Source organism: Stomoxys calcitrans, chromosome 5, assembly GCF_963082655.1.
Source record: "Stomoxys calcitrans chromosome 5, idStoCalc2.1, whole genome shotgun sequence".
NCBI classification, from domain to species: domain Eukaryota; kingdom Metazoa; phylum Arthropoda; class Insecta; order Diptera; family Muscidae; genus Stomoxys; species Stomoxys calcitrans.
The window spans coordinates 142,710,740-142,782,828 of NC_081556.1; the positions used below are offsets into that span (position 1 = coordinate 142,710,740).

Consider the following 72,089-nt stretch of genomic DNA (forward strand, 5'->3'; position numbering starts at 1 on the left):
TGTCTCGGTTTCCTTTGCAAATTGTGAAAAGAGTTCGATTTAGCTGCAACATGCTAATATTCACATTTGAGTCTTTCCTGTCATTTTACAATAAATACCACTAATATTTTGCCCCTCTCACTGTGTGTTGTAACTACCTCAAGCCATTTAAAATTTGACAAAATCATAGAAAAACTAAAAAAAAGGGCTTTTGGTCAAATTTATTTTTAATGTGGTGCGTGTGCGTAAGTGAAGCAACATCCTTCTATACAACCCCGAGATTTTATGTGGATGCCAGCTGGTTGCATGCAAAACTCTGAGAGAGTCAAAGAAAGAGAGAAAGTGCCAAATCGGTAGCTTTGGTAACTGGAAACAGAGAAGAAAAAAGATTTCATGGGATTATGCCAATTATATTTTATCGCAAGTTTTATTTTTTTCCCTTCTTCGACTTTTTGGTTCAATAAGTTGTTGATTAAATTTTTTTTCTTGTATTGTATCTCCCTTGTTATTCCCATGAACGACCTGGCTGTCCATGTATATGTCAGACGCATGACTGACTGACTGAATGAGAGACAAATCAAAGTGTATTGAGGATTGGTTTGTTTTCAATCACCAGACACCAACGACCATATGCTCTCGACCCCATTGCCTTCGCCTTCCCAACAGCCTCCTTTTGCCCTGCGTATTTACCTATAAATAACAGAAGCACTAAGAGCTGGACAGAAAACAAAAAACAGGATTATTGTGTTCTTTGATGGACAGGGATTAAAGTGTAGGAAAAAAAAACACTCTGAGATTTTCTTTTGAAGTTAAATTGTTGCCAAGGAGATGAGCAGGGCTTTGTTTTGTTTTTATTTGACTTTCCAAAAGAAGCTTTTTGTTTATATTAATTTGTTTGCTTCTGGGTTGGACTGTTGACTGTTGAGTCCTATGGTTTGGCATCATGTGTCACACAAAGGATTGAATGCAGATGAATGGTGATTTAAAAAAGCTTAAAAACAACATTTTAAACTTATGGGCAGTATTAAGGATAAATAAGAGGATATAAGAGGCTTTATTTAATTTTAAGCAATTTTGAATTCAATATTGGCACCAAAAAATAAAAGAGAACATCTAAACGGATAAGGCCCCAGGCCCAAGTTCAAGTAAGCATTGTCAATGCAAATGTGCCTATGAACACTGCTCGCATATCAATGAGTGCAGTCCTATTCAAGTTTAAGCTCAATGATAATAGGTATACATCCACATTTATACAAAAACGACGAATGTGGGCCCTAACACAAGGTTGTAAACGCCATCAAAATTGCATGAATTAGTTTATATGGGGTTTATACCTATTAACAATAGTAAACAATTTCTGTTTGATTGAAAACCAATTTTCCCACACTTTGTTTGACCAATTTTTTTCCTCTTAGAATGTGCCGTTTCTTGAACAACCGACACCATTATTAGGCCCATATCTAACTCTCCTTAAAAATTACATGTTTGGCTTAGATGTTACATTGCAATGCATAACAAGCGCCAAAGACATCTTCCATAAAGCACCGTGTTCAACACATCATGTTCCAGATGCTCATCACAAATAATATGATCCCACCAGTGCGTATGAGTTATGCAGTCTAACATTCCTAATACACACATATGCATTCACCACACACCAAACCACACCACACACATACATCAAACAAAACTTTCTCATCTTTCTTAAAGCTTGCACCAGTTCAAATGACACACATAGAAACACACATCACACACATGGCTATCATTTTGTGTCTTGGCTCTCTTCGTTGGTTGTTACATGATGTACAACAATAATGTTACGATGTTATCGGGCATGTATTTTACGGTTACGGTTTTTTTTTTTTTTTGATTGTTTGTAAGTTTGTGTGATGAACATGAAGAACGGTATATAAACACAACGTGTGTTTTGTGTGTAACATTTTTTTAATTCAATTTGAAAACATTTCTGAAATGAAAGCAATGCTACACCAACAAAAGCATCGGCATTGTTTGATGGCAGAACTAGTAATAATTAAGAAAGTGAGGGCTGCCATTGAAAAGCTAAAAAGGTAAAAAAATCAAACAAAATAAAATAAAAGAAAATAAAAAATAATAAAAAATAAAATAAAATAAAATATAATGAAATAAAATAAAATAAAATAAAATAAAATAAAATAAAATAAAATAAAATAAAATAAAATAAAATAAAATAAAATAAAATAAAATAAAATAAAATAAAATAAAATAAAATAAAATAAAATAAAATAAAATAAAATAAAATAAAATACAATTAAATAAAATAAAATAAAATAAAATAAAATAAAATAAAATAAAATAAAATAAAATAAAATAAAATAAAATAAAATAAAATAAAATAAAATAAAATAAAATAAAATAAAATAAAATAAAATAAAATAAAATAAAATAAAATAAAATAAAATAAAATAAAATAAAATAAAATAAAATAAAATAAAATAAAATAAAATAAAATAAAATAAAATAAAATAAAATAAAATAAAATAAAATAAAATAAAATAAAATAAAATAAAATAAAATAAAATAAAATAATATATAATAAAATAAAATAAAATAATAAAATAAAATAAAATAAAAAAAAAAATAAAATATTATAAAATGAAATAAAACAAAATAAAAAAATAAAATAAAATAGTATAAAATAAAATAAAATAAAGAAAAACCCGGTAAGTAAAGGCAAAAGTCGGGCGGTGCCAACTTTATAATACCCTACACCTACCCTAGAAAAACAAAAGGGGGCTACATCTAATTCTGATCCAATTTGGATTGACCTCAACGGATGTATCCAGATAGATTATTAAAATTCCTGTATCAAATTTTGAGCAAAGCAAATATGTTCAAAATGTAATAACTACGGTTGACAAATGACAACAAATTACCCAAAATCTGACGAACATATACATGGAAGCTATATCGAAATCTGAACCGATTTCGACCAAACTTTTTGGATATTGTGCAAGTCGTCGAGGAAACCGTTGTACAAAATTTTGGGAAGATTGGTCAATAAATGCGCTTGCAGTGGGTCTTGGAGTGAAAATCGGGCGATAATGAGACCTATATCTAAATCTGAACCGATTTCTATGAAATTCACCAATCATATCGAGAGTCCTAAGGAAATCGTTCCTGCCGAATTTCGAGAGAATCGATTAACAAATGACCATTTTATTGCTGTATTAATGCAAATCGGACGAACGTATATATGGGTGCTATATCCAAATCTGAACCGATTTTTATGAAATTCAACAGTAACATTGAGAGTCGTAAGGAAATCCTTCTTGTCGAATTTCAAGAGAATCGGTTAACAAATGATTATTTTATTGCACTATTATTGTAAATCGGACGAACATATATATGGAAGCTATATCCAAGGCTCAAATGGAACAGGCCACTACCGGATCAGCAGATGGCGGAAAGCGGAACGAACTATAGGTCAGCTTTGAAAAGTAAGCCGTCCCCGACCAAGAGCGGCGATGACTGAGAGCAAGCTAAATAAAAAGCATTTATATCCGACGAGGTCCTCGCGACATGGCGAATGAATGCCGCCAGTTGACGAAGTATCCACCCACAGGAGTTCTCTGCACAAAGATGCAGTCTGGGGAGCGATGCCCCTGTGGATTCCCCAATCAAGGCGACAATGACCCTAGTTCGTACCCTGGTTTGATTTTGACTACGGATTTGGTTTGAGGCTACGGGCCAGAGTGGTAGTGAGTGACATACTTCACGAAATGGTTTTCAGGCTAATGCCCACCGCTGCCTACGTCCCGCAAACCCCTGGCAGGGCTTAGAGAACGCTCTCAGAACCTCTCTGCATGCATCGACATCCTCGGGCTCAACATGAAGGGCGACTAAAATTTTTGCACACTGATAACGTATCTAAGTTGGGACCCAATCAAACAAGAAACACCAACCAACACAGCAGCAGAGGAGATGACATCGTCTTTGGAAGGCGATCGAAAGTTCACCGATCACCGGTGAATTCTCCACGAGCCTCCAGGTCCAGTGTGAAGAAGGAACAGGAAGTAAGAAGAAGGCCATACGAGAGAAGACTATCGAGAGATGGCAACAAAGGTAGATAAATGAGAATTGGACCAGCTAGTCGAGACGACTAATACCCAATGTTGTTCTTGTTACAGCCAGATGTCTATATGTGGAGGTGGCTTCTACAGGTGAGCCATTGCCATTGGCTATTTAAAGGTCCCAAAACTCGCCATGTCATATTGAACATCAGTATTTATGCAAGAGCCGGTGGCGCCCGGCCTCTCACTGAGACTCTACGCTCTACGCTCTACGACACAGCTAATTGTACGCGCGATTCGCTCTTGAGGGATATTTCTTCAATCCCTAACACACAGTTTCGAGATGCCATCCTCCACTTGATTTGCAGACATTTTTTTCATGTTACATGGCAACCCTTACCACTACACTTCAAATCCCAATATGCCGCCAACAAGAGTTTATAAGTCTATGTAAGTTGTATTAGTTATTGTTGAACATTTATGTTGCCTCAGCCTACAAACCGCAAGAGCCATTCATGTAACAATTCATCCATCCAACCAACCATCCATCTATCAATCCATGCACTCATCTATCCTTATTCTTGAAATCGGTTATCTTAAGGCTCCTTGTCTTTAACGTTGAAACTTAAGTTTTATTTCTTTGTCAAGATGAAGTTGGTTGAAAAAAAAAAAAAAAACTCTCAACAATATAATTGCAAAAATATTTGCAATACCTACCTATTTTTTTGTTTTTGCTGCCGCCACTACAGATGATTATTCTGCAAACCTTGTAGTGGTAGCTGTTGAGAATGTTATTTTGTTTCATCTTTTCCTTTTCCGGTTATGTCTACAACATCTCCTTGATAAAAGAAGAAAAAAAATCCAAAAACTAAGCATCATCTTTTCATGTATAACATGATTATGGCAAAATATGTTAACTGATTATTAAGTGTGTGAGAGCAAGAAACCAAAAAGAGAAGGGTGGGGAGTGAGCTGCACCTTTGAAGAGCACCACACCTTTAAATAGTACTTCCATAATAAATAGAAATGAAAATTTGATTTTTTATACCCACCATCGAAGGATGGGTGTATATTGGTTTTGTCATTCCGTTTGCAACACATCGAAACATTTCCGACCCTTCTTGATCTTGATCAGCGTAAAAATCTAAGACGATCTAGCAATGTACGTTCGTCTGTCCGTACGTCTGGCCGTCCGTCTGTCTGTCCATCCGTCTGTATGCTGAAATCACGATACATTCTTTAAAAATAAAGATATTGAGCTGAAACTTTGCACAGATTCTTTTCTTGCCCATAAACAGGTTAAGTTCAAAGATGGGATATATCGGTCGACATCTTCATATAGCCCCCATATAGATCGATCCGCCAATTTAGGGTCTTAGGCTTATAAAAGCCACATTTATTATCAGATTTTGCTGAATTTTGGGACAGTGAGTTGTGTTAGGTCCTTTGACATGCTTCTTCAATTTGGCTTAGATCGGTCCAGATTTGGATATAGCTGCCATATATACCGATTCGCCGATTTAGGATCTTAGGCCCATAAAAGCCACATTTATTATCCGATTTTACTGAAATTTGGGACAGTGAGTTGTAATAAGCCCTTCGACATCCTTCGTCAATTTGGTCCAGATCGGTCCAGATTTGGATATAGCTGCTATATAGACCGATCCCCTGATTTAGGGGTTTAGGCCCATAAAAGCCACATTTATTATCCGATTTTGCTGAAATTTGGGACAGTGAGTTGTGTTAGGTCCTTCGACATTCTTCTTTAATTTGGCCCAGATCGGACCCGATTTGGATATAGCTGCCATATAGACCGATCTTCCGATTTAGGGTCTTAGGCCCATAAAAGCCACATTTATTATCCGATTTTGCTGAAATTTGGGACAGTGAGTTGTGTTAGGCCTCTCGACATTCTTCTTTAATTTGGCCCAGATCGGTCCAGATTGGGATATAGCTGCCATATATACCGATTCGCCGATTTAGGGTCTTACGCCCATAAAAGCCACATTTATTATCCGATTTTGCTGAAATTTGGGACAGTGAGTTGTGTTAGGTCCTTCGACATTCTTCTTTAATTTGGCCCAGATCGGACCCGATTTGGATATAGCTGCCATATAGACCGATCTTCCGATTTAGGGTCTTAGGCCCATAAAAGCCACATTTATTATCCGATTTTGCTGAAATTTGGGACAGTGAGTTGTGTTAAGCCCTTCGACATCCTTCCTCAATTTGGTCCAGATTTGGATATAGCTGCCATATAGAGCGATCTCTCAATTTAAGTTTTTGGACCCGTAAAAGTTGCATCAACATCCCTGTCGTATATGGTTCAGTTCGGTTTATTTTTAGATATAGATACTAAAGAGACCAATATTTTGTTAAATTTTGCATGAAGTGTTTTATTATGACTTCCAACAACTGTGCTGAGAATGGTTCAAATCGGTCTATAACCTGATATAGCTGCCATATAAACCGATCTTGAATCTTGACTTCTTGAGCCTCTAGAGGACGCAATTATTATCCGATTTGGCTGAAATTTTGCATGAAGTGTTTTATTATGACTTTCAACAACTGTGCTAAGAATAGTTCAAATCTGTCCATAACCTGATATAGCTGCCATATAAACCGATCTGTGGTCTAGACTTCTTGAGCCACTAAAGGGCGCAATTATTATCCGATTTAGCTGAAATTTTGTACAACGGCTTCTCTCATGACCTTTAACATACGTGTCGAAAATGGCATGAATCGGTTTATAGCCTAATGCAGCTCCCCTATAAACCGATCTTCGTATTTTACTTCGTCAGCCTCTAAAGTACGCAATTCTTACTAGATTTGGCTGAAATTTTACACAATGACTTCTACTATGGTCTCCAATATTCAGTTCAATTATGGTCCGAAATGAACCATAACTTGATATTGTTCCAATAACATAGCAATTCCTTTCTTTTATCCTTTGTTTGCCAAAAAAAGAGATACCGTGGCAAGAGCTCGATAAATGCGATCCATGGTGGAGGGTATATAAGATTCGTTCCGGCCGAACTTGGCAGGCTTTCACTTGTTTACCGGATTCGTCTTTTTACTTGTTAACAAAAATATTGTAAAAATATTTTTTTTTTTTTTTTGTAAGAAAACTTTGAAATTTTTTAAAGAAAATTTTGTCAACATTTCATTTTTGAAGAAAATTTATTTTTTTTGCAAAAATTTTATTTCGTTTTAAATATTGTCAAATTTGAAGTTTTAAGAAAATTTAGCCCACATTTTATTTTGATGGAAAATTTGTCAAAATTTTATTTCCATAGAATATTTTGTCAAAATTTCATTTCGGTAGAAAATTTTGTCAACATTTCATTTCGGTAGAAAATGTAGTTAAATTTTGTTTTAAGAAATTCTGTCCAAATATAAATTCTATGGAAAATTTTGTCAACATTTTATTTTCTAAGGCAAATTTTATCAAATATTTATTTCCAAATTTCCAAATTTTGACAAAATTAATTTTCATGGAAAAAATTTCCGATTATGAATAACACTGGATTCGAAGAAAATCAAGGATTTTATTTAAACAAAATCCATTGTTAATGAAAATCGGGTATCAGAAAATATGAAAATTGCAAAAATAAAATCATCATCATTTTTTACCATCATTATGGGCAACATTAACATCATTGTGGACAAGTTATAGATGAAGTGAGTGAAGGCATGCAGAACATTTTATTTATTTATGTTGGCTTAACTTTTTTGTTAACCCACAGTATTATTTGGGGAGATAAGGGAGGTAGCTGAGATTCTTGTGGATTTGTTTTATTTTTTAATGTCTGCAAGATTTGTAACCTTTTTGGTTGCAATTGAATAAGAATTCAGTGAAAAAAATACTATATGTAAGTAAATGCTTACGCAGACACAAATACACTCTCACACGTTTTCAAAAAATATATACATCTTAACTAAAAACTCTTCAAAGGTAAGAACTTAAAAAAAACACAAATTATGTTGCTGTAGTGAGAGCTATGGCAAAGGGAGTTGGATGTGGGTGTACAGTGTTGCCATATTGCATAATTTTGTTAAACAAATGAGAATTGTTTGGAAATGGTGATTTTTTTAAAGAAAAAGCGATTAAATTTTTTTTTAACATTTTAGCCAAATTTTCTCTAAGACAAAATTCCGTACGAAATTTTCACTTTCAATAAATTGTCCTGTAAAAACAAAATTTCAATAAAAAATTCTCTCCAGACTATACAAAATTAAGTGATTTTTTCTCTAAAGCCAAATTCCAATGAGTTTGCTGTAAAGTAAACAAGTGAAAGCGTGCTAAGTTCGGCGAGGCCTCCACCATAGATCGCATTTGTCGAGTTCTTTTCCGGATGTGTATTTTCATGCAAACAAAGGATAATGGATATGAATTGCTATATTATTGGAGCTATATCAAGTTATGGTCCGATTCGAGCCATAATTGAATTGAATCTTGGAAACCATAGTAGAAGTCATTGTGTAAAATTTCAGCCAATTCGAGTAAGAATTGCGCCATTTAGGAGCTCAAGAAGTTAAATGGGGAGATCGGTTTATATGAGAGCTGTATCAGGCTATAGACCGATTCGGACCATATTTGCCACGTAGATTGAAGATCATGGGAGAACGGACCCTCCCCCTTGCTTCAAAAATACCACCTTAAATCGAAAGTGGACCGATCGGGACAATCGGGTATCAAATGAAGGTTATTGGAGAGTATAATACGAATATGGTATTAAAATTTGGAACCAAGTACCTAGTGGGCCGCCCTAAACCCAAAACTCCCCATACAGATATATTGGATGGTCATGTCAATATGGGATTCAAATGAATGGTATTCGGAAGAAGATTGCGAATAGTGCATAAAAAATTTAATTCCAGGAATGGGAGGTCGACCCACCACCATATGGGCATATTAGCCGACTACAGATATATGGAACTAAAATTAATGGTATTAGGGAGTAGATTACGTATATGACATTTAAACTTGAGTTCAAGAATCTTTGTGGCTCTTTATCGCCAAAAACACACGAGTCCGATATCAAATTTTGGGGCCAAGCGTTTGGTGATATGGCCCAATGTAACCGATAAACCAAACTTATTTTCCAACAACATCGATGTGGGACTAAAATGAACGGTATTTGGGAGTAAAGAATGAATTAGATATCTATTTTCAGGGAAAATCGACAGGTTGACAGCCCCAGATCCAAAACACATCCTAAACTGTACATATTTATCGACCACGGCAATATGGGGCTCAAATGAAAGGTGGTTGGGAGTAGAGCACGAATTTGATACTTATATTTGGTGTGATATGTGTGAGATGCCATCCCAGCCCCAAAAAAGCTACCCATTACTATAGTTTCTAGAACGATTCTTCCGAAATTTATTTGTACTCTTATAGTCACATAAAATGTTGGTATACAATGTTTGGTTGGGGAGCCTCGGGTGCCGCCCAATCCCCAAAACCCGCCAAATGGATATATGGACCAATGCACAACAATATAGGACTCAAATTCAAAGTGTTTGAGAGTTAAAAGCGAATCTGATATCCAATTGAGGAGCTATGCGCTTAAGGGCCATCCCAACCCAAAATATCTCCCAAATCGAGTATATTTATCGGCCATGGCAATATGGGGCTCATATAAAAGCTTTTTGGGAGTAGAGTAAGAAATTTTGAGAAAAACGAATCTGGGGGTCAACCCCACCCTTAAACGAACTTATTTATCGACCATGGTAATAAGCGGCCCATGTAAAATTTAGTGTCTGGGGGGACACACCACCACCAAACCGAACATACATACCTACTAAGGCCATATAGAACTCACAAAAAAAATGGTGTTTTGGAGTAGAACAAAAATTTCCCCATGAATATTTCGTTCAGGAACAGGAGCATACTTCTCCCATATCAATGATTGTTGTTCGATTCAAATTTAAGCCCAACGATAAGGGATCTTCTTTTTAAAGCCGAGTCCCAATAGCTTTCCACAGTGAGTTGGGGAGAAGTTTTTACATAACTTCACCTCACATATGTTTCGAGCCCTAGAACCGGAGAACCCTCGCTGAAAATTTTTTCGGATTATCTCGCCAGTATAACCAAACTAACCTCTGCGTTCGGTGGCACGAATTTGAAATCCACATTCGGGGCTAAATGTCCCCATCCTAAAACTCCGAACAAAAAGTACTTATTTTCCGATGACGGCAATATAGGGCTCAAATTAAAGGTATAAGAGCGTTAAAGATGATGCAGCTGAGCGGAACCGGTTCGAATAGTTTTCTGATAAAGACAAAATTTCAACAAAATCTCATTAAAACCCAATTTCAATAAAATTTTCTTTAGGGCAAAATTTAAACGCAATTTCCCTTAAAGACAATATATCAATGATTTTTTTTTGAAGATAAAATTTCAATGAAATTTTCTCTGAATACGAAATTTGAATGCAATTTTTTCCAAAGATAAAATTTTGAAGACAAAATTTCAATGATTTTTCTCTGAAGATAAAATTTCAATGAAATTTTCTCAGAATACGAAATTTTAATGCAATTTTTTCCAAATATAAAATTTTAATAAAATTTTCTCTGAATATAAATTTTTATAAAATTTTCTCAAAAGACAAAATTGGAATGAAATTTTCTTTAAGGTCAAGATTTCAATGAAATTTTCTCTAAAGATAATATTTCCATGAAATTTTCTATAAAGTCGAAGTTTCAATTAAATTGTTTCTTAAAACAAAATTTCAATCAGATGTTCTTATAAAAATTTTAGAGAAAATTTTTCTAAAGACAATATTAAAAAAAATCTTGGAAATTTTTTGTTTTCAAATTTTGTCTTTGAAATTTTTTTCAATTTTGTCTTAAGAGAAAATTTCTTTAATATTTTGTGTTCAGAGAACATTTCATTGAAATTTTGTAAAATTCCAAATTTGCCCATGAACATTCCATTAAGGAACAGGGGCAAACTTCTCTCATATCACTGAGTGCTGTCCGATTCAAGTTTAAGCTCAATGATAAGGGGACTCCGTTTTATAGCCGAGTCCGAACAGCGTACCGCAGAGCGATACCTCTTTGGGGAGAAGTTTTTACATGGCAAAGTACCTCACAAATGTCGCCAGCATTAGGAGGAAATAACCACTGCTTACATTTGTTTTCCGAAGTCACCGCCAGGTTTCGAACCCAGGCGTTCAGCGTCACGGTGATTCACTCTGCGCTACGGTGACCTCCATTGAAATTTTGTACTTAGAGAAAATTTCTTTGGAATGTTCCCTGAAGACAAAATTTCAATACAAATTTTTAAGGGGCAAAATTTTAAAGAAATTTTCCTTAAAACGAAATTTAAACATTTTTAAAGAAAAAACTTCCAAGAAATTTTCCCCAAAGTCAAAATTTTCTGGAAACAACATTTTCAAAAATTTTCTCTAAGGACAAAACTAAAAAATCTCTTAAGACAAATTTCTAAGACATTTTCTCTTAAGGCAAAATTTTAAAAAATTATTCCCCAAAATTTTTGTGAATTTCTCCTTAAGACAAAATTTCATTAAAAGTTACCTAAAGACGAAATTAAAAGAATTGGTTTTAAATACTAAACTCGATAAATTTTTTAATGGCATAATTTAAATGTTTTTTTTTTTTAAGACAAGTCAATAAAATAATGAGAAGTCTTATTTATAAATTATATAAAGCTTTCTCTATAAAGAAATTTCAAAGAAATTGTCTGTAAAAACAACATTTTAATGAAATTTTCCTCAAAACAAACTTTTTCCAAACAAATTCTTGGAACAAAATTTCAATAAAATCTTCTCATGATTTGCGCTAATTCTTCTTTCTAAAACAAATTACAAAATTTTTATAAAAATTCGTGGTTGTTAGAAGTCAAAAAATGTCAGCCACATAGAATAATAATTGCGCCCTCTATAGGGTAAAAAAGTAAAATCGGGAAATGTGTGTATCTGGCAGTTTGGGCCGTACATGACACAGTTATTGGGGGTCATTGCAAAACATTACGTACAAAATTTCAGCCAAGTCGTATAAAAATTGAGCCATCTAGAGGCTGAAAATCGGTTTTCATGACAGCTATATCAGCAAACAGACCCAATTTGGACCATACCTGCCATAGTTTTTCCATGTCAAAACAAATATCACTTGACAAATTTCAGCCAAATCAGTTCTGAATTGCGCCCTCCATAGGCTCAAGAGGTCAAATCGGGAGATCGGTTTATATGGGAACCAAATCGAAACAAAGTCCGACTTGGTCCATTGGCAATCCCAACCGACCTACACTGAAAAATATTCAAGAGCCTAGCTTTACTCATTCGAAAGTTTTGTTTTCGACATACAGACGGACAGACAATTTCAAAACGTTTAAGAATATTTATACTTTGTTGAATCTCAGATCAATATTTCGATGAGTTACAAACGGAATGTTGAAACTCCTATGGTGGACAGTATAAATGTCTCAATTTCATTTTAAGAATTTTCTCTGCTTCAAGTTGTTATAACTCCTTCAAGCTAAAAAAATTTATCCGGCAACTCTAAGCAAATAGTTATGGCATTCATATTTGGCTACAATTCCCTTCAATCATTTATACAATATGAGTGCCTAGGGGGAACAAATATGAAGGAATATGTGTGAGTGTACGAATTTACAAGCGCGAGATATGTACATCAAAAGAAGATGGGGACAACAAAAACAATATTTGCAAAGAAATTCATTCTTGCTATTGTTGTTGTTGGCAGTGGTGTTTGGCATAAAAAAACTAAAACTCCAAGGCGCTGAAAAAATAAACAACAAAACAATGGCTGTCTAAAGTAAACTTTAGACTTATTTTCATTTTGAATTTTTTATAAATTTTCTTTATTAAGAAGCGTTTGAATTTATACGTTATATGCCTTTGAAGTTAATTTACAGTTTAAAAACTACTTAGTATTTAACGAAAATAATGAATACCATTTAAATATTCAATCATTACAATTTAATAACCAATATCTGTTGGATGTACTTATGACTTGGCAGGTATTATGCCCCAGGTTAACTCACTTCTATTTTGTAACTTAGGCGGTAAGCACAAACCCTCAAACTCTGAAATAAACCAAGCCTCTAAAACTCGACTTGTGTCAATCTCTTATTTTTGCTTTTATTCCCATTGGCACAAAACCACAACTATTGAGATCCTACATGAGGACAGGCAATTGGTTTCTACATTTGTTTCTGGAATTCTGCACAACAAATCTCATACAGTCCACGTTTTACTCTTGGGTGAAGTCTGAAGTCTCAAATCCTCTCATCTCAGTTTCAGCAGCTTTGGTCATCACCCTACTCCGCTACTATTCCCTTCGCCCACAAACATGGTCCATTCGAGAAGAGAAAGCTCAACTCAGCGTAATTCTCAAAGAAATAATAGACAAAGCAGGAGGTAAGGAAACGTAGAAGAAAAAACTAACAAAGTAGTTTGCCGGTAACCCTTCATGCGTTCGTTTGAAAATTTGAGAGCGGTAAAAGTGCTTAATAAAAAGGTAGAATTATTGACTAATTAAATATCGGAAACACCGAAAATCAAAGAAAAAATTTGCTTACATTCGTAATTGCAATACTCTAGTGAAGTCCTTTGCAAATTGTTGGAAAAAAGAATATTAATCTGTAAAATTTGAGGTTATAAAAAGGTCTATAAAATATTTGGATAAATTTCTCTAAATCGATGCAAATGAGCCAAAAATTTGATAGCCAATCTTAATTTATGTTACACATGTGAAAAGTTTCGACTTAGTGCCTAACCTAAAAAGAAAAAAAAAATTAAAAAAAAAAAAAATATATATATATGTCATAAAATTACGGTACAAAATTGCATAACATGTGGTAAAAATTACGATAGAATTAGGAGAATCAAGAATCAGAAATTGCAAAAACAACATAAGCCATGACACATAACCATGCATATTAAAGTGCGAGAACGAGAGATAGTGATATAGCGGTTTTTTACAATTTCTTTCATCCACAAATTTCAAGTCTATTTCAATTTCAATTTACCTCCATTTATTTCCAATCACTCTTATTCCCTTTTTTTGTAATCCAATTACTGAAAAGACTACAAAGTTTGGCTGAATCCCATCATTCGTTTTCATTTCATCTCACCATCTTCATCTCTCTTTTATTCATATTTTGAGTAATTTTCTCATCACTTCTTACAAATGAGTGAAAAGTGTTTGAAGAGATATTATTTCACATTTTACTTGTAGCTAAATCTAGTTCTCATCTTTTCTCACTACTTGAGTGTCAGTGCTTAAAACAAAAGTGATAAAGCTTGACTTAGCAGAGAATTCAAATTTAGCAGAAGAGAATACTGCTTTATAGCATTAAAACCCACACATGTCATCGATCTCTAAAAGTGTAATACAGTTGGAAACAAATTAAACATTTGGTACAAAATATATAACAGTTAAAGGCTGTCTTTGTGTAAATAGAAAAAAAAAAAAGAGGAAAAATTAAAATGAAAAGCACTTAATTGAGTGTTTTTATGGTTGGATTAGCAGTTACTTTGAAGAATATCAGTGCGAATTGTAAAAACAAGAAAAATCGGTGCGCGCGAAATTAAGGTGAAAGGAGGAATAACAAAATATACTGGAATAGATAGCAAGGTAATTTCAGTCTTACTCGTCTTATACCCTACGTACATATATAGACTATCCATTATACTTTTCTGAATGCCAAGCTGTATGTCAACAACGATGGATCTTTAGCACTATTTAAGAAAGGTTCGCAGAATTGAAGAACAGATTAAGAATATGTTTAGAATTTTTAAAAAAAGGGTTATGAGATACTCCCATGATACATAAATCAATTTATGAACAGAAGTTTTTCCAGCAATATATGACCACTTCAGGGGTGAAAGTGGAAAGAGAAGAATATATTTTTTTTGAAACCCAAATATCTTGATATTTATAAATTTTAGGCAGCTCACGGCGCATACAGTGAGACGTTATTTATGCACAAACAATTGTTGCGTATGATCGGAAATAAATAATTATTGTCAAAGTACGACTCATATTGGTTCATTTATTATGAATTATTGGTGCTATAACTTTTCCAGCAGTTACAGTATATTGCAAACCTTGGGCAACGTATTTAGACTTGCCTAACGAATATCCAAATTCGTCCTAAGATTCCATTTCTCCACATTTAAATAATGGAGCTTTGAACTTTCGGCTTCATTTGAAATTTCCTGCTTCCTTTCGTGTGTCTATAGCTAACTTTTAACGCATACCCCGCAAATAGGTTTACAATATACCTAAAGTTATTCACAACACGGATTTTACGTCTTTCTGTCGCAGTATATATCGTTGTGTCTATAACAAAATTTGAATGCTATCCCAGCAAATAGGGTCACGATAAACCCAAAAGTTATACACACGTATTCAACCGCCAAAGGAAGACTTCAGTGGAAACGATTTAATTTTTTTTGACATTTAGCGGTCGTTGTGATATTGGCCTCAAATCGATTTTGGAATCATTCTATAGGATTTTACCCGCATTTTTTGGGATAGAGATGACAGAGCCAGCAGGACAGAGCACGTCTACTACAGGTGGCTCTGTGGTCAAACCCTCACCGATTCATGAACGATTTCTATTCGACTGCGATCATATGATCAGTTTCTGTACATCGTTCGAAAAGAGTGATATAACTGATCAAACAGACACCCTTCTTGAAATCAAGCTTGAGGATTTGGAATGTAGATGGAAAAGACTGCAAGTAGACTATGAGAATCTCATGTTGTCCCCCGAATCGTTTAACACAAAAGACTTCAAGCAGAACGCAAAGATTAACTTCAATGTCTGCTCGGAGGCTTACTATGAAACACGATCGCAAATTACGGATGTTCTAAGGATATCCGGTAGAACAGGTACTAGGAGCATGACGAGACAAAGTCTCGATCCTCGAACCCCAGTCAGCCCTCAATTTCCAGACAACCCTGACATTTATATAAAGGTCCCCCCATGTGACACCGAAGTTTTCAAAGGTGGTTACGAAGAATGGCCTTCTTTTCGTGACATGTTCACGGCTGTTTACGTAAATCACCCAAAACTTACCCCCGCACAGAAGCTTTATCATTTACGTAACAAGACTAGAGGCAATGCAGGCGCAATTGTAAAAAGGTATCCACTGTGCGATGAGAATTTCAACCTTGCCTGGACGGCTCTTAAAACACGATATGAGAACAAGCGGGTCCTTGTCGACAATCAGTTGAAAATTTTGTTTAACATCCCTGTTGCTGATGTAGAGGATAGTGAATCTCTACAGAAAATTCACTCCACTGTAAATGATTGCCTTTGTACATTGAATTCTTTAGAAGTTAAAGTTGATAGTTGGGATCCAATACTGATTTATTTGATTTCAACCAAACTCCCTGAGGTGACCATATCTCAGTGGGAACAGTCATTGAGATCCCACCGTGAACTTCCCACATGGACACAGATGGATACATTTTTGGTGAACAGATTCGAGGTAGTGGAAAGAATTTCGAGTTTCAAATCCACGAAAGAGAGGCAAAGCCTTCCAGAGCATTCAACGTCCCGGAGTTCCATAAAGATACAGACATATGCATCCCAGGAGAGTCTTACACCCTGTCTGTTGTGCGAAGAATGTCATAGTATTCGAATTTGCCCTGAATTCCGTAAATTCTCTATCCAGGAGCGAATTGATTTCATCTTTAGGAATAAATACTGCAATAATTGCCTCTCCATTGGACACACTAAAAACAAATGTAAAAGTAAGAGCTCATGTCTGTCGTGCAGAAAACGGCATCATACTTTGTTGCACTTAGAGGATAGGACGACGATGAACTCTGGGCCTGCGAATGGCAAAACTCTTTTGTCTTCTTCCAACACAATTGAGAAATTTGATACAAAGGATGCAACGACATCGAGTGAGACACCGAAACAGACTCAGGCGAATGTCACCTTTAATAATGAAACCATTTTGTTAAGAACGGCTTTAGTTCAGATAAAATACAACGGCGAACTTTTTACGATTAGGGCATTAATCGACCCTGGGTCACAAAGATCCTTCCTATCTGAGAAAATCAGAAACTTATTACAAATCCCTTATCGAAGATCCTTTTTTGAAGTTGGGGGAATAGGAGCGGCGGTACAAAAGGCCGACAAGGAATGTGACCTCGTACTATACTCACGAAAGCACGATTTTCATTGCTCAGTTAATGCAATAATTTTACCCAAGTTAACTAACAAGTTGCCATCCGTCTCTTTCAAAAAGCCTGACTCTCCCGAACTCAGAAAACTTGATTTGGCAGATCCAAATTTTAACAAGTGCTCAAATATCGATTTAATATTAGGTAATGACTCTGAACGTCATATTAATCTCGATGGCATTGTCAGAAATATATGTGGGGTGGCATCTGCATATAACACAATTTTCGGCTGGGTTCTCAGTGGTCCAGTGCCAACAGAGACCAGTCACTCATTCACTACAAATGTTGTACCTTCCGAAGGGGCGGTTCTTAGCGACTTACTTCGGAAATTTTGGGAAATTGAAGAGATTCCTTCAACTCCACAAATTCCAGAATCCCATAGATATTGTGAAGAGCTGTATGCTACCACAACAACCCGTGACTCAGATGGGCGCTATGTGGTACGTCTCCCTTTCAAACGAGACTTTCCCCAAAATGTTTACCTAGGCCCATCTAGGTTTCTCGCTCTGGGACAATATGCCAGATTGGAGAAGTCGCTGTCCCGTGATTCAGAGCTTCATGACGAGTATATCTCAGTTCTGAATGAGTATATTACATTAGGCCATATGGAGGAGATATCGCCACAAGAAATTTGCTCCCAAGGTAAATTTTATTCATTTTACCTCCCACATCATGCGGTAGTCCGCCCCGAGCATAAATCAACTAAAGTTAGAGTTGTTTTTAATGCTTCCCGTAAGACGAACTCAGGGTGCTCTCTAAATGACGTATTATACACAGGTCCAACACTTCAAGCGGATTTGGTATCTACTATTCTCAATTGGAGAAAATTTAAATATGTTTATAATGGAGACATTCAGAAAATGTACCGTCAAATTAAGGTACATCCCGAGGATAGACCCTACCAACGGATTTTATTCCAAAGAGATTCAAAGAGCCCCATTAAAGATTATCAATTAAGCACAGTTACTTTTGGGATAAATTGTGCCCCATTTTTGGCTATAAGAACATTACTTCAACTCGCTTCGGATACGGAAGAAGAGTTCCCTCAAATTTCCAAAATTTTACGTAAAGAAACTTATGTCGATGACATTCTGTCTGGTGGATTTACCATTGAAGAAACACTCGACTCCCAAGCAAAACTCATGGCAGTACTCAATACTGCAGGGTTTCCCTTGAAGAAAATCACTGCCAATGACACACGCTTACTCGCTCACATACGTAAGGAAGATTTATATGATCTAAACTTCTTAAGCTTATCCGAAACCAGTTCTACCAAGACATTAGGAATGAAATGGAACGCATTAAGCGATCAATTTTCCTACACTGCAATTCCTATGCAAGAGCAGGCGAAAGTAACAAAACGTCAAGTGTTGTCGAAAGTTGCACAGTTGTTTGACCCAGCGGGTTGGATAACTCCCATTATTATCAGAGCAAAAATTCTCATGCAACAGCTTTGGCTGGAGGACATAAGTTGGGATGAGGAAATTAGCTCTGAATCTCTCTATATATGGAGAAATTTGTTAAACGATATCTCACACATTGAACAGATAGCAATCCCAAGGTGGATTAAGCACATGCCCACGGATAAGGTGGAGTTACATGGATTTTGTGACGCCTCAAAAGCGGCATATTGCGCATGTGTCTATGTTCGATCCCAGACTACCACATCATCAGTATTTTGCAATTTACTTGCTGCAAAAAGCAAAGTTGCTCCCATAAAGACGATATCTCTTCCCAAATTAGAGCTCAACGGTGCCTTACTTTTGGCGAAACTAATTAAATATACTACAAGTGTTCTCGATTTCGATATTTCTACTATCATACTCTGGACAGATGCGTCAATTGTACTTGGATGGTTATCCAAACCACCAATGACGTGGGAAACGTATGTCGCAAATCGCACCTCTCAAATACTCGATTTGGTTCCGAATGCGAAATTTAGGTACGTACCTACCCATGATAATCCCGCTGATCTTGGCACTCGCGGCTGCAAACCTCAAGATCTCCAGTGTAATCCCTTATGGTGGAATGGCCCCCCTTGGTTGACAAGACCTGAATCAGGTTGGCCGAAGAAAATCTCGTTAACAGTACCCAAACCGAGAATTGTTTCAGAAGTGTTTCATGCCGAGACAAAAGTAAATGACGTTTTACAACGTTTTTCTTCGTATACACGAGCACTAAGGGTTCTTTCATATGTATATCGTTTCTATTATAATTCTCGTTCCCAATTTCGGACCTCTCATAGATTTGAAGGTATTAATTTGAACCAAAAAGAGTTACAATTCATTAAAACGCGTTTGATTTTACTCTCGCAACAACGCTATTATGAGGATGAATATAAAGCATTATTAGATTCAAAGCCCATTCCAAAGAATAGTAGTTTGTCTACTTTCAATCCATTTTTAGACTGCGATCAGATTTTGCGTATTAATGGGAGGCTATCTAACTCAATGCTTCCATACAAGGAACGTTACCCAATTATAATCCCTGGTAACTCACGTTTTTGCCAGCTTTTTTTAAGTCATTTGCATGTATTTGTTGGACACGGTGAATGCAACTTAATGTGTAGATTCGTGCAAACCGAATTTTATATCCCTCGTCTGAAACCTAGAATCAAAAGCATTATACACAAATGTAAAATATGCATTATTTATAAACAGAAACCTAGTTCGCAAATAATGGCCCCTTTACCAGTTGAAAGATGTACTCTTTCTCCTCCGTTTCATGTCACCGGAGTAGACTTCGCCGGTCCGTTTGATCTTAAAAGTTCTTCGCTTCGACGGTCCCCAAGTACTAAGGGATACGTTAGTGTCTTTGTGTGTTTTGCAACGAAGGCAATACACTTAGAGCCATGCTCGGACTTGTCCTCTGCCGCATTTCAAGCAGCTTTCGCTCGCTTTGTTGGGAGGCGGGGGCTCCCCCATAAGATGTTTTCGGATAATGGTCGCAATTTTGTAGGAGCCAGTAGAGCATTGCTACGGGAATTTTCACAATTTGTAAAGATAACTTCCCATGACGTGTCACAAAAGTATGCTACTTACGGCTTTGAGTGGAATTTTATTCCCCCACATGCACCTCACATGGGCGGTCTATGGGAAGCCGCTGTAAAAAGCTTTAAAACTCATTTTAAGAAAATAGCCGGTTCCCATAAGTTTGATTTTGAACAATTTTCCACTCTACTCGCGCGAATAGAAGGTGTTCTGAATTCTCGACCTATTTCACCGCTGTCAGAAGATCCTTCAGAGTTAAAAGCACTCACACCTGGTCATTTTTTAAAAGGTAGCCCTATTATGTCCCTTCCGGAGCCATTATCACCTAGCATTTCAGTCATAAACCGATGGATAAAATTAAAAGCTTTGCATCATCAGTTTGCACAACGCTGGAAAGAAGACTACCTAAAGGCTTTGCATAAAAGATATAAATGGAAATACACTGCCCCGGATTTGAAAGTTGATGACTTTGTTATAGTTATCGACGATTTGCTTCCCCCAAGTGAGTGGCGCATGGGTAGAATTGAGAAAACGTATCCAGGTACAGATGGAAAGATTCGTATAGTGGATGTACGTACATCCACGGGAGTTATAAATCGACCCATTGCAAAGTTGTGCTATCTACCGTACGCTGACTCTAATAACGATAACTAACACATTTCACATTATCATTTATACACATCTATACATATTTTATTCAAATGTCGTTTTCCAGGTCGCCATCCATGAATGGGCGTCGTCAGCCAAACATATACAAATGCAAGTTATGTGATCGTTTTCATGCTTTGAAGGTTTGTCCACGATTCTTAGATATGACTCCAAGGCAACGTAACATTGTCGTATTAAAAGAGATGTACTGTGTCAACTGCCTTGCGAGAAGCCATCGTTTCCGAGACTGTCGGTCCGCAAACATGTGTCAACGCTGCCAAAGACCACATCACACACTCCTGCATTCGATGTACCCGGAAATAATGTCACGACAAAGCGAGCAAAATGTCAACCAAACTAATAGCAGAACGGCCAACAGACCAACCAAAACCCAAACCAAATGGGTTAAAAACCAACGTTCCAATCACACGCCAGGATCAAACCAACAAATTCTATCCGAGGCAATTCGTGCTTTAGCCTCCGTCTTATGTTCATCTTCCGGCCCGGCGGCATGTCTAAAGTAAACTTTAGACTTATTTTCATTTTGAATTTTTTATAAATTTTCTTTATTAAGAAGCGTTTGAATTTATACGTTATATGCCTTTGAAGTTAATTTACAGTTTAAAAACTACTTAGTATTTAACGAAAATAATGAATACCATTTAAATATTCAATCATTACAATTTAATAACCAATATCTGTTGGATGTACTTATGACTTGGCAGGTATTATGCCCCAGGTTAACTCACTTCTATTTTGTAACTTAGGCGGTAAGCACAAACCCTCAAACTCTGAAATAAACCAAGCCTCTAAAACTCGACTTGTGTCAATCTCTTATTTTTGCTTTTATTCCCATTGGCACAAAACCACAACTATTGAGATCCTACATGAGGACAGGCAATTGGTTTCTACATTTGTTTCTGGAATTCTGCACAACAAATCTCATACAGTCCACGTTTTACTCTTGGGTGAAGTCTGAAGTCTCAAATCCTCTCATCTCAGTTTCAGCAGCTTTGGTCATCACCCTACTCCGCTACTATTCCCTTCGCCCACAAACAATGGCAATAGCAAAGCCAACATCAAGTTTCCAACACAACACACATACACTAATGAAGAATAAATTCACAGCAGTACCAAAAGAAGGAGACTCCGACGAAGAAGAAAACACACTATGAAACGGTGGCAGCGGGTGATGAAATCACCACGCCCTTTGGTGCCATTGGTCCTTGCGGGGTAGAAAAGAATCATCATAAGAATGTGTATGGATGAAAAAATGATAGAGAGAGAAAAGAAGAGGATGTATGTATGGATGTAAGTGAGTGAGAATGTGTAAAAAGTGAGCGAGCCACAACTGCACACTCCGCAACTCAAACACAAGTGGTGTCGACAAGGCAATCGTACGACAAACACACACACACACATCCATGCCAAACGGAGCTCATCCCAAGAAACGAAAAAAGAAAACAACAACAACGAAGCAAACCCCCAATCGGCAGACATTCGAATAAACCTCCACTCCACTTTACCAAAGGGATGGATGTTGTAGCAAAAGGAAAAGAATTAAAAGAAGAAGAAAAAAAAACAAGAAGCAAAAGTGGTTGAAAAAGAAAAAAATCGGACGACACACACACACACATACAAATGTCCCCCCACAATAAACATCAGTCAAGATGAAAAAAACCAAAAACGCGACAGGAAAAATAAAATACAGCAACAACAACAAAAACTTGGAATAACAAACTCAACAAAGCAGAAGTAAGAAATGATGGGTGGCAATGTTCAAAGAAACAAAATCCCAATAACAGCAGCAACAACAACAACCATAATGCAGCCACCTCTCTTTATAGAACAGCTATAGCGACAACAGCAGCAGCAAAAACTTAACAAAAAAAATCCCCACTTTATTGTTCGAATTTCCCCCAGCTGCTTGCTCTTCGAAATCCAGACAGCCAACCTTACAGCTACTGCAGAAGCATTGAAGGAAAAAAATTGCTTTACTTGAAATTGTTGAAGGCTCCTAAGGATAGGAAATGAAATTGTTGGCCATGGCGAACTGCGAAACAACGACGGCGCGATGATTCGACGATGCCGTAGTAGTAGGTAATGTTCAATGAATGGTGCGCTGGCAATGTTGTTACCTTAGATGTTGGTGGTTGGATGCTGACTGCTCTTACGGAAGATGCGGATTTCGATGGAAGGCTGCGATTGTACAAAGTGAATGTGGCATATATACTACATTGATATGTATATAAGTGTATACATTGTAGATATGTGTGTATATAAATAACTTGGCAGATACTGATGAAACACACTAGAGCTACATACATTTATACGTACTTATAGCTTTAACCTGGCTTTAAGAAAAACTAGGTGAATTTGGGACATTGAAAGGGCCTTTAGAAAGAAGAAATATGGTCGGGCACAAATGGACACTTAAGAGTGGGTGAATGGACGGAGGAGGCGTGCCGAAATCAGAAGAAAGACAAACTAGGATGGTTTCAGGAAACATATGCAGAAGCTATGGTTCCCTGGGGATCTATATCGGACGCAAGGGGGCCTATATCGGACGCAAGGTCGAGCCCGTTGTGGGTCTTGAAAGAGCCCTTTTAAAATACATGCCCAGAATGAGTAACTTTGCGTAGGACAAACCAATCGGGGTGAACAGATGAGTTCAAGGTCCTCAAGGGGAAAGCTGAGAGGATCTTTAACAAGTACACATAGAAGAGGGCTGAGACGAATATCTCAGAGAGCCTTGAGCAGTTTAAAGAAGCAGACGAGGAGAGCAACCAGAACACGGTGGAACTACTGATTGAGTCGCACTTTCTTCTTCGTAATAACCCTAGGAGCTTCATCGGTGTCATTGTCGACGAAAAAAAAAGCGTGGGCTATTGCCTAATTCCAGTCACTTAAATCGGCAGTACCGGACGGAATCGTTCCGGTAATGCTACATCCTTTGAAGTTACTCTGTCGTGGGTGGAAGAGATTTTCTGGGCAAGCACTTTCAATGTCTTTTACAGAAACAAGAGTGTGCTAAGTTCGGCCGGGCCGAATCGTATATACCCTTCACCGATTCAAGGATCAAGAAGCAAAATCGGGAGATCGGTTTATATAGGAGCTGTATCAAGCTATAGATAGATTCAGACCATATTGCACACGTATATTATAGGCCATGGGAGAAGCCGTTGTACAAAATTTGTGCCAAATCGGATGAGAATTGCGCTCTCTAGAGGCTCAAGATGTCAAGTTCCCAGATCAGTTTATATGGCAGCTATATCAGGTTATGAACGGATTTGCGCTATACTTATCACAGTTTTTGGTCATATCAAAACACCTCATGCAAAATGTTATCCAAATCGGATAAGAATTGCGCCTTCTAAAAGCTCAAGAAGTCAAGTCCCAAATCGGTTTATATGACACCTATACCAGGTTATGAACCGATTTGAGCCATACTTCGCACAAATGTTGGAAGTGATGCCAAAACACCACGTGCAAAATTACAGCCAAATCGAATAAGAGTTGCGGCTTCTTAAAGTCAAGACCCAAGATCGGTTTATATCGCAGCTATATCAAATTATGAACCGATTTGAATTATACTTAGCACAGTTGTTGGAAGTGATATCAAAACACTATATGCAAAATTTCAGTCAAATCGGATGAGAATTGCGCTCTCTAGAGGCTCAAGAAGTCAAGACCCAAGATCGGTTTATATGGCTGCTATATCAAAACATGGACCGATTTGGCCCATTTACAGTCCCAACCGACCTACACTAATAAAAAGTATTTGTGCAAAATTTTAAGCCGCTAACTTTACTTCTTCAAAAGTTAGCGTGCTTTAGAAAGACAGACGGGCGGATGGACGGACGGATGGACGGACGGATGGACGGACGGACGGATGGATGGACGGACAGACGGACGGACAGATGCACAGACGGACGGACATGGCTAGTTCGACTAAAAATTTCATGACGATTAAGAATATATGTACCTTACGGGGTCTTACACGCATATTTCGGGGTGTTACAAACAGAAAGACGAAATTATGGTGGAGGGTATAAATACCAGTAAGGAAGGGCAAAAGTCGGGCGGTGCGACTGTATAATACCCTACACCTACCCTATAAGTACAATGTGAGACCTATATCCAATTCTGAACCAATTTTGATGGACCTTGTCGAGGAAATATGTCCAGTAAAAACTACGGTTGACAAATGACAACATTATGGGAAATTACCCAAAATCTTGGAGCTATATCTAATTTTGAACTGTTTTCGAACAAACTTCTCAGATAATGTGGTAGTCGTCGAGGATAGCGTTGTGCAAAATTTTGGCAAGATTTGTCAAACAATTCGCTTGCAATGGCTCTTGAGATGAAAATCTGGCGATATACATATATGACAGCTGTATCTAAATCTGGGTCGATTTCTATGTTATTCACCTGTAATATTAAGAGTCATAAGAAAATCCTCCCTGCAAAATTTCGACAGAATCGGTGAACAAATGAGCACTTTTTTGCAATATTTCTCAAAATCGGACGAACAATGAATCTAAACAACAACGAATCCGACCACTAATGAATCCCAACACCAATGAATCCGATCACTAACAAATCCTAATATGTAGTCCCACAATTAACGAATCCGACCACCAATGAATCCGATTACTACCTAATCCGACCACTAACTAATCCCACCAAAATGGAATCCGACACTTATTAATCCGACCACTATGGAATGTGACAACTAACGAAGCCGACCTTCTTCGGATAAGACCACACACGGATTCGACCACTAACGAATCGACTACTAACTATTCGAGCACCAGCGAATCCGACCACTAACTATCCGAACACAAACGAATCCGACCACCAGCAAATTCCAGCATCAATGAATCTGACCACCAACGAATCCGATAACTAATAAATCTGACCACTAGCGAATTCCACTACTTACGTATCCGACCACAAAAAATTCCGACCACTAGCATTTCCCAACACCAACGAGTCCGACCATTAACAAATCCGACCTCCATGGAATTTGACACCTAAGGAATGCGACCTTCAAGGGATACAACCACACGCGGACCCGATTAGAAACGGATCCGACCAATAATGAAATAGTCCACTAATGACTCCGACAACTAACGAATCCGATCACTAATGTTTCGACCACCAACGAATCCGACCACTAGCAAATTTCAACACCAGTGAATCTGACCACCAACGAATCCGACCACTGTGGTATGTGACAATTATGACTCCAACCACTAACATATCTGATCTCTAACGAAACCGACGATTAACGTATGTCGCCACCAACGAATCCCAACACCAATGAAGCCAGCGATTCCGACCACTAACAATCCGACCCTACACAAAGGAATCTGACCACCAACGAATCTGACCACCAACGATCTGATCTCTAACGAAACCGACGATTAACTTATCTCGCCACTAACGAATCCCAACAACAATGAATCTGACCACCAACGAATCCGGCTACTAACGAAACCGACCGATCGCGAATTCGACCACTAACGAATCCGACCAATAACTATTCCGACAACAAGCAAATCCCAACACCAATGAATGTGACCACTAATAAATCAAACCGCTAAAAAATCCAACCACAATGAAATGTAACAACTATCCGACAAGAATCCGACCTTCAACGAATACGACCACACACAGATCCGACCACTAATGAAACATCTCTAACAAATCAGATCACCAGCGAATCCGACCACTAACGATCCGACCACTTGCAAATCCCAACACCAACGAGTCCGACCACTAACAAATCTAACCACCAACGAATCAGACCACTAGCGAATCCGACCACCAACGAATCCGATCACTAACTTAACTCACCACTAGCTGATCTCACCTCTTTCAAATCCCTACACCAATGAATACGATCACTAGCTAATCCGGCCACTAACAAATCTGACCACCAATGAATCAGACCACTAGCGAATCTGATCACCAACGAATCTCACCACTTGCAAATCCCAACATCAATGAATCCGACATCCAAATAATCCGACCAGTAACGGTTTCCACTACTCTCGAATCTAACCACTAACGACTCCGACGAGCAACGAATCGGACCTCCAACGAATCCTAACCCTAACAAGTCCGACCACCACAGAATCCGATCACTAATAAATACGACCACTAACGAATCCAATCACTATGACTGCGTCATATTTGACAGCTTTTACAATTCGATACAAACAAGGTTCTGAAAGCGTTAACCTACAATAATACTTGTGCTGCAGACAAAGAAGCCTACATACCAGAGAATTGGCCAGTCAGTGGTAAGCTATGCTATGACAGTATGGACTCGACGGTAGGGCCACACGCAATGGAATAAGATCCAGAACTACATCAGGTATTCTGCTCTCTTCTTATGTGGAGCTCCTTACCCAGCAGACAAACATGCCACTTCTGCATTGCAGGGGGGCGCCAAAATAATTTCTAGTACGCCCATGTGTCTCTTTTCTTTACCGGCAACATTCGCTTTAGCAATTTTATGTCTGTAAATGTTGGTCTTGTTGTGGATCGGCTGCTAAGGATAGAATCGACGAATGCATGGATGGTTGGATGGATGGATGGATGATGGGTTGCTTTGTATGTTTGTACATCAAAATCAACTTCAATATCACATTGCATTGAAATTCAGTTGCCTGAAGATGTTTATTGAAGATTTTTTGCCCTGCTCCAGAGACGACCTCCCTTGCAACGTTTAACCCCGCCGCACACCATTCAGTAGCAACGAACTATGGCTTACCTTCATTTACCAAATGTGTGTACATTTCAATTCACTTCCATTCAATGCGATTCAAGTCGACTCGATTCCTTTGAAGTCGGCTGCTGTCTAGGCCAACCAGCAACCCAGCAACCATAACCAACATAATTTTGCCCTGTTGTTTTGTAAGCAAAAAAAAAACAACAAAAATTTCAAAAAGGAAAAATAAAAATTGCTACTGTTTTAGTTAGTTTTTCTTTTGTCGTTTCAATTTTCTTCTTCGTTCTATTGTAGGCAGAGAAATTTCTTCAGTGTGAAAGCAAAGCAGAGAAGTTCTCAAATGAATGGCATGGAGGAGGTAGGGTTTGAAGTGTTCTGCTTATAATCCTCAAAAGATATTTAATTTCACTTGAATTGACTCAGATTTCTTTATTGAACTCAAACCAAAGGGAGATGTGCTGTGTATGTTGAAATGTGCTAAATTTATATTTGCCATGGGCTTAAATTTTCATTTAAAAAAAGCTTTAGAATAGAGAAATATTAAATATACCAAAATTTATTAAGTGATGCTATTTTAGAACTTTATTTTCTTACGGAAAATCGATTGAAGAAAATAGTTTTTGATAGTAAATTTTTTTATGAAAATAGACTATGTAGACAAAATTTTAACGAGATTTTCGATGAAAATTTCCTAGCAAATATTACACAGAGACAAAAATCATGTACAAAACAAGTAAGGACGTGCTAAGTTCGGTCGGGCCGAATCTTTTATACCCTCCACCATGGATCGCATTTGTCGAGTTATTTGCGCGGCATCTCTTCTTAGACAAAAAAGGATATAAGAAAAGATTTGCTCTGCTATTGGAGCGATATCAAGATATGGTCCGGTTCGGACCACAGTTAAATTATATATTCGAGACCTGTGTAAAATGTCAGCCAATTCGAATAAGAATTGCGCCCTTTGGGGGCTCAAGAAGTAAAATAGAGAGATCGATTTATATGGGAGCTGTATCAGGCTATAGAGGTATGTTTATGGTCATGAGAGGATCCGTCGTACAAACTTTCAGGAAAATCGGATAAAAATTGCGACATCTAGATGCTCAAGAAGTCAAGATCCCAGATCGATTTATATGGCAGCTATATCAGGTTATGAACCGATTTGATCCTTATTTGGTACAATTCTTGAAAGTTATAATAAAATACGTCATGCAAAATTTCAGCTAAATCAGATGAGAATAGCGAAACACGTCGAGCAAAATTTTATACCAATCAGATAAGAATTACGCCCTCTAGAAGCTCAAGAAGTCAAGACCCAAGATCGGTTTATATGGCAGCTATATCAGGTTATCGACCAAATTAAACCTAATGAAGCACAGTTGTTGGAAGTCATAACGAAACACGTCGTGCAAAATTTCATTCTAATCGAATGAGAATTGCGCCCTCTAGAGGCTGAAGAAGTCAAGACCCCAAATCGGTTTATATGGCAGCTATATCAGGTTATGGACCGATTAGACCCATACTTGGCACAATTGTTGGACATCAAGAAGTCAAGACCCAAGATCGGTTTATAGGGCAGCTACATCACAACATGGACCGATATGGCCCATTTACAATCCCATCCGACCTACACTAATAAGAAGTATTTGTGTAAAATTTCAAGGACGGACAGACGGAAAGACGGACGGACGGACAGACGGACGGACAGACGGACATGGAAATGTCTCAGGCGAATATTTCGAGTAGTTACAAACAGAATGACGAAATTAGTATACCCCCATCCTATGGTGGAGGGTATAACAAGAAACTATCTTTACATCCTTTAAAATAATTTGTAATGTAAAATCCTCAATTTCCTCTTACATACAGTTTTCATACAAATGAAAACTTTACTCATCACTTTAAATTACATCTGATATTGAGGTTTTAATGAATAGTAGCCATTAACTAGCACCTGTTTAGTTCAACAATTTTAAGAATTTCTGTCAGGCCAGCAGAAAGGTGTATCTTTAAAAATGCAGCTACAAATTCGAATTTCCCACCTTTTGACAACAACAACAAAAACATTGTAAAAATGTCTCCTCTGAATAAGCTGCATGCTCAAGGAGAGCAAAACTCAAATTGTTTCTCCCCATCATTTTCGAAGGAAGTATAATTTTAGTAATTGCCAAGCAAAATAGTTGAAGTTAATTTTCAGACAGCAGAAAAATGGTGTTACGCATTAAAAAGAAATTAAGTACGGTTAACAAGGCTTTTGGATTAACTCTGCAATTAACTGTAGAGCAGAGCAGAGCTAGGAAAAAACGCAAAACTTGCAACCATTTAAAAGAATAAAAAAGACATAACTGCAAGTTTGCCATGCATTTGTATGTTTGCCACAATGCACGTTGGCAGTGGCACTGGCAACATAGCGTGGCATGTAGTGCACATTAAATGGAACCGTCAATTAAATATTTACAAGTGTCAACACAGCACGTGTTACGTGTTTTAAATGATAACCGAAATTGCAACTAATTGTATTTCAAACCAGAGGACCATAACCATACGAGAGGGCGATATAAAGAGAGGGGAGTAGGGGCAAGACAAACTATCACAGCCATACAATGTTGCCAAAACGAAAAATAAATGAAAGGGCATTAAATTTAAATAGATTAATAATTAAATAAGTAAATTTTATAACAAAAGATTTGAATTAAATTTTTTTTATTTAATATTTTTAAGTTAATTTAACTTATTTACTTCATTTTCAAGTTTTTATGCCTGTAAGGGAGAAGATCATTAAAATTTAAAATGTTTGTTTATATCTCTTTTGAGATCTCAATAACCGGAAATTTTTTTTGCAAACGGAAAAGGAAAACCAGAGATTGCAACACTCACCAACCACTGTGGGACGCCTTCTGTCTTTAGTTAGAAGACTTTTCAATCATATTGGGTGTGATGGCTTCAAGAGCCGTGCATTGATATATTGTATTTGAATCATATTTATTGCGAAAACGCCTCTATGATACAATTACCACATTAACCACGCCCGAAAACCCTGTCTATTAGCTATACTTTTTCCCAATGCATGTATTTTTGTGTAAAGACAGACTTTTTTTCTGTGACAGTTACACTACTTCCGTGGTAAACATGATTCTGTGCATCTGTTGGAAGTTTTATTGATGGCTTCGAACGCTAGACAACGGCAACAGCTCTCGCTATTGCTCCGTGTGCCCTTATTTTCTTTTTATACCAATGACATTTAATTTGATGCATGACGCGGGCAAATAGCTTTAGGCGTTTCAGAGATATGGGTCGCCGAAGTCCCCAAAGTCGCCAAATAGCCAAAAAAATCAAGATTTTCAAAACTTTGAGGACCCAGCAGCTTGAGTTAACATCTTCCAATTGTTCTCATATTTTGGGAATCTTAAAATCTAACGAAATGAAACCTTTTAGGGGTGTGCCGCCAAAAAAAACTCGACATCGATTTTTTCCCATTGGGATAAAACCACCCTAATATATATTCTTGTGTTGAGTTGTGTTGGGCGACTCGACATCTTTCTTCAATTTGGCCCAGATCGGTCCAAATTTGGATATAACTGCCATATATATAAGGTATTAGGTCCATAAATGGTGCATTAATTATCCGAATTTGCTGAAGTTTGGGACAGTGACTTGTGTTGGGCCCTTCGACATCTTTTTTTCAATTTAGTTCAGACCGTTCCAAATTTGAATATAGCTGCAGTATATACCGATCTGCCGATTTAAGATCTTAGGCCCGTATATGGCGCAGTAATTGTCCAATTTTGCCGAAATTTGTGACAGAGAGATGTGTTAAGTCCTTCAACATTTTTTACCCACCACCCATTTTACCCATTACCAATTCCGTTTGCAACACATCGAATATCCATTTTCAACCCTATATATATATATATATATATATATATATATATATATATATATATATATATATATATATATATATATATATATATATATATATATATATATATATATATATATATATATATATTCATGATTAGCGTAAAAATGTAAGACCATCTAGCCATGTCCGTCCGTCTGTCTGTTGAAATCACTCTACAGTCTTCAAAAATGGAGATATTGAGCTGAAACTTTGCACAGATTCTTTTTTGTCCATAAGCAGGTTAAATTCGAAGATGTGCTATGTGCGGACTATATCTTGGAATAACCCCCATATAGACCGACCTACCAATTTGGGGTCTTAGGCTCATAAAAGCCACATTTATTATCCGATTTCGCCGAAATTTGAAACAGTGAATTATATTAGGCTTTCTACATTTGTGTCGTTTATGGTTCAGCTCGGTCTATATTAGGATATAGCTGCCTAAAGACCAATATTTTGTTATTCATAATTGAACAGTGACTTGTGTTTATTAGACCAATCAATGTCCGTGCTAGATTTGGACCAAATGGGACCATATTTCCATATTCCTGCTATGGGTGCATATATAATGTATTTTTCATCGGATTATGACGAAAGGTGGTTTACATATATACCCGAGGTGGTGAGTATTCAAAGTTCGGCCCGGCCCAACCTTACTGCCTTTCTACTTGTTTATTTTATTTTACTTTAATTAACTCCATATTTATTTTATTGAATTTTATTTTATTTTATTTTATTTTGCTTTATTTTATTTTGTTTTATTTTATTTTATTTTATTTTATTTTATTTTATTTTATTTTATTTTTTTATTTTATTTTATTTTATTTATTTGATTTCATAGTTATTTTATTTTATTTTTTTTTATTTTATTTTATTTTATTTTATTTTATTTTATTTTATTTTATTTTATTTTATTTTATTTTATTTTATTTTATTTTATTTTATTTTATTTTATTTTATTTTATTTTATTTTATTTTATTTTATTTTATTTTATTTTATTTTATTTTATTTTATTTTATTTTATTTTATTTTCTTTTATTTTATTTTATTTTATTGTATTTTATTTTGTTTTATTTTATTTTATTTTGTATTATTTTTTTTTGTTTTTTTTATTTTATTTTATTTTATTGTATTTTGTTTTATTTTATTTTATTTTATTTTATTTTATTTTATTTTATTTTATTTTATTTTATTTTATTTTATTTTATTTTATTTTATTTTATTTTATTTTATTTTATTTTATTTTATTTTATTTTATTTTATTTTATTTTATTTTATTTTATTTTATTTTCTTCATAACGGCAACCCTGAAACCAATGAAATAGGTGAACTCTAGTCAAAGCTTAAAGCAGCAGTTGCCGCATACATCTTACATCAGAGAGGACGATGCCGACGAAGCTCCACCAATGCCGATGCATAATGATTAACATTAATTTGCCCCCAAAGCAGAACCATTCTCAACACCCAAGTGTAGTTGTATTGTAATGGTGTGATGTGTGAGAGTACAACACAAGGCGAGTTAAGAGTATTGTCAACTGCAAGACAATAACAATTCCTCTGCTCTCGCTGACTGTGCGTGTGGTGGGTAAAGCCCCAAGATTAGTCTTCGGTGTTATGGTTTATTATCTGAATGCATGTGACTGTGTTTGCAACATGGGTAATTACTTTGGACACCTAGCTTTGAACGTCCTTCCGGTTTTTAAAATTCGCCCCTATTTAATTTTTTTTTGGATTTCAGCAGGGTATTTCGGCGTTTTTAAAAGAATTGCCGCGTGCAATTGTTTCTTTTTTTTCTGCTATCGACAGAACATATGCAAATTTTTAAGTAGACTCAATTGTTGTAGGTATCACAGTTTGAAAATGTGTTTGTGAGCGCATGTGGGGCCGTAAGTGTTGTAGTATATTTACGCAATTTTTATGTTAGGTTTAATTTTGTTTTTATACCCTCCACCATAAGATGGGGGGTATACTAATTTCGTCATTCTGTTTGTAACTACTCGAAATATTCGTCTGAGACCCCATAAAGTATATATATTCTTGATCGTCGCGACATTTTATGTCGATCTAGCCATGTCCGTCCGTCTGTCCGTCCGTCCGTCCGTCCGTCCGTCCGTCCGTCCGTCCGTCTGTCTGTCGAAAGCACGCTAACTTCCGAAGGAGTAAAGCTTGCCGCTTGAAATTTTGCACAAATACTTCTTATTAGTGTAGGTCGGTTGGTATTGTAAATGGGCCATATCGGTCCATGTTTTGATATAGCTGCCATATAAACCGATCTTGGGTCTTGACTTCTTGAGCCTCTAGAGTGCGCAATTCTTATCCGATTAGAATGAAATTCTGCACGACGTATTTTGTGATGATATCCAACAACTGTGCTAAGTATGGTTCAAATCGGTCCATAACCTGATATAGCTGCCATATAAACCGATCTTGGGTCTTGACTTCTTGAGCCTCTAGCGTGCGCAATTCTTATCCGATCATTATGAAATTTTGCACGACGTGTTTTGTTATGATATCCAACAACTGTGCCAAGTATGGTTCAAATCAGTCCATAACCTGATATAGCTGTCATATTAACCGATCTTGGGTCTTGACTTCTTGAGCCTCTAGAGTGCGCAATTCTTATCCGATTGAAATGCAATTTTCCACGACATGTTTTGTTATGATATCCAACAACTGTGCCAAGTATGGTTCAAATCGGTTCATAACCTGATATAGCTGCCATATTAACCTATCTGGGATCTTGACTTCTTGACCCCTAGAGGTCGCAATTATTATCCGATATGCCTGAAATTTTGTACGATGGATCCTCTCATGACCATCAACAAACGTGTTTATTATGGTCTGAATCGGTCTATAGCCCGATACAGATCCCATATAAATCGTTCTATCTATTTTACTTCGTGAGCCCCAATGGGCGCAATTCTTATTCGAATTGGCTGAAATTTCACACAGGTCTCCAACATATAATTTAATCGTGGTCCGAACCGGACCATATCTTGATATCGTTTTAATAACAGAGCAACTCTTTTCTTATATCCTTTTTTGCCTAAGAAGAGATGCCGGGAAAAGAACTCGACAAATGCGATCCATGGTGGAGGGTATATAAGATTCGGCCCGGCCGAACTTAGCACGCTTTTACTTGTTTTTTTTATTTTTTTTGGATAAAATGAGGAAGATTCTTGGATTACGTTTGCCACTTACTTGATTCCCCTGTTCTTTCTGCCTTTAATGACAAACATATGTTTATGAAAGTCTTTCATTATAGCTCAAATTGTTATGCAAACTGTCAGAATAAAGAGTTCTCAATTATAAAATTAATTATATGACAATCAAAATGAAGTAAAAATGTTTTAATTTTTTTTTAATTTATATGAAACTAGCTCGACCGGGCCCTCTCCGCTGCGCCTTCTTTTACTTTATATGGAACAAAATGTTCTTTGGAATATTTATTTTCGACAATTAAGAAGCTTTTTTGACATACAGTCTACCAATATAAGTGCCAATATCCGATTCCCATATGATCTTTATTGGTCCAAGAATTTAAGTTTGAATGTAAGGTGTACTCCACTCTTAAAATACTTTATTTCAGCCCGATATTCTCATGATGTCTGATTTAGGGGTGTTTTCGGGAGTGAGGTGGTCGCCCAGACACTAGGCCCTGAAAAAATATCAGCATTGTGCTCTTCTCTCAAATACCATTTATTTAAAGCCCATATTGCCATTGGTTTTGAGGGGGATTTTACAGGCTGAGGCGTCCCCCAAACACATGGTCCCAAAATTGGTTATCAAATTCGTTTTCTAATCTCAAATACCTTTCATTTGAGCCACATATTGGCATGGTTGGAAAATTTTTAACCTTTGGGGGGTGTTTTGGGAAAGGGATGATGCCTTAAATACATGGTCCTACATTTGGATATAAAATTCATATTCTACTCCCAAATACCTTTATTTGTGCCCAATTTTGCGATGGTCAGAAAAAAATTGCTTTTGTGAGGTATTTTGAGAATGGGGTAGACCCCCAGAAAATTGGTCCCGAAAGAGGGTATTAATTCTTGCTCTACCCCCCAATTCCTTTCATTTAAGCACCACATTGACATAGTCGGTAAATATGCCCGATTTAGGGGTATTTTGGGGAAAGGGGTGGAGTCACTAAGCCCTGAAAATATATCAGCAACATGCTCTCTTCTCATAAAGGGTGATTTTTTTTGAGGTTAGGATTTTCATGCATTAGTATTTGACAGATCACGTGGGATTTCAGACATGGTGTCAAAGAGAAAGATGCTCAGTATGCTTTGACATTTCATCATGAATAGACTTACTAACGAGCAACGCTTGCAAATCATTGAATTTTATTACCAAAATCAGTGTTCGGTTCGAAATGTGTTCATTCACCGTTCAGCGATGAGGCTCATTTCTGGTTGAATGGCTACGTAAATAAGCAAAATTGCCGCATTTGGAGTGAAGAGCAACCAGAAGCCGTTCAAGAACTGCCCATGCATCCCGAAAAATGCACTGTTTGGTGTGGTTTGTACGCTGGTGGAATCATTGGACCGTATTTTTTCAAAGATGCTGTTGGACGCAACGTTACGGTGAATGAACACATTTCGAACCGAACACTGATTTTGGTAATAAAATTCAATGATTTGCAAGCGTTGCTCGTTAGTAAGTCTATTCATGATGAAATGTCAAAGCATACTGACCATCTTTCTCTTTGACACCATGTCTGAAATCCCACGTGATCTGTCAAATACTAATGCATGAAAATCCTAACCTCAAAAAAATCACCCTTTATATTTGAACCCCATATTGCCATTCACCTCAAAATTGGATATCAAAATCGTTTTCTAATCTCAAATACCCTTCACTTAAACCCCTTATTGGAAAAGCCAGCAAATATGTCCGGTTTGGGGTATTGGCCCTAAAAACTATGAATATCGAGCTCCACTGCCTTGAAGACCCAAATTGTCTTGTTGAGCAAATACGTCCTATTTGGGGGTTGTTATGGTGGTGGGACGTCCCCTATACAGTTGGTCGCAAATTTTGATGTCAGATTCATGGTCTACTCCCAAATACCCTTCATTTGAGCTCCTTTTTACATAGTCGGCAAACATGACCGGTTTGGGGGATGGGGTGGACACTGAGTGATTTGGCTTTGAAAATATATATCTAAAATATTGCAATATTATTTGAGCCTAATATTGCAATGGTTAAGTACTTCCTATTTGGGTGGTGTTATAGGGGTGGAGTGACATCAGATTCGTGCTTTAATTCCAAAGACCTTTTGTTTGAGCCTCATATTGCTATGGTCGTAAATTTGTCTTCTGTGAGGGATGTTCTCGGGGCTGGGCGGCCCCTCAAACACTTGGTCCCACATCTGGATATCAGATTCGTGTTCAACACCCAAATACCTTTCATTTAAGCCCCATATTGCCATGATCAGTAAATAAGTCCTGTTTGGGGGGAGTTTACCTTTTGTTTTCTTCTCTTTAAAAATGTTTCCCTCGTTTACATTCCATACACAAAAGCATTTCCGCTTCAATTTACCTTAACCAAAGTACTAACCGGTTTTTGTTATTTTCTTTTTGCAATGCATTTGTCAAGAATTTCCGTTCGTTACAGTTGCAATCCACCAAAAATCTTCCTCTGGGCTTAATCCAAATTTGTATACGTGGGCTTTATACTTCAATTGCAGGTTCTAAAGAGTCACCGTTTGGTTTTATTTGTTTCGTTTCGTTTCGTTTTTTGTTTGGTTGCCATAAAATAATATTGCTTTCGTGACACTTAACTGTTGTCACTTGCTCCATGTTTTTCTGTTACCAGATAAGCTTATCTGGCATTACAATCGACCACCAAGTCAAACCGAACCAAACAAAACCAAGCTAAGTTAAGCCATGGATCGGCGGACAGACGGACTGAGGAAAGGACAGACAAATGACTGGACATAAGCTAACCACCAAAAAGCAGCTGAATTGAAATGCATTTGGCTTAATGCGGATAGAGCGCGCTACCAGCTTGTAAATTGTGAATTGAAATTCAGTGAACAAATCGCATTACCACTACCACGAGTTGATAATCACACACAATAAGTATGGGCATGTCTAAACTAAGAAAAGGCGACAACCATAATTAAACGGAATAAAAAATTAATATGACACAAGTAATAATTGTTTTCATGAAAAAATTTCCATAAATTTATGTTATTTACAAGAAAAAAAAAATTATTAAAAATATGGAAAATTGTACAAGGTCAGAAAATTGTTAAAAAAAGTAAATTTTTTGTAATTTAAAAAAATAAATATTAAAATATTAAAAAAAAACAAAATCGATAACTTTTGTTTAAAAAAAAAAGTTTTTTGTGAAATTTAATTTAAAATTATTGAAAAAAAAAAGTATTTATAAAAAGTTTATAAAATATTTATTTATAAAAAAAATATCCATTTTTAAGAGATTTTCCTTTAAACTTTCAATTTTTTGACCGATCACGAATTGGGGCCCTTTTTCCCCTAAGACGCACAGTTTAGGAGATATAGCCAATTGAGACATTTCGTAGTGAAGTTTCAATTTTTTTATGAGTTTTCGATGAAATTTTGAATTTTTTTGATGGGGTCACGAATTAAGGCGCATTTTCTTCTAGGACTCATAGTTTAGGAGCTACGACCAATTAAAGTTTTCTGGTAAAATTTCGTTTTGTAATGAATTTTCCATAATTTCTTTTTTAATATTTGATGGCGTAACGAATTAAAGCTCATTTGCTTCACCCATGCATTGTATAGGTGATACAGCCAATTCAAAGTTTCGCGGCGAAATTTAAATTTTTGATGGATTCTCGACGCAATTTTGAATTTTTATTGTGGGGTACAAATAACGACCCATTTCCCTCTAGGACGCATAGTTTAGGTGATACAACCAATTTAAAGTTTTCTTGGTAAAATTAGATTTTTGAGGGATATTCGATGAAATCTTTAATTTTTTGGTTGGGTCTCGAATTAAGACCCATTTCTTTCTAGGACTTCTAGTTTAAGAGATACAGCCAATTAAAAGTTTTCTGGTGAAATTTCAATTTATGATGGATTTTGCATGCAACTATTAATTTTTTGAAGGAGTCACGAATAAAGGCCATTTGTCTCACACATGCATAGTTAAGGCGAAACAGCCAATTCAAAGTTTTCGTGGCGAAACTTGGATTTTTGATGGATTTTCGATAAAATTTTGAATTTTTTGATGGGGTACAAATTAACCCCCCTTTATCCTCTAAGACGCCCAGTTTAAAGTTTTCTTGGAAAAATTGCGGTTTTGATAGATTTTCATTAAAATTTTGAATTTTTGTGATAGGGCCACGAATTAAAACCATTTCCCTTTAGGACGCATAGTTTAGGCGATACAGCCAATTCAAAGTTTTCGTGGCGAAATTTAGATTTTTGATGTATTTTCGCTGAAGTTTTGAATTTTTTAATGGGGTACAAATTAAGAACCATGTCCCTCTAGGACGCATAGTTTAGGAGATGTAGCTAATTTTGTGCTTTCTTGGTAAAATTTCGAGTTTTAGAAGATTTTCATTAAAGTTTTGAATTTTTGTGATAGGGTCACGAATGAAGGCCCATTTTCCTCTTGAGGACATGGTTTAGAAGATACATCCAATTTAAAGTTTACTCGGTGAAATTAGATTTTCGATGGATATTCAATAAAATTTTGATTTTTTTGGTTGGGTCTCGAATTAAAGCCCATTTTTTTAGGACTTATAGTTTAGCCAATTTAAAGATTTTTGGTGAAATTTCGATTTATGATGGATTTTTGTTGAAATTTTTAATTTTTTGATGGTGGCACAATTTAAAGCCGATTTCCCTCCAAGACGCATAGTTTAGGGTATACAGCCAATCTTTCGAGATTGCTTTGGGTTGCCCAAAAAGTAATTGCGGATTTTTCATATAGTCGGCGTTGACAAATTTTTTCAACGGCTTGTGACTCTGTAATTGCATTATTTCTTCTGTCAGTTATCAGCTGTTACTTTTAGCTTGCTTTAGAAAAAAAGTGCGCGAAATTTTGTTTACATTTGTTTGTTTGGCGTCAATTTTAATATGGGTACCACATGTATTGAAAGAAATTCATTTAACAAACCGAATCAACGCTTGTGATATGCACCTTAAACGCAATGAATTCGATCCGTTTTTAAAACGAATCATAACTGGAGGTGAAAATGGATTGTTTACAACAACGTTAGTCGAAAACGATCATGGTCCAAGCATGGTGAACCAGCTCAAACCACTTCAAAGGCTGATATCCACCAAAAGAAGGTTATGCTGTCTGTTTGGTGGGATTGGAAGGGTGTGGTATATTTTGAGCTGCTTCCAAGGAACCAAACGATTAATTCGGATGTTTACTGTCAACAATTGGACAAATTGAATACAGCCATCAAGGAGAAGCGACCAGAATTGGTCAATCGTAAAGGTGTCATATTCCACCAGGACAACGCTAGACCGCACACATTTTTACTCACTCGCCAAAAACTGAGTCAGCTTGGCTGGGAGCTTTTGATGCATCCACCATCTAGCCCTGATCTTGCACCATCAGACTACCATGTATTTCGATCTTTGCAGAACTCCTTAAATGGTAAAACTTTCGGCAATGATGAGGCTATAAAATCGCACTTGGTTCAGTTTTTTGCAGATAAAGGCCAGAAGTTCTATGAGCGTGGAATACTAAATTTGCCAGGAAGATGGCAAAAGGTTATCGAACAAAATGGCAATTATATATTTGATTAAAGTTCATTCTAAGTTTTATTAAAAATGCATTTAATTTTTTTTTAAAAATCCGCAATTACTTTTTGGGCAACCCAATAGTTTAGGAGACACAGCCAATTTAAAGTTTTCTTGGTAAAATTAGATTTTTGAGGGATATTCGAAGAAATCTTGAATTTTTTGATTAGATCTCGAATTAAGACCCATTTTTTTATAGGACTCATAGTTTAAAAGATACTAAGCTAAGTATGGTTTCTATCGGTCCATGTTTTGATATAACTGCCATATAAACCTATCTTGGGTCTTGACTTCTTGAGCTTCTAGAGGGCGCAATTCTAGTCCGAATTAACTGAAATTTTGCACGTAGTGTTTTGGTAGCATTCCGAACAACTACGCTTAGTATGGTTTTAATCGGTTCATGTTTTGATATAGCTGCCATAAAACCAATCTTGGGTCTTGACCTCTTGAGCTTCTAGAGGGCGCAATTCTGGTCCGAATTAACTGAAATTTTGCACGTAGTGTTTTGGTATCACTTTCAAATGTGCTAAGTATAATTCAAATCGGTTCATAATCTGGTATAGCTGTCATATAAACCGATCTTGGATCTTGACTTCTTGAACCTCTAGACGGCGCAATTCTCATCTAATTTGGCTCAAATTTTGTACAACGGCTTCTCTCATGACCTTCAACATACTTGTCTAATATAGTCTGAATCGATGAATAGCTTGATACAGCTCCCATATAAACCTATCTCCCGATTTTGCTTCTTGAGCCCCTACAAGGCGCAATTCTTATCCGAATAAACTGAAATATTACACAATGACTTCCACAATGTTCAGCATTCATTTATGGTCCGAATCGGACTATAACTTGATATAGCTCCAATAGCATAACAGATCTTATTCAATAGTCCATGTTTGTCAAAAAAGAGAAACCGCGCATAGAACTCGACAAATGCAATCAATGGTGGAGGGTATATACGATTCGACCCGCCCGAATTTGGCACGCTCTTACTTGTTTAGAATAATTTCGAGTTTTGGTGAATTTTCATTAAAATTTTGAATTTTTGTGATAGGGTCACGAACTAAGGGCCATTTCTCCCAAGACGCCTAATTTAGAAGATACAACAAATTTAAAGATTTCGAAAGAAGTTTAGATTTTTTTGAATTTTTTGGTATGATCACGAATTACCGTAGCGCAGAGGTTATCATGTCCATCTAATTCTGGCAAAATTAGTGAGTTAGGGTACCATTTGGCTTGGCAACCATGTAAGGAGTTTTTGCCTATATAAAGGCTACAAAAAGGAACCCCCTTATCTTTGAACTTAAATTTTAATCCGAAAGAACTCATTAATATTTGAGAACTTTGCCCTGGGATGAATTTGCATTACGCATAGTTAAGGAGATACAGCTGTTTTAAGGTTTTTTTTTTTATGTGAAATATGGATGATTGATGAAATTTTTAATATTTGAACCGAGTCACCAATTTAGACCCATTTCACTCTAAGGCGAATAGGTTAGGAGATGCAGCCAATTTAAAGATTTTATGGTGAAATTTAAATTTGATGAATTTTCATTAAAATTTTTAATTTTTTAATGGAGTAACGAACGAAGTACAAGTTCCTTCTAGCACGTTTAGTTTATGAGAAACTGCCAATTTAAAGTTTTAGTAGTGAAATTTAGATTTTTGATGAGTTTTCGTTGAATTTTTGTATTTTTTGCTGGAGTCACCAAATAAGGCCTATTACTCTCTAGGAAGTAAATTTTAGTAGATACAGCTAATTTAAAGTTTTCTGTGTGGAGATGAAATTTTTTATGGATTTTCGATGAAATTTTGAATTGTTTGATGTAGTCACAAATTTAGTCCTATTAAACGCAGAGTTTAGGGGAAACTGCAAATTTAATTTTTTCATTAGAAATGTAGAGTTTTAATGGATTTTCGTTGATATATCTTGTTTAATTTTGTCATATATGTTGACATTGAAGTTTCCCTAAATTTGTATTGAAAATTGTTTGTACAACAAAACACTAAGACCTGAAAATGTACCAGCAACGTGCTCTCTTCTCATATATTTGAACCCCATATTGCCAATTTGAACCCCATACTGCCAATCTCAAATACAATTCACTTAAACCCCTTATTGAAAAAGCCAGCAAATATGTCCGGTTTAGGGTATTGGCCCTAAAAACTTTAAATATTTAGTTCCACTCTCTTTAAGATCCAAATTGTCTTGGCGAGCAAATACGTCCTATTTAGGGGTTGTTATGGTAGTGGGACGTCCCCTAGACGGTTGGTCCCTAATGTTGATATCAGATACGTGGTCTACTCCCAAATACCTTTCATTTGAGCCTCATATTTCCATAGTCGGCAAACATGACCGGCTTGGGGGTGTTTTTGGGGATGGGCGGCCACTCAGAGAGTTGGCCTGGAAAATATATATCGGATTCGTGTTCTACTCTTAAAACCCTCTAATTTGAGCTTCATATTGCAATGGTCAGCAAATACTTCCTATTTTGTTGGTGTTATGGGGGTGGGATGGCTCCATAGACACTTTTCCCGACTATTGATATCAGATTCGAGCTTTATTTCCAAAGACCTTTCATTTGAGCCCCATATTGCTATGATCGTAAATTTGTCCCTTTGGGGGGATGTTTTTGAGAGAGGCGGCCCCCTAAACACTTGGTCCCATATTTGCATATCAGATTCTAATTCTACACTCAAATACCTTTTGTTTAAGCCCCATATTCCCATGGTCAGTAAATAAGTCCCGTTTGGCGAGTGTTTTGGGGAAGGGGTGGACCCCCAGAAATGTGGTCCCACATTTGGATATTACATTCGTATTCTATTCGCAAATACCTTTCATTTGAGTCCAATATTGCCATGGTCGGTAAATATGTCCGATTTAGGGGTGTTTTGGGGGTTGGGTGGTGTTGTGGGGGTGGGGTGGCCCCATCAACACTTTTCCCGAATATTGAGATCAAATTTGTGCTTTACTCCAAAAGACCTTTCATTTGAGCCCCATGTGGCTAAGGTCGTAAATGTGTCCCCTTTGGGGGATGTTTTTGGGGAGAGGCGCCCCCCAAACACTTGGTCTCATATTTGGATATCAGATTCGTATTCTACTCTCAAATACCTTTTATTTAAGCCCTATATTCTCATGGTCAGTAAATAAGTCCTGTTTGAGGGGTGTTTTGGGCAAGGGGTTGACCAAAGGGTGCTCCCACATTTGGATATCAGATTCGTATTCTACTCGCAAATTCCTATCATTTGAGTCCCATATTGCCATGGTCGGTATATGTCCGATTTAGGGGTATTTTGGGGGTTGGGGTGGTCCCCCAAACACTTGGTCCGATAATTGGATATCAGATAAGTTTTATTATCCTAAATACCTTTCATATTGTCCCATATTGTCGTGATTGGTCTAAATATATGTTTGGTAGGTTTTAGGGTGGGGCGGCCCCCCTAGATACCCCATCCGAAATTTGGGTACCAAATTTTATTTTTAGAGTACTATATGAGAGCACACAAAATTTCGCTTTAATCGCACCACCCATCTCCGAGATCTGGCTTTTCTGAAAATTAGGGTAAGGGGGAGGGTCCGCCTCCCCCTTCAGATATCAAAAAATGTAGTACCCTATTTTCACCACGGGATCATTATGCACCAAATCGGTTCAGCCGTTTCTGAGTCTATAAGGAACACACAAACAAACAAACAAACACAAATTGATTTTTATATATAAGATTTTGAGATAGAACATCAAAAGTTATAAATAAAAACAGTTATAAATGAATAAAAGTTGTATAAACTATGAAATTCCATAAAATTTCGTCAAAATAAATTTTCATAGAAATGTTTCCAAAATTAAATTTTTATAAAATTTAAGCCAAAATTTGATTTCTCATAAAAAATTAGACCGATTTTCATAAACAAAGCGGAAACTTAATTATAAATATTTTTCTTAAGAAATTCATCAAAAATTGATTTTCTAAGAAAATTTCATAAAATTCATTTACTCTGTAAAATGCGTAGAATTTTTACCAAAACTTCATTTTATTGAAAATTTTTTCAAAGTTTGATTTTTGTGGATTTTTTTCTTAATTTTTCGAAACTATGAATGTCTATTACATTTCATCGAAATTCGATTTTCAAGCAAAATTTTTCCAAAATTTAATTGGCTTTACTCAAAATTTATTGTCAAAGAAAATTGTTTGGATTTTCATAAATTTAGTCAAAAACGTATTTAATTAATTTTGTCGAAATTAAAATTGTAGTACATATCTTAGTAAATTTGATCAAAAATAAACATTTCTAGAAAATTTTACAAAAAAAATATTTTTTTAGAAAATTTTACTAAAAAAAATATTTTTTTAGAAAATTTTACTAAAAAAAATATATTTTTAGAAAATTTTACTAAAAAAAATATTTTTTTAGAAAATTTTACTAAAAAAAATATTTTTTTTTAGAAAATTTTTGTTGAAATTTGGTATTTATGGGAATTGGATTATCAAAATTTCTGAATTTTAATTAGAGTAAAAAATCCTAAACTTTTGTTTACTTCTTTAAGAGTGTTGCATTTTAACATTAAGTCTCACATTTTATTTTCGTCAGACAGTTTCTTCTGTCTCAATCTATTCTGATAATAAAAATACTTTTCGGCTTCTGCAAATTTTTTTGAAGTGAAATTTGTTATCTTATTTTTTTGCTTCGCAGACTTCAGAGGACATTTTGCCACTGAATGTTGTTCACATTTTTATTGATCTCTTTTTGTTTTTTTTTCTTTTTTTTTCCTTATATTGAATAACAAAAATACCCTTTTCTGTCCCAACTGACCATAATCAAAACAAAATGATGGTAAAGTGCGTAGTTTTGTTTTGGAACATTTGAGTGTTTCTTGTTTCAGCCTCAAGGGGCACATCCATGTGAAACAGTGCGGACTGATATTAGTCTGGTTTGTTTATTTCTGCCAATTTCGTAGAATTCTTTGACCATAGCAAACAAAACGAAAAAACTTTTGGAGAAAAAGAAAATACTTTGCTTGCCTCCATGTATATTTGCTACAAGAAAATGTGTATTGAAAAATCTCCTAATTGGTTCAAAATTCCAATCTAACAAGCTTGGCGGCGGAGTCTCGTTGTTGTCCAATACATCGATGTTATTCCAATACGATTTGGCGATTCGAAAATCCCAAAATGAACGAATGAAACGCAAACTAAACGCATTGATCGCCAAAAATTGAAAAGAGAAAAAACCAAACATAAAAATTGGCGAGGACATGACAAAACCGCTACTACGAACATCGCAACCACCTCCACTAGCATTAAGCAGAAGTTGTCTGTCCTTCGTTTTCCTTTGTCTGGTGCGAAGGAAAACATGGTTATTTTGTTGAGTCTTTGGTTGAGGCTCTCTCGCTGTCTGTCTGTTGTATGTCTAAGTTTCGTTTTTTTTTTTTTGTGGGATTTGTTTTTTTTTTTTTTTTGGACAGATCACCTCAGACTTTAATACACGCACCAAAAGACCCCACCATCACCAACACCACTGTCATATATAGTAGGAAATAGTAGAGAGCGGAATTATATGCAAAATAAAAATTTCATTTGTATACCCTCCATCATAGGATGGGGGTATATTCAATTTGTCATTCCGTTTGCAATACATCGAAATTTCTATTTCCGATCCTATAAAGTATATATATTCTTGATCAGCGTAAACATCTAAGACGATCTAGCCATGCCCGTCGCCTGTCTGTTGAAATCACTCTACAGTCTTTCAAAATAGAGATATTGAGCTGAAACTTTGCACAGATTCTTATTTTTCTTGTTCTTAGGCCCATATCGGTCCAGATTTAGATATAGCTGCCATATAGACCGACCAGCCGATTTAAGGTCTTAGGCCCATAAAAAGCGCATTTTTTGTCCGATTTCGCCGAAATTTGGGACAGTGGGTTGTGTTAGATATCTCGACATCTTTCTACTATTTGGCCTAGATCGGTCCAGATTTGGATATAGCTGCCATATAGACCGATTTCTCGATTTAAGGTCTTGCGCCCATAAAAGGCGCATTTATTGCCCGATTACTCGGAAATTTGGGTCAGTGAGTTATGTTAGGCTCTTCGACATATTTCTGCAATTTTACCGAGATTAGATCAGGTTTGCATATAGCTACCATATAGACCGATCTCTCGATTAATGGTTTTGAACCCATAAAAGTGCTTTTATTGTCCGATGTCGCCGAAATTTGAGACAATGAGTTGTGTTAGAACCTTCGACATCCCTCTTCAATTTGGCCCAGATCGGTCCAGATTTGGATATAGCCGCCATATAGACCGACCTCTCGATTTAAAGTCTTGAGCCCCTAAAAGGCGCATTTGTAATTCGATTTGGCTGAAATATGACACAGTGACTTATGTTAGGCTTTTCGACATCTGTGTCGTTTATGGATCAGAACAGTCTATATTTGGATATAGCTACCAAAAAAACCAATATTTTGTTCTACAAAATGGAACAATGACTTGAACTTTTTAGACCACTCATTGTTGGTGCAGATAAGGTCCAGGTGAATAATCCCGAGGTGGTGGGTATCCAAAGTTCGGCCCGGCCGAACTTAACGCCTTTTTACGTGTTTAGGCTAGAGTAGGTAAAGTAAATTACTTTACTAGAGTAGGTAAACTTTTGTACAAAGTTCACTTTTGGAGAATATTTTGTTAATTTTATTTGTTGAAATTTTGTTTTTGGATAACAATTTCGTAAATGTTTGATATTCAAAGAAAATTTGGTTCCAAATTTTGTCTGTAAAGAACATTTCCTTTTAATTTTTGTCTACAGAGAAATTTTGTTAACACATTATCCTTAAAGTAATTTCTTTGTTAAGTGTGTTTTTTTATAAACACAACCAGACGTTTTATTGCAGCCCTTTTTTGTCCCGAACGGCATATTAGTTCGGTTGATGGTTCTTTTTTGTCCCGGTCGCCTATGGGTTTTTTTGGGGTTGGGCAGTCGCCAGTATATTTTTTCTAAATTAGGATATCAAATTTCTACTCCACTCCGGTCTGCCAGCATGTACGTTTGGCAATCAGTCCCTCAGACACTTGTCAAAGACTTTTCTTCGAATCCCTTATTGTCGCGATATAAATGTCCTGTTAAAGTGCTTGGTTCCTAGTATTAATCTCAAATGCATACTCTTCTGTCAAAGACTTTACATTCAAGTCCAATTTTATTCCGTAGTCTTCTCCCTAAGACAAGTTTACTTCATTCCTATTTTATGTCGATGGACATATATGCCCGCATTGTTGGTTGTTTGGGGGTGTGGCTGCACCCAACAAACCTTTGGACCAAATATTTTATATTAGAGTTGTGCTTTACCTCCAAATACCTTTAATGAATACCCACAGTTTGCACTTTAATACTTACATAAATACGTCCTGTTGGGGGGTTTTTAGGGGAGGGGAGACCCCTCAGACACCTAGGAATAAATCAGACTTGTATTCTACTTTTAAATACCATTCATTTGATACCCACACTACCTAAGACGCTAAATGTTTTTTTTTTTTTTTGGTGGGGGGGAGAAGTGGTATGATTGACCCCTCGATACTTGGTTGGAAACTTTTATACAAAGTTCGAACTTTACTCTTAAATACCTTTATTCTGATACCCACATTTTCCCAATCGGCAAACATTTCCGTTACGATGGATTTTTGGGTGGGGCGTCCCCCACCATTCTTCGCCCCAAAGTTTTATACCAATTTTGTGTTTCTGGGTTACCATAAGGCGGCATAAAATATTTTTCTTTAACGGTGCACCCATGTCCGAGATCTGGGATTTTTGCAAATTGAGAAAAGTGTTAGGGTACAGGCATCAGATTCGTCCTTTACTGTCGTAGACCTTCCCTTTAAGTCCCTTATTGTCCTGATAGACCCATATGTCATATTGAAGGGTATATAGTAGGTTGGCTGTCCGTAGACTTTTTGTACTATGATTGTATACTAGATTCGTAACCTACCCCCTAAGACCTTTTTGTGATTTTGGGGATATTTGGGATTGGGGAGATCCCGTAGACACCTTGGGCAAAATTCTTATTCCAGATTCGTATTCTACTACCAAATACCTTTCATTTGATACCCATATTACCCAAATCGAAAAGTTTGGGACTTTTTTTATGTGTGACTTCTATAGCCCTTACAACCCGCATTTTTTGTCTGATTTGGCTGAAATTTTGCATGTGGTGTTCTGTTATGACTTCCAATAACTGTGTCAAGTACGGTCCAAACTGGCCTATAACCTGATATAGCTCCCATGTAAACCGGTCTCTCGATCATTCTTGTTCGGCTCCTAGAAGCTTTAATTTTTGCTGGTTTGACAGAAGTTTGGTATGTAGAATAAAATTATACCACGTTTTTACTGGTTGCAGACCAGAGTAAGTAAAATTATCTACAAAATTCACATTGAAGAAAATTTTTTTTTGATTTTCGTCTATTGTTTTGGAAAACAAGTTAAGTATTCAGAGGAAAATTTCTCTACAGAGAAATTATGTTAAAACTTTGTCCTTAAAGAAAATGTTGTTAAGATTTTGATTTCAGAGGAAATATCGTTGAAATTTTGATTTACAGAAATTTTTGTCTTTAGATTAAATTTCCTTGAATTTTTGAAATTAGCTTAAAGATTTGTTTCTAAGTAGATTTTCATTAGAATTTTGCCCTTGGAGAAAATTTTGTTGGAATTTTTTGCATTAAATTCCGTTCCCTTGGGATCACTCTACTCCAATAAAACCATAAGCCATCGTTCCTCGATTTGCTGTTCAATTGGAAATCGTGTGACCAAAATCAAAATGTTATCTCGCCAAAACTGTAAAAAATACTTTGTACATAAAAACATAATTGTTTAAACAAATAAAAATCGCCAAAACGTCACAAGGCAGCGTACAACAAACCAAGCGACCAACCAAAAACAACAACAAAAAATGACCATGCCAATAATCACAGAAAAAATTGACAAAGACAACATTTTTTCTAGCTAAAAACAAACACTTCGGTGTTTCGTCAAAAAAAAATTTTTTTTTGCCTCATTTAAGGATGAGGACAAGTTGTTGAAGTTGTCGCTTTAAGTCGATGGTTGCCTCACACAGTCGCACTTAAAATGGTAGCCCATACAATAGCTCAAGAGAAGGCAACCAAACAGCAAGCCATAACCAAAAATCGAAAACCGAAACACGAACAAAAACAAAGAAACAACATTTCGAGCTTTTATTTAAGGCAACAAATACTTTACGGCTTATTTGCCTTTGCAGTTGGACGTTTTGTTGACATTTCAATAAACATAATAATTGCATATTTGTTTTATGCCATAGCAGGAGTTGTAGCAAAATTTTTGTGAGATCCCCCCCCAGTTAACATCGTGAGCGCTAAGAAGCTCATTGAACCTTAGCTTGCCTTAATGGTGTGGTGGTGTTGGTGGTTGTTTCATGGTGCTGGAGTATTTACCAAACAATTGTTTGTTAAACTTCCGTTGTACAAAATTTTCTTCTCTGCCACATTTGGTTGAAATATCCTGGTAAACAATTTCAAGTTGACCAAACAAACTCAAAACGGAAATGAAAAGTTTCCTTTCCAATTACTATATACAAAACAAAAAAAATATAAACTTTATAAACAAAAAAGTTATGAAATAAGGAAAATGTATACTCTTTTTTAAACTCAATTCATACTCGCACTCTTTCCTCAAAGAGTTTTCTTTTTATCCCAGATCAAAGCATAACCTTTAACCTTTAGTGTCCTTAAACTTAAATGCAGCAAAATAATGCGAAACATTTTTCAAGGGAGCTGATCGAAAAACAAATAAAATGAAATAGAATAACGAAATGTTGAGAAAATTTAAACAAATTAAATGGAATTTTCTGCAAAACAAAAATTAAAAAAAAAAATGTTGAATTTTTTTAATCCATTAAAGTCTAACTCTCTTTTCCCTTTTCCGATTTTGAAGAAATTCATTCATTATACGTTTTAAGAGCATTTATATCGACGCAGTCATTTATTTAAACATTTTCACCAAATTCGTATACCCTCCACCATAGGATGGTGGTGGATGACAGACATCGAGCCATGTCAGTCCGTCTGTCTGTCGAAAGTACGCTAACTTTCGAAGGAGTAAAGCTAAGCGCTTGAAACTTTGCACAAATACTTCTTATTAGTGTAGGTCGGTTGGGATTTTAAATGGGCCAAATCGGTCCATGTTTTGATATAGCTGCCATATAAACCGATCTAGGGTCTTGACTTCTTTGGCTTCTAGAGGGCGCAATTCTTATCCGATTTGGCTGAAATTTGGCACATGGTGTTCTGGTATCACTTCCGACAACTGTGCCAGGTATGGTTGAAATCGATCTTGGGCCTTGACTGCTTGAGCTTCTAGAGAGCGCAATTCTTATCAGATTTGGCTGAAATTTGGCACGTTGTGTTTGGGTATCACTTCCGACAACTTTTGCCAGCTATGGTTGGGCGGCGCAAGTTTTATCAGATTTAGCTGACATTTTGCATGAAGTGTTTCGGTATGACTTCCAACAACTGTGCTAAGTATAGTCTAAATCAGTCCATAACCTGATATAGCCGCCACATAAACCGATCTGTCGGTTAGACTTCTTAGGCCTCTAGAGGGCGCAATTGCAATCCGATTTGGCTGAAATTAAGCATGACGTGTTTCGTTATGACTTCCAGCAACTGTGCTTAGTATGGTTTAAACCGGTTCATTACCTGATATAGCTGCCATATAAACCGATCTTGGGTCTTGGCTTCTTGAGCTTCTAGAGGGCGAAATTCTTATCCGATTTAGCCGATTAGACTTCTTGAACTTCCAGAGGGCGCAACTTTTATCCAATATGGTTGAAAGTTTGTATATGTCGTTTTGGTATGACTTCCAAGAACTGTTCCAAGTATGGTCTAAATCGGTATATAACCTGATATAGCTGCCATAAAAAACCGATCTCCCAGTTTGACTTTTTGAGCCTCTGGGAGGCGCATTTATTACTCGATTTGCGTGAAATTTTGGTGAAGATGTGTTTCCATGACTGGTGTTTTTCTCTTTGAAAGAGTCATTCGAAAAACTTGTTTTAAATGATTTCACCAATTTTTTTTTTCTGTTAGGGTATTGTTGACCTGGTTTAAAATTCTTGTAATTTTGTTGTATTGTATCGGCTATAGGTCCATTAAAACACAAATATTTAAGGTTTTTTTCTTTTATTTTTCTCCAATATTTCGGTAGACTCCGTCTACCATTTTCAAGGCTAGTTGTATTTAAATAAAAAAACAGAAAAACACAAATTTTAGTAAAAACGAATCACACAATAAAAACAGAAAAACAATAATTTTTAAGAAACTTTAATTCCTATTACATTTAATGAGTTGTTACACGAACTATTGTCTGTTGGCAACTAAATGTTCTCTTCTGCTGTGCTTGTTGACTGTGTGGCGGTATACCTTCGCGCAGCTTTCTATATCTTTCTTGAAATTCATTCTCTCGTCAGGCGGTAAGTCGATGATATGCAACATCTCGAGAGTGAATCTTCGTCTGTAATTATTCTCTTGAGCTAAGATGTCCACATCGTTGAGGTTTGGCTTATGACCAGTCAATGCACAGTGGGCTGCTAGTGCAGTTTTCTGCTCGATTGGTCTATTATTGGCTTTTTGGTCAGATTTATGTGCAGATAACCTAGTTTTCAATTTCGTCATGGTAGTGCCAATATATGCCATCGGGCATATATTGGACTTGTCGCCGTTACATCTAATTTTATATACCACGTTTGATTTTTCCTCATTTTTAATTTTACTTTTTGTCTTGCTGAATAATTCATTCACAGTTTTGCCTGTTTTTAATGCGAGATGGTATTTGTCCTTGTCGTATAGATTTGATTTGCCAAATCTTTCGGAGAATCCTTGTATGTATGTTAGCGATTTATAAATTTTTCCTTTTGTAGGCTGCTCTCCGTCTATGATTTTTCCAAGACGTTCCTTGGCCTTGCCTAATAGTGAATTAATTGTCCAATTAGGGAAGTCGTTGGCTCTAAGAATTGCCTTTATTTTCCTCTCATTGTCAGGATGAAAGTCTGGATCACTAATGCTAAATACTCTTCTTATAAAATTCGTTGCTGTGTTTGTTATTACTCTCTTGTGGTGTTTAGAGTAAAAATTGATTAATCTTCCGGAAGCCGTCGATTTTTGATACCAATCTATTTTTAGCTGGTTGCCATGTCTATAAACTACCGAGTCCAAATAAGGTAGTTTGCCATCATATTCTTCTTCCTTCGTAAATTGGATGTAGTTGTTGAAGGAGTTCAGAGTCTTCAGCGTCTCTGCCACGTCTGATTTCTTCAAAATCGCGAAAATGTCGTCTACATATTTTGTCAATATCTTAGGTTTTCTTATTTTGTCAAATGTGTTATTGAGAAGTTCCTCCATTACGATGTCAGCAATAATGGGTGAAGCGGGTGATCCCATTGGCATTCCTCTAAGCTGTTCATACAACTTGTCATCGTATTTAAAATATCTGCTGTCCTTAATGCAGAATGTTAGAATTTCCTTGAAAATTTCCCTTGGAATATTGGTATATTTTTCAATCTCGTCCCATTTATTCTCAATTGTCTGGAGTGCTAAATTTATTGGAATACTTGGGAACAAGGACACCACGTCAAAAGATACTAAAACTTCGTCATTTTCTATGGTCATGTTCTTTATCTTAGCTTTAAAGTCCACTGCGTCTTTCACATTATATTTGGAATCCTTGGTGATATTTTTCAAAATATTCACTATGTACCTACATAGATGATAGGACGGCGCGTTTATTGATGAACATATTGGTCTCAACGGTGTACCTTCTTTATGGATCTTTGGGAGTCCATATATTCGAGGGGCCAATGCGGTCTTGCTGGTCAATTTATTCTTCTCCTGGATGCTGATAAGATTCAAGTTGTGAAGTTTATCCACCAATTTGTTGTTCCTTGTCTGTAGCCTAGATGTTGGGTCAATCTTTAAGCGCCTATACATACACATATCGTGTATTATTGCCTTCATTTTTTGCTCGTAGTCATCTTTGTACAAAGCCACTGTCTTTCCTCCCTTGTCTGCCGTTAAAATTAATAAATCCTCATTCTCCTTTAAATATTTTCTCGTTTGAGACACTGTGTCCACCACATATTTGTCTCTCATGCTCATCTTTGACTTTCGTAAGTGATCGTCTATCAATGTTGTAAGCTTGGTTCTTCCCATCTCCTGTTCCTCTCTATTCTCTATAGTTTGTACACACTCCTCTCCCTCTGCAATGACTTGCAAGAGTGGAAAGTTCTTGTTGGTGTGTGGGAGAGCGTGTTTCGGACCTAAAGAGAGAATCCATTGTACGTTCGTTGGTATCTCTCGCTCTGTTTTATTCACAAACCACACGTCGTTGCGTCTAATGTTGAGGGCCTTGTCTTGTCGTTGTGTGAGTGCCTGTAGTTTCTTTATGTGTGTTGTCTTGCTCTTGCTAACATTGCCCTTGTAGAGAGTAAGCTCACTGTCGAGGTATTGTAGGAAATCATCTTGAGTCAGTAGTTCTCCTAGCTTAGTCTTTGTATTCTCTACTTTCTCTTTAAAAGAGTGGATTTGCTTGTGTTTGTATTGTATTAGAAGTTTTAATACTTTCGTGTGAAAGTTGTGAATGTACCTGTGTAATGTTTTCTCAATATTTGGCGGGATTTTCTTGGTTTTGTGTGTTTGGAAGATGTTGTTAGTGTGTTTGGTTGCATTGATTATGAAGTTTGGTATGATGCCTGTTCTCTTACATTTTATTAAAAATGTTACAGATGTTTTGAGCTTGGCTATTTGTTTTTGGTGTTTCGAATATTGCTGGGCCGTTCTGTATGTGTGCTCATTGTACTTTTGTTTGATGTTTTTGTATATTGTCATCTTATTTGTTTTTATATTACGGCGTGCCTCCCGTTGATGTATACTCTGTTAGGGTATTGTTGACCTGGTTTAAAATTCTTGTAATTTTGTTGTATTGTATCGGCTATAGGTCCATTAAAACACAAATATTTAAGGTTTTTTTCTTTTATTTTTCTCCAATATTTCGGTAGACTCCGTCTACCATTTTCAAGGCTAGTTGTATTTAAATAAAAAAACAGAAAAACACAAATTTTAGTAAAAACGAATCACACAATAAAAACAGAAAAACAATAATTTTTAAGAAACTTTAATTCCTATTACATTTAATGAGTTGTTACACGAACTATTGTCTGTTGGCAACTAAATGTTCTCTTCTGCTGTGCTTGTTGACTGTGTGGCGGTATACCTTCGCGCAGCTTTCTATATCTTTCTTGAAATTCATTCTCTCGTCAGGCGGTAAGTCGATGATATGCAACATCTCGAGAGTGAATCTTCGTCTGTAATTATTCTCTTGAGCTAAGATGTCCACATCGTTGAGGTTTGGCTTATGACCAGTCAATGCACAGTGGGCTGCTAGTGCAGTTTTCTGCTCGATTGGTCTATTATTGGCTTTTTGGTCAGATTTATGTGCAGATAACCTAGTTTTCAATTTCGTCATGGTAGTGCCAATATATGCCATCGGGCATATATTGGACTTGTCGCCGTTACATCTAATTTTATATACCACGTTTGATTTTTCCTCATTTTTAATTTTACTTTTTGTCTTGCTGAATAATTCATTCACAGTTTTGCCTGTTTTTAATGCGAGATGGTATTTGTCCTTGTCGTATAGATTTGATTTGCCAAATCTTTCGGAGAATCCTTGTATGTATGTTAGCGATTTATAAATTTTTCCTTTTGTAGGCTGCTCTCCGTCTATGATTTTTCCAAGACGTTCCTTGGCCTTGCCTAATAGTGAATTAATTGTCCAATTAGGGAAGTCGTTGGCTCTAAGAATTGCCTTTATTTTCCTCTCATTGTCAGGATGAAAGTCTGGATCACTAATGCTAAATACTCTTCTTATAAAATTCGTTGCTGTGTTTGTTATTACTCTCTTGTGGTGTTTAGAGTAAAAATTGATTAATCTTCCGGAAGCCGTCGATTTTTGATACCAATCTATTTTTAGCTGGTTGCCATGTCTATAAACTACCGAGTCCAAATAAGGTAGTTTGCCATCATATTCTTCTTCCTTCGTAAATTGGATGTAGTTGTTGAAGGAGTTCAGAGTCTTCAGCGTCTCTGCCACGTCTGATTTCTTCAAAATCGCGAAAATGTCGTCTACATATTTTGTCAATATCTTAGGTTTTCTTATTTTGTCAAATGTGTTATTGAGAAGTTCCTCCATTACGATGTCAGCAATAATGGGTGAAGCGGGTGATCCCATTGGCATTCCTCTAAGCTGTTCATACAACTTGTCATCGTATTTAAAATATCTGCTGTCCTTAATGCAGAATGTTAGAATTTCCTTGAAAATTTCCCTTGGAATATTGGTATATTTTTCAATCTCGTCCCATTTATTCTCAATTGTCTGGAGTGCTAAATTTATTGGAATACTTGGGAACAAGGACACCACGTCAAAAGATACTAAAACTTCGTCATTTTCTATGGTCATGTTCTTTATCTTAGCTTTAAAGTCCACTGCGTCTTTCACATTATATTTGGAATCCTTGGTGATATTTTTCAAAATATTCACTATGTACCTACATAGATGATAGGACGGCGCGTTTATTGATGAACATATTGGTCTCAACGGTGTACCTTCTTTATGGATCTTTGGGAGTCCATATATTCGAGGGGCCAATGCGGTCTTGCTGGTCAATTTATTCTTCTCTCTTTTTTTATTGAAAAATTTTTTAACAAATAATTTTTTTAAAAAATTATTTTTTTTTAAATTTTCGATAAAAATAAAAATCTTTTTATTTCCTAAACGGTATGTTTTTACATCAAAAACATAATTTTCATAATATTTTATGACCATTTACCGAAAAGAAGTTGATTTTAATGAATTTGACATAAAATCGCACATACCGTCTCATTAAAGGCGACCAGATATTCATTGACCCAGTTGATAAGGCTAACATGCTGGCTGCCATGTTTGCGTGAAATTCTTTCCTGTCGAAGTGATCAACCACTCCCCGTTATGGAAGACGAATCTAGTTCCATGCTACAGATATATTTTCGAACAGAGGTTTTTTTGCAGATCTGGACGTAAAAAAATCCCCGGGCCCAGTTGACATATCGTCGCTTGTTTTATGCAAGTGTTATTCGACGCTCGCACGTCCTTTACGCAATCTTTTCAACCTTGCGGGTGTTTTCCCGGCGCGTTGGAAGATCTCACCCTATCCCCAAGAAGCGTGAGACAACCGACCCTGCGAATGATCGACCAATAGCATTATGTTCCAGACTTTCCAAGGTTATGAAGAGCATGGTCAATTACCATCTTGTGAGATACTTAGAGTCCAATGGTCTTCTAAGCGACCTACAAAGGGGCTCCGCAGAAATCGTTCCACGGGTAACCTGATTGCATTCCTCTCTGGACGTTGGGAGTAACTTTATTCACCAGTTCGGTGAGAGTAAGGTCGTGGCACTGAATATATTCAAGAATTTTTGAATAAGTGGCATTTTTGTATTTTATTTAATTTTACTTTATTTGTTCCTTATTCCTTATTTGTTTCCTTTTTTGATCATGGGAAATTTAGTAGTAGTTGCACATTATTTTATTTTACTTTATTTTATTGCCATTTACCACAGGGATAACACACAAATCATGGGTGATTTTATTTATTTATAAAATCTTCATTTTGTTTTAGATCAGTTTGTGGCATTCCATCCCTTCCTCATATAAAATACAATGAAATAAATACAATTTTTTTTTTATTGTATTTTTTTTTTATTTCTGTTTTCTTTTATTATATTCTATTTTATTTTATTGGGTTTATTTTTTATTTATTTCATTTTGTTTTATTTTATTTTCTATTTTGTTATAAAATCCCATAAAAGACTCAATAGATATAAACTTAACTTATCCAATCCGTCTTTAGTTATGCTACGCCTTAAGTTTTGCTACATAATAAAGAAATAAGCATTTGGATGACTGGTTTAAAAGTCAACGGCAAAACAGTTTGTAAGCAATTGCTTTAACGACGCGCCTAAGCATATGCTACATATACAAATAATTTGAATATGGTAACTTAACATTAAGTAGGCTTTAATGTAATATTTAACATATCTCTATTAGATAGTACTGTTAAAATGGTTTTGTAGTGTTTTAAGGTTGATCGTCATCATATTGTCGATTTTATCATATTTTTTAAGGTAGTGCTTTCGTATCAAGTGGTCGTTTTGTTATTATTTTCAGTTGTCATTTACTCATATTGTAGGCTTTAATGTTATATTAAACATGTGTCCTATTAATTAGTACTGTTAAAATAATAATGTATTATTTTAGGGTTGTTCGTCATCATATTGTCGGTTTTGCCACATTTGATGGGTAGTGTTTTCGTATCAAATGGTCGATTTGTTACTATTGCTTGTTTTCATTTATTCATATTGTAGTCAGTTCGAACATTGAAAGGAAGTACTAAAAAGTCTTGTTTTCAGACTGTCAATGACAATCACTAGTTGTGCACAACGTTGTGGTTTTTGGGAAAGAATTTGCACAGTCATACAGTCATCATGTTGTCATTTTCCAATAGGTAAATAAGAAAAAACAGACAAAGTTGGAATTAAATTTCTTTGCAAAAATCACTTTACTACAACTAGACTCAAATGATTTTGAATGATTTTCAAAGTTAACATTGGCCAAGTATGTTATAAATATAGTCACATATCAAGTCTTAGATTACAATCGCTATTTTCAACATTTATTTATTTATTATATTTATTTATTTATTGCAATGTGTTATTATACGCACGATAATTACGGAAACGTCGAAATGGTGGTTATATGTTAAAATTCAATACAACTCAAGATATGCTTAATATCAGCATCAATTGTCTATTATAAAAAAATATATTCAATGCACCGTAGCGCATAATATAGCAAAGCGTTACCATTGAAAAATTTGGAAAGAAAAACTAAGAATAGAATGCAAAATAATAAACTTTTTAAAAAGTTTAGGCATATGTATAATATATTTGGCAGGCTGCGGACATCGCGAAGCCAACCAAGCTTTATCTTCAGTCCGCTTTGCCCCAAAAAGATTACATGCTTCCACCTACTCACTAATTAGTAAGCCTGGCAATGGCAGAAGCATGCCCTTCTGAGACGAACATTGGATCATATTAGGGTAACTTTCTTTCTTTGATCACAGTAAAAAAAGTAAACTCCCAAGCGCCAATAACTCAAAAATAACATCTAACAACAGCAACAGGTTTTGGCTATTGCGTGTGATAATGATAATATTTCACCTATCACCATCTCCTTTACTTTAGTGGTGGGTAAAAAAAAAATGAACTTGATCAAGTAAGAGCGTGCTAAGTTCGACTGGGCCAAATCTTATATACCCTCCATCATGGATCGCATTTGTCGAGTTCTTTATTCGGTTTATATGGCAGCTATATCAGGTTATGGACCGATTTGAGCCATACTTGGCACAATTGTTGGATATCATAACAAAACACGTCGTGCAATCGGATAAGAATTGCGCCCTCTAGAGGCTGAAGAAGTCTAAATCCAAGATCGGTTTATATGGCAGCTATATCACGGACGGATGGACAGACGGACATGGCTAGATCGACATAAAATGTCACGACGATCAAGAATATATATACTTTATGGGGTCTCAGACGAATATTTCGAGTAGTTACAAACAGAATGACGATATTAGTATACCCCCATCCTATAGTGGAGGGTATAAAAACGATTAAAAATTCATCCTTTAGTGTAAAGTTTAGCACGCACTAGGTGACAATATGCTTATTTTTCAAAAGCTACAAAACTAATTTCAAGATTTGTTGATTTGAAAGAACTGTACGCCGTATACCAGATCACACCACTACTATTGCCGTTGAAAAGTGTAAGACTTACCTTTTTTGCCTTGAAAATTATCTGAAGAGTCTATGCATCGTCGTAAAATTCTAAGACGATTTAACGATGTCGGTTTGTCTGTCCGTCCGTCTGTTGTAATCACCCCACAGTCTTCAAGAATTTAGATATTGAGCTGAAATTTGGCACAGATACGTCTTTTTGATGCACGCTGGTTAAGTTCTTGAATGGGCCAAATTGGACCATATTTGGATATAGCTGCTATATAGACCGATCTGCCGATAAAGGGTCATAAATGTTTTATTTATTACAGTTGGTTTTATTAAGCCTCCCGACATCTGACCCAAATATGGTTCAGATCGGACTATATTTAGATATAGGCTCCATATAGACCGATCTGCCGATAAAGGGTCTGAAGCCCATAAGAGCTCTATTTATCACCAGATTTCGCTGAAATTTGAAACAGTGGGTTATTCTAAACCTTCCGACGTCTGAACTAAATATGGATCAAATCGGACTATATTTAAATATAGGTGCCATATAGACTGATCTCCCGATTGAGGGTCTGAAGCCCACACAAGCTTTATTTATTACCCGATTTCGTTGAAATTTGAAACAGTGAGTTATTCTAAGCCATCCGACATCTGACCCAAATATGGTTCAGATCGGACTATATTTAGATATAGCTGCCATATAGACCGATCTCCCTATTGAGGGTCTGAAGCCCATACAAACTTTATTTATTACCCGATTTCGCTAAAATTTGATACAGTGAGTAGTTTTAGGCCTCTCACCATCCGACCCAAATATAGTTTAGATCGGACTATATTTATATATATCTGTTATATAGACCCATCTGCCGATAAAGGGTCTGAAGCCTATAAGATCTCTATTTATCACTAGATTTCGCTGAAATTTGAAACAGTGGGTCATTTTAAGCCTTCCGACATCTGAACTAAATATGGATAAAATCGGACTATATTTAGATATAGGTGCCATATCGACCGATCTTCCGATAAGGGGTTCAAGTCCATGAAAGCTTTATTTTTTAGCCGATTTCGCTGAAATTTGAAACAGTGAGTACTTTTAGGCCTTTCAACATAGGACCTACATATGATTCAGATCGGAATATATTTAGGTATAGGCTCCATATGGACCGATCTGCCCATAAAGGGTCTGAAATCCATAAGAGCTCTATTTATCAGCCGATTTCGCTGAAATTTGAAACTGTGGGTAGTTTTAGGTCTCCCGACATCCGTCCAAGAAATGGTTTGGATCGGACTATCATTAGATATAGCTGCTATACAGACCGATCTCCCGATAATGGGTCAAAAGCCCATAAAAACGTAAAATTTTTAACCGATTTCGCTGAAATTTGAAACAGTGAGTAGTTTTACGTTACCCAACATCCGTCTCAAATATGGTTCAGATCGGACTGTATTTAGATATAGCTGCTATATGGACCGATATGCCGGTAAGGGTCTGAAGGTCATATTATTACACGATTTTATTGAAAATTTAAATTCAAAATTCAACAGTGACTTGTATGTATTAGACCACTTAATGTCCGTGCCGTATTTGGATAAGCATAAGTTATCCAGTTATCGCCGAATTGTGTCGCAAGGGGGTTTACATATATACCCGAGGTGATGGGTGTCCAAAGTTCGGCCCGACCGAACTTAATGCCTTTATACTAGTTTTTTTTTTTTTTTTCAAAAGAAACACTTGAATTTTTTTCAGTAACTTTTTTATATATAATTTTATTACTCTCTGTTTTTTCGATTTCCTTCCGTCGTTTTTTTTATTCTTTTCCTTGTCATTATGTGTTTATATATAAATGTATAATTTAAATTTTCCATGGCAGATTTTCATAAATTCACTTAGACACACTGAAAGTGAAAACATAAAAGTTAAATTTAAATTTTTGAAAAACTGAAAATTTAAAAAAAAATGTAAATCATGGACTCATAATAAAAAAGAATCTTCAAAACTTAAAAATTACAAAGAAAATATTCCATAAAATTACATAAAAACTGCACTCGTTGTTGTAAAAAATATTTGATTTATACATAGAAAAATGTTTACATTTGTTTGTTTGTTGTAGTTTTTTGTGTTAAATGGTACTTTCTAACAAATCTCTAATACTAAATAGTCGTATAATTTATTTTCAAAGTGTTGAGGGACATTGTGACATAGCCTCCGGGGAAAAGAATTTAGCGGTGATATCCAATTTTTCTTGAAAATTTCTACATGTGAAAAAGTTGGTTTGGGGTGGGGTCCTTTTTTTTGAGGGGGATATCCTTTTGCTCCTTTATAGTTTGTCTTAAATAGCTAAATTTGTTTTTTTTTTTGTCAAGTTGGAGGTTATATTTGTTGGTTTAGGATTTTTTTTTGTATTTTGTTTATTTTATATAAAAAAGAACACTACAGTTGTTTTAGTTTTGTTTGTTTGGTTGTTGTACTTATTTCTAGACATTTTTTGTTTATTATTTTGTTCTTGTTTTTCCTTCAACTTAATACAGTAATAAGTATAATTTCTTTCTTTTTTTCTTAATTAGTTTATAGATAAGTTTTTAAATAATAAATTGTTTATAGCAATAATACAAAAATAGACAAATAATAATAATTTAAAATTTATCACGTAAAATTCGATCGACATTCGATTTTTTTTTTATCAAATTAACTCATTTTTTTAAGATTTGTTTTGAGAAGTTATATATTTTTTTAAATGCAGTTCTTTTTATTTAAAGTTACTTTTTTGTTAATAGTTATGGGAAAATTTAATTTTTCTTTAAGGGTTTTGGATTTTGTTAAGAAAAGGTTTTTGTTTTGCAGTCATAGCATAAATTTGGCAGTTTTTTTTTAAGATGTGTGTTTGTGAGAATTTGTATGAGTTACCAGTTTGACAGAATTTATTTTATACTTTGTTTGAGTAGGGAGACGATGTAGGTTTTAAAATTTATTTTGAATTTTGAAAACAATGGAAGGATTTGGGAAATATTTAGAATATAAGTTTCAATAGAGCAATAGGTGAAAAATGGAAAGAGCTGTATGAACTAATTAGTATGTAAATAAATTTAGTTTATATATCAAAATATTCCAAAAAAAAAATTGTTTGAAATAAAACAAGTCCGAACTTTGGATACCCTTCACCTCGGGTATATATGTTAACCTCATTTCCTTAAAATCCCGTGAAAATTGGATAACTTAAGCACCCAAATTTGGCACGGACATTGAGTGGTCTAATATACATGTTACTATTCAATTTTGTTGAATAAAATATGGGTCTTTTTGGCAAATATATCCAATTATAAACCGATCTAAACCATATTAAAGTCGGATATCGGCAGGCTCAGAAAAACTCACTGTATCAAATTTCGGCGAAATCGGTTAATAAATAAAGCTTTTATGGACTTCAGTTCTCTTATCGGCAGAGTAGTCTATATGGCTGCCATATCTAAATATAGTCCGATCTGAACCATAATTAGGACAGATGTCGGGTGGCTTAAAAAAACCCAGTGTTTTAAATTTCAGGGAAATCGGGTAATAAATAAAGCTTTTATGTGCATCAGACCCTTTATCAGGAGATCGGTCTGTATGGCAGCTATATCTAAATATGGACCGATCTAATCCATATTTGGGTCAAATGTAGGGAGGCTTAAACTAACCCACTGTTCCAAATTTCAGCGAAATCGAGTAATAAATAAAGCTTTTATGGTCTTCAGACCCTTTATCGGGAGATCGATCTTTATGGTAGTTATATCTAAATATATTCCGATCTGAACCATATTTATGTCAGATGTCGGAAAGCTTCAAACTACTCACTGTTTTAAATTTCAGCGAAATCGGTTAAAAAATAATAAGTTTATGGCCTCTATACCCTTTATCGGGAGATCGGTATATATGGCAGCTATATCTAAATATGGACCGATCTAATCCATATTTAGGTCAGATGTCGGGAGGCTTAAATTAACCCACTGTTGCAAATTTCAGCGAAGTCGGGTAATAAATAAAAGTGTAATGGCCTTCAGACCTTTTATCGGGAGATCGGTATATATGGCAGCTATATCTAAATATGGACCGATCTAATCCTTATTTAGGTCAGATGTCTGGAGGCTTAAAATAACCCACTTTTACAAATTTCAGCGACATATTGTAATAAATAAAGCTTTATGGTCTTCAGAACCTTTATCGGAAAATCGGTCTATATGGCAGATATATCCAAATATGGTCCGATTTGGCCCGATCAAGAAATTAACCAGCGTACATCAAAAATACATCAAATTTCAGCTCAATATCTCAATTTTTGAAGGCTCTAGAGTAATTACAACAGACGGACAGATAGACACACTTCCCATTTATAAGGTTGCTCTCTCTCTCTCTATCTGTTACAAATGTTACCATCATTGGAAAAGTGATAATTGTCATGGAAAAATGTTTCAATATGCTTAGGTCAGCGTTGGAATTCACTCATTCAGCGACCCAAACAAACAGGCTAAACTATACACCATGCAGTCCATGGCGTCTTAGTGAAAAACAAGTAAATATCAAAATATTGGTCTTTTTAGTAGCTGTATCTAAAAATAATCCGATCTGGACTATATACGACCCGAATGTTGAAAAGCCAAATATAAGTCACTGTGTCAAATTTTAGTGAAATCGGACAATAAATGCGCCTTTTATGGTCTCAAAACCTTAAATCGAGAGATCGGTCAATGTGACAGCTATATCCAAATCTGGACCGATCTGGACCAAATTGCAGGAAGACGTCAAGGGACCTAACACAACTCACTCCCAAATTTTGGCGACAGCGGACTAAAAATGCGCATTTTATAGATCCTGTTACTGCATGTGGCTGTTCATCACCCAAGATGCCATAGCTTTGCTGGTTTGCTCATCCAATTGGCCGAAAATGAGGCTAATCGCTGAATAAAATTTTTCGATGATTTCCATCGAGCTGTTGGCAGATAGCACAAATTTGGATAATAAATTTCAGTGAATTAAAATTTTTGGGTTTCTCCCTGATGAAATGGCAGAATATACTGAACACATTTCACTCACACAGATGAAATTTATAAACAATTATCAACCAATATTGTCATGCTGAACGATTGTTTAGAGTAGCAGTTGAGCAAGTGTGTTTTATTGTAATAGTTGGTTGGTTGGGAGCTATGTCTAAGTCTGAACCAATTTTTATGGAATTTGACACACTTATTGGATCAAATAAACCAAAATTGTGCCTTCTACAGCCTTAAAAGGCCACATCGGATGAAATATATATGGGAGCTATATCTAAATCTGAACCGATTTTGTTTAAAATCAATAGCGTCAATATCGTTCGTCCTTTGGCCAAGGAAGTGACATGTGCAAAATTTCATGACAAACGGACAATAAATGCGACCTGTATCTTGATCACAAGAATACATGGACAGACAGAGGGACATAACTAAATCGAATCAGGAAGCGATTCCAAGCCGATCGGTATGCTTATCAAAGGGTCTAGCTCTTCTTTTTCTTAGCGTTGCAAACGACTTTACACAAATTTACAATACCTTGTATTACAGTGGTGGTGGTGCAGGGTATAAAAACTCCATTTAAAGGGCCATGGCTATGTGGTGTGTAAAATACGAGGCTTGCCTTTTATATTGGAATATACAACCTTTGAGTTGCCATCTGCCAACTGACAGCTCTATCGTAAAGCTTGACATTTTTGAGGTTAAACGTACTCAGAACGTTTTGACATACGAGCGCTATTTGTGTTGTTTCCAGTAACTTAAAAGATTAATCTCGCAAAAAACATTTGAATTAAAGCGTGAAAGCGTTGGCAATGAAGCTCCATCAACGACCAGTGTTTATCGATGGCATGAATTCAACCGAGATTATAGTTTACTCCAAAACGAATTTCGTGCCACCCAAGATCGGTTTATATCTTGGGTTTTGACTTCTTGAGCATCTTGGGGGCGCAATTCTTATCCGATTTAGCTGAAATTTTGCATGAAGTGTTTTGTTATGACTTCCAACAACTGTGCTCAGTATGGCTGAAATCAGTCCATAACCTGATATAGCTGCCGTATGAACCGATCTTGGGTCTTGGCTGCTTGAACCGTTAGAGGGCGCAATTCTCTTCCGATTTGACTGAAATTTAGCATGAAATGTTTTGTTATGACTTCCAACAACTGTGCCAAGTATGGGTTAAATCGGTCCATAACCTGATATAGCTGCCATATAAACCGATCTTGGATCTTGACTTCTTGAGCCGCTAGAGGTCGCAATTCTCATTCGATTTGACTGAAATTTAGCATGAAGTGTTTCCTTATGACTTCCAACAACTGTGCTCAGTACGGCTGAAATCAGTCCATAACCTAATATAGCTGCCATATATACTGATCTTGTATATTGACTTCTTGAGCCAATAGAGGGCGCAATTCCAACAACTGTGTTAAGTATGATTTAAATCGTTTCATAACCTGATATAGCTGTCATATAAACCGATCTTGGGTCTGGACTGCTTGAGCCAGTATAGCGCGCAATTCTCATCCGATTTGGCTGAAATTTAGCATGAGGTGTTTTGTTATGACTTCCAATAACTGCGCTAACTATGGCGCAAATCGGTATAGAACCTGATATAGCTGCCATATAAGCCGATCTGGGATCTTGACTTCTTGAACCTCTAGAGGGCGCAATTCTCATCCGATTTGGGTGAAATTTTGTACAACGGCTTCTCTCATGACCTTCAACATACATGTCTAATATGGTCTGAAACGATTAATAGCTTGATGCAGCTCCCATATGAACCTATCTCCCGATGTTGCTTCTTGAGCCCCTACAAGGCGCAATTCTTATTCGAATGAACTGAAATATTACACAATGACTTCTACAATGTTCAGCATTCATTTATGGTCCGAATCGGTCTATAACTTGATATAGCTCCAATAGCATAACAGTTCTTATTCAATATTCTATGTTTGTCTAAAAAGAGGTACCGCGCATAGAACTCGACAAATGCGATCAATGGTGGAGTATACCCTCCATTCGGAGAGCGTGCTAAGTTCGGCCCGGCCGAACTTAGTCATTACCTACCCTATAGAGTATTTATTTATGTTCTTGATCAGCGTACAAATCTAAGACGATCTGGACATGTCCGTCCGTCTGTCTGTTGAAATCACGCTACAGTCTTCAAAAATAAAGATATTGAGCTGAAACCACCAATATTTTGTTATACACAATTGAACTATGACTTGTACTTATTAGTGTCCTAATCGGATCACATTACGATATAACTGCTATGGGATATAAGGTATGCAATTTTCACTGGATTTTGATGAAAGGTGGTTTACATATATATCCGAGGTGGTGGTTATCCTAAATTCGGCCCGGCCGAACTTAACGCCTTTTTACTTGTTGTGCTTCTTTTTTTTGGTCATAAAATTATTTCATGTTGTTATCGGATTTTGGATTTTTTTCTAGATTTGATTTTTTGTTTTTGTACAAGTAAAATATTGTCAAAATTTTCAATAAAAAAAATAAAGATGCTGGTATTAAGTTTTTCTTTAAATAAGAATTAAACAAAAGTTTGCCTTAATTTTTTATAGAAATCAAATTTTTAAATATTTTTTTTTTATATTTTTGACAAGTTTTTAATTAAATTTAAATTAAAACAAAAAAAAAAAAACCTTAAAAACCACCATCAAAAATAATTTTTTTTAAAAATCTAAAAGAATTTTTTGAAAAAAAAAAATTAAGACTTTTAAAATTTATACACAAATTTTAACTTTGATTTCTTTATTTTTTTTTTTTTTTTGTTACCTTTTTAACTAAGGTTCATACAGTTGTTCAAATAAAATTAATTTAAAATAATACATTTGGTTTCCATAAAATTTAGAAAAACAATTTCATGTATTAAATATTACTGTTATTTAACATTTGTGTTTTTTTCTCAAATATAAAAAATAATCTTAAAGCTTTTAAATAGAATAATTTCGTATAAAGTCTCTTAAACTACATAGTTTTATAAACAAAAAATTTAAATAAAAAAAAATCGAAATTTTAAAAATGTTAATATACAGTAGTAATAGTAGTTCAAAGAATATTTCCTACTTTGCACACTGGTAGAAATTTAGTTGCTTCAGATTTGCTTAAGTGATCATTTAAAACATCTATCTTGGTAACCTACAAATCATCTATTGTTGTTGGTTATATTTCAGTTTTGTAATTTAGTGTTGATTTTTTTTCTTTCTTATAGTCCTTTTTGTTTTTGGGACACTGAGCTTTTATTTCTATGCTTTATACTTTACTTTTGTTTAGCATTTCTTCGACTATGTTTCACATTTTTTGAGTATTTTTTTTTTTTTTTTTTGTTTTGCTGTGGCTTGTAAATTTCTAAAACTATGGGGGTTTTAAGACTATTTTTTTTTAATTTTGTATGTAAATCTAAAACTACATTGAACATTTCAATTTTAGTGTCTGCATGTATATGTGGTTAAATATGTGTATGTGTTTTTCTGTGATGTGGTGGAGTTTATTTTCCTATATACATTGATTTTGTTTGTTTTGTTTTCGTTTTTTTTAATGATGGCACAGGAGACATTAAACAATTAAATTTCTATTCGTTGACCATTCAAAAGTAACAACATTTCTTTTTTTGTTTATTCTTGTTTTTACTTTAGAACATTTAACACAATTTCGTTTTTGTTTAAACTTTATTTAGATATATTTTTATAAATATTTAAGGGAGTAATTGGATAGAGAAATTAATATTTAATCATCCTAATGATCAAATATGAGCAAAAGATAAAACTGCTCTAAGGCGACATCTATAGAAAAGATTTAAGTTATTTTTTAAGAAATTAATAACAAGTAGTCTGAAAATATATTTTTCTATGCTCATTAGAAATAGCGTTGCCTCTGAGACATTTTAAGAAATGGCAATAAATGAACTTTGTAAGTGCTCCGAAAACAATTTTTTTAGACAAAATAATGAAAAATATACGGTTAAAAAATATAATTAGCAATTTTTTAGAATTTTTACTGCATTTTTTAAGAAGTTCTTCATTTTAAAGGAAATTTTGTTTAGAAATGAAATTTTAAAAATTTTTAAGAAATATGTTTTTCTGTTTGTGCTCTTGCAAAATAAATTTTTTCAAATTTTTCTTTGAAAAAAAAAAAAATTTATAAAAATTTTCCATTGAAGTAAAACTGTAAATAAATTTCGAAAGAATTTAAGTTTTCTTAAGAAACAGAATTAAAAAAAAAGAAAGTAAAAAATAAATCTTTTACAAAATTTTCTTTAAAAATAACATTTTTTAAAAAGTGAACTTTTTAATATTTGTCTTATAAATATTAAATTTATAAAAAATTTCCAAATAAATAACTTGAATAAATTTCAAACAAAATTTTTTCCGGAAAAAAATTGATACATTTTTTGAAAAATAAAATTTTAAAGAACTTACAAATAAACATTTTTTTTTTTTGAAAAATTTTCTTTATAAATAAATTGTTTAAAAATTTTAAAATTTTCACTTCTTTTAATCAAATTTTAAATTAATTTTGTACAAAATTTTCTTTAAAAAACCTTATAAAAATTGTTCGTTAAAAAAACATATATTTTATTATTTTTTAATAAAAAATATGTCATAAGATAAAATACTTTTTCAAATTTTTCTTTAACAATAAAATTAAAAAAAAAAAAAATAATATTTTCCTAAAATAAATAAAATTTATTAAAATTTTCCATAGAAAAAAATTTTTTATTTCACTTTTAAAGAAACTTAAAACAATTTTTCATAATTTTGTTACAAAAAAATAAGGAAAAAGAATAATTTTTTACATAATCAAAAATTTTTACCTTTTTTCAACAAAATTTAAAAATTTGAAATTAATTTTGTACAAAATTTTCTTTTAAAAACATTTTAAAAACTCCTCGTTAAAAAAAAACAATTTTAAAAATTTTCCATAGAAACAAATTTTTTGATTTAACTTCGAACAAAAAATTTTTTTTTTGAAAAAAAAAATTTAAGTTTTTTTAGAAGTCAAGATCCAAGATTGGTTTATATGGCAGCTATATCAAGTTATGTACCGATTTAGAACAGTAGTTGGAAGTCATAACAAAACTCTAACTGCTAAATTTCAGTCAAATCAGATGAGAATTGCGCCCTCTAGTGACTCAAGAATCAAGATCCAAGATGGGTTTATATGGCAGCTATATAAGGTTATGAACCGATTTGAACCATACTTAACACATTTCTTGGAACTCATAATAAAACACATCATGCAAAATTTCAGCCAAATCAGATAAGAATTGCGCCCTCTAGATGCTCAAGTAGTCAAGACGCAAGATAGGTTTATATAGCAGCTATATCAAAATATGGACCGATTTGGCCCATTTACAATCCCAACTGACCTACACTAATAAGATATATTTTTGCAAAGTTTCAAGCGTCTAGCTTTACTCCTTCATAAGTTTGCGTGCTTTCGACAGACGGACGAACATGGCTAGATCTGCATGAAATGTCATGACGATCAAAAATATATATACTTCTTAGACGCATATTTCTAGGTGTTACAAACGGAATGACGAAATTAGTATACCCCCCATCCTATGGTGGAGGGTATAGAAATTTCGAAAAATTGTTAATATAATCGAATAGTGACTGCAAAGATGCAAGAATGCTTCAAAATATTTTTAAAATAAACGGAACTACTCAATACTAATTCTCTTCCAATATTACTCCCTTTGCTACGCCTAAACTTATGCTACATAATTTTTACCAAATTTCTAGTTATATATAACCTTACATAATTTGTTACATACTTGTTCTTATGCTTTGTTTGTTTCTTTCTTTGCTATACAATTATTTTCGGTTTTAGTTTTTTTTTCGTTTTGTTATAAATACACATATCAAAATTTTGTTCTCTTCAAGAAAAGGCATCTTAGTAAACAGTTTTAACAACTTAAAAATTATATGCTACCCAACTCGACTCGACTCGACATGGCTTGGCTTGGCTTTTCCGCTCGCCTTCGCTTATATCCACAAAGAGCCAATTGTCTCGGTTATGATGTCCAAAACATCTTGCCTTTCCATATCCTTTAGCACCATCAGCAACTCCACAATGGTATGGGAGGCATGTGAGTTTTGCGATGCTCGACATTCCCACAAATTAAGAATTTGCTCGGTGGGCGAGGGTTTGGTAGCAAAATAAGCTATGTAACGGTCTGTATTGAGCTTTTTGGCCAATAGACGCCAATCACGTTCATCTTCGCGCGGCGGGTCCAAAGCAGCACATATTCGCCGTTTGGTATCACGTGGCAAATGCACCGTGGTCAAGGGTAGCGTGGCCTCATTCACATAATTGCCATGAGGATCCATGGTCACCGTGCTCTGGCGCTCTAGCGAGGAGTGTGGCGAGTGATGTGAGTTGGTGTGCTGGGAGGAGTTTGAAGTCTGGTGTTGCTGCTGCTGCTGCTGCGGTCTGCTTATACTAAAGGAATGCACTTCAGAGTAGAGGTGATGGTTATCACTGCATTGAGCAAAATCGACAGTTAGTTCGTTCGAGGTGTACAATTGTTCGTTACGTTTGATGATGAATTCGCAGTGCAGCACCGAGTTGTTGGACAATATGTGATTGTAGGGTATAATCTGTTCATGCAATTCCACCTCGTGTTCGGTGTCCCACATATCGGCATCGGAGCTACGCAGTCGTATGTTCATGTTGCTGCAATTCAAATAGAAGGCAAAGGCCTCACTCTCGCCCATAAAGGAGCCCCCTAGTTTGGATTCAATGCTGGAGCAAATATCCCGACTATTGGGGAAATCCTTAACGATGTAAATTCTCAGCGAGCAATTGGTGCTGGATGGTGTGAATTGACTAAACGCTATGAGACGCATTTTCAAAGAATTTTGCATGGAGGCTGTAAGCAATTTGGGCTCAGCCACCACCACAAAACGACCCAATTGTTCGGTCATTATGTAAACATGTTCGGCCTCCAATTGCACAAAGACCGGTGTGTTTATGGTCTCCTCGCCCACGGCTATGATGCGACGCCAATTGACATTAAGGTCATCGTGGTCATTGTCGGCATAGTAGATGAACACATTCCATAATTGAGTGTCCACCAGACAATGGGGTATCTTGAGTATCACCGGCTTAAGGAAGCTATAATTGCGTGGCGAGCAATGCACTATGGTGCTGCAGACTAGTAGGGCATCCGAATTGGGTATGGACACACGTGAGGTTTCATCGCTGACCAGCATGAGGGCAACATGTTTGCGCATACTCTTTCCTATGGAGTGTTCAGGAATGTAAAGCATTATCTCACCCTGATAGAGATTGAGCGAGCCACCACTGCAGTTCAGTTGATCGTAGGTGGAACATTTCGAGGCAGCTGAGGCACCTCCAATTTTTGCATTAACTTCGTAAGTTGAGTTGGCTGGAAGAAAGAAAGACATTGACTGTTTGAATATATGGTGGAAAAAAAGACTTTTTGTAAATTTTCTAAAGGATTAAAAAAACTAAAGAGAAATTTTGCTGAGGGAAGACTTTGTTGGCATTTTACAAATAAACAGAAATTCTTTTTAATTTAGTTTTATTTAATTTTAGATATTTTATTCATCTTATTTTGTTTTTTATATTTTGTTATGTTATTTTATATAATTTTATTTTTTTTATATTAATTTATTTTTATTCTATTTTACCTTATTTTTTTTTTATTTTCATTTCATTTCATTCCATTTCATTTCATTTCATTTCATTTCATTCATTTCATTCATTTCATTCATTTCATTCATTTCATTCATTTCATTCATTTCATTCATTTCATTCATTTCATTCATTTCATTCATTTCATTCATTTCATTCATTTCATTCATTTCATTCATTTCATTCATTTCATTCATTTCATTCATTTCATTCATTTCATT

The 72,089-nt window shown here is 35.5% G+C and overlaps 3 protein-coding genes across 4 annotated transcripts in view; 1 reads left to right on the plus strand and 2 right to left on the minus strand.

The window, feature by feature from the left end:
* Nucleotides 1-12,842: 12,842 nt before the first annotated feature.
* LOC131998159 (uncharacterized) lies at nt 12,843-21,686 on the plus strand. The gene is made up of 2 exons (XM_059370496.1): nt 12,843-13,441; nt 20,934-21,686. The coding sequence occupies exons 1-2, from the start codon at nt 13,374-13,376 to the stop codon at nt 21,388-21,390; spliced, it is 525 nt and encodes a 174-aa protein (XP_059226479.1). The 5' UTR covers nt 12,843-13,373; the 3' UTR covers nt 21,391-21,686.
* A 1,174-nt stretch (nt 21,687-22,860) lies between these two features.
* On the minus strand, nt 22,861-55,165 carry LOC131998008 (uncharacterized). Its single transcript, XM_059369960.1, has 4 exons — nt 54,468-55,165; nt 52,926-54,359; nt 27,689-27,786; nt 22,861-23,098 (listed from the first exon to the last, which is right to left on the minus strand). Exons 2-4 carry the CDS (start codon nt 54,165-54,167, stop codon nt 22,861-22,863), a joined length of 1,578 nt encoding a protein of 525 aa, XP_059225943.1. The 5' UTR covers nt 54,168-54,359; nt 54,468-55,165.
* A 14,990-nt stretch (nt 55,166-70,155) lies between these two features.
* LOC106091379 (netrin receptor unc-5) overlaps nt 70,156-72,089 on the minus strand; it is a 159,262-nt gene continuing 157,328 nt past the window's right edge. For both annotated transcript variants that reach the window (XM_059368926.1, XM_059368925.1), the window contains exon 12: nt 70,156-71,599. In XM_059368926.1, the coding sequence (XP_059224909.1) occupies nt 70,194-71,599 (1,406 nt within the window). In that variant the 3' untranslated portion in view covers nt 70,156-70,193. The remainder of the gene's footprint in view (nt 71,600-72,089) is intronic.

Bases quoted from the DNA above. Each gene is read 5' to 3' on its own strand.
- LOC131998159 (XM_059370496.1), top strand. From the start codon at position 13,374: ATGGTCCATTCGAGAAGAGAAAGCTCAACTCAGCGTAATTCTCAAAGA. The intron at 13,442-20,933 runs GTAAGGAAACGT...GTCGTTTTCCAG, and splicing joins AATAATAGACAAAGCAGGAG to GTCGCCATCCATGAATGGGC.
- LOC131998008 (XM_059369960.1), bottom strand. From the start codon at position 54,167: ATGACAATATACAAAAACATCAAACAAAAGTACAATGAGCACACATAC. The intron at 27,787-52,925 runs GTATCTTTTGAC...ACAAAACAACAG, and splicing joins TAGAAAATGACGAAGTTTTA to GGCAAAATTATGTTGGTTAT. The intron at 23,099-27,688 runs GTGAATTGAAAT...ATATCAATGTAG, and splicing joins TTGAATCGCATTGAATGGAA to TATATATGCCACATTCACTT.